Source organism: Ipomoea nil, unplaced genomic scaffold, assembly GCF_001879475.1.
Source record: "Ipomoea nil cultivar Tokyo-kokei standard unplaced genomic scaffold, Asagao_1.1 scaffold0642, whole genome shotgun sequence".
In the NCBI taxonomy this organism is placed as follows: Eukaryota; Viridiplantae; Streptophyta; class Magnoliopsida; order Solanales; family Convolvulaceae; genus Ipomoea; species Ipomoea nil.
The window spans coordinates 5745106-5817194 of record NW_017617070.1 but is presented as its reverse complement, the minus strand read 5'-3'; the positions used below and the strand labels follow the sequence as shown (position 1 = coordinate 5817194).

At 32.6% G+C, this 72089-nt stretch overlaps 4 protein-coding genes and 2 long non-coding RNA genes across 15 annotated transcripts; 4 read left to right on the top strand and 2 right to left on the bottom strand.

The window, feature by feature from the left end:
• Positions 1–21706: 21706 nt before the first annotated feature.
• LOC109174505 lies at positions 21707–25019 on the bottom strand. 3 transcript variants are annotated; one of them, XR_002053078.1, is made up of 7 exons: positions 24682–25019; positions 24419–24518; positions 23759–23830; positions 22953–23051; positions 22795–22868; positions 22284–22691; positions 21707–21880 (listed from the first exon to the last, which is right to left on the bottom strand). It is a non-coding gene; the product is annotated as an uncharacterized LOC109174505 (long non-coding RNA). The 3 variants fall into 3 exon arrangements; XR_002053077.1 differs by lacking the exon at positions 24419–24518; XR_002053079.1 differs by lacking the exons at positions 24419–24518; positions 24682–25019 and adding an exon at positions 24032–24266.
• Positions 25020–28904: 3885 nt separating this feature from the next.
• Positions 28905–32926, top strand: LOC109174367. 2 transcript variants are annotated; one of them, XR_002053070.1, is made up of 7 exons: positions 28905–29301; positions 29377–29517; positions 30030–30147; positions 30866–31033; positions 31129–31240; positions 31334–31457; positions 32352–32926. It is a non-coding gene; the product is annotated as an uncharacterized LOC109174367 (long non-coding RNA). The 2 variants fall into 2 exon arrangements; XR_002053071.1 differs by having other exon boundaries at positions 30786–31033.
• Positions 32927–33381: 455 nt separating this feature from the next.
• LOC109174499 (E3 ubiquitin-protein ligase MIEL1-like) lies at positions 33382–34934 on the top strand. 2 transcript variants are annotated; one of them, XM_019323734.1, is made up of 7 exons: positions 33382–33531; positions 33632–33675; positions 33852–33892; positions 33997–34079; positions 34205–34284; positions 34364–34475; positions 34592–34934. In XM_019323734.1, the coding sequence occupies exons 1-7, from the start codon at positions 33487–33489 to the stop codon at positions 34703–34705; spliced, it is 519 nt and encodes a 172-aa protein (XP_019179279.1). In that variant the 5' UTR covers positions 33382–33486; the 3' UTR covers positions 34706–34934. The 2 variants fall into 2 exon arrangements, with proteins under 2 accessions (XP_019179279.1, XP_019179278.1); XM_019323733.1 differs by having other exon boundaries at positions 33392–33531; positions 34193–34284.
• A 2813-nt stretch (positions 34935–37747) lies between these two features.
• Positions 37748–46019, bottom strand: LOC109174617. 6 transcript variants are annotated; one of them, XM_019323860.1, is made up of 7 exons: positions 45687–45800; positions 42254–42372; positions 41654–42172; positions 39298–39406; positions 38616–39220; positions 38046–38210; positions 37748–37948 (listed from the first exon to the last, which is right to left on the bottom strand). In XM_019323860.1, the coding sequence occupies exons 3-7, from the start codon at positions 41797–41799 to the stop codon at positions 37753–37755; spliced, it is 1221 nt and encodes a 406-aa protein (XP_019179405.1). In that variant the 5' UTR covers positions 41800–42172; positions 42254–42372; positions 45687–45800; the 3' UTR covers positions 37748–37752. The 6 variants fall into 6 exon arrangements, with proteins under 6 accessions (XP_019179405.1, XP_019179407.1, XP_019179408.1 ...); XM_019323862.1 differs by having other exon boundaries at positions 41654–42169; XM_019323863.1 differs by having other exon boundaries at positions 42254–42407; positions 45687–45776.
• A 13100-nt stretch (positions 46020–59119) lies between these two features.
• On the top strand, positions 59120–63243 carry LOC109174616 (heterogeneous nuclear ribonucleoprotein 1-like). Its single transcript, XM_019323858.1, has 4 exons — positions 59120–59444; positions 59952–60173; positions 61048–62251; positions 62633–63243. The coding sequence occupies exons 2-3, from the start codon at positions 59952–59954 to the stop codon at positions 62227–62229; spliced, it is 1404 nt and encodes a 467-aa protein (XP_019179403.1). The 5' UTR covers positions 59120–59444; the 3' UTR covers positions 62230–62251; positions 62633–63243.
• Positions 63244–69406: 6163 nt separating this feature from the next.
• Positions 69407–71694, top strand: LOC109174329 (EKC/KEOPS complex subunit bud32). The gene is made up of 7 exons (XM_019323561.1): positions 69407–69631; positions 69736–69817; positions 70033–70146; positions 70231–70509; positions 70701–70814; positions 71162–71234; positions 71350–71694. The coding sequence occupies exons 2-7, from the start codon at positions 69755–69757 to the stop codon at positions 71385–71387; spliced, it is 681 nt and encodes a 226-aa protein (XP_019179106.1). The 5' UTR covers positions 69407–69631; positions 69736–69754; the 3' UTR covers positions 71388–71694.
• Positions 71695–72089: the final 395 nt, after the last annotated feature.

Below are 72089 nucleotides of genomic sequence, written 5' to 3'. Positions count from 1 at the left end.
TATTTATTTACATATGCATGAACATCTCTGATATGCATGTCCACCTTGCAAGGTGGACACGGTTCCATAGCATAATTTGCCCACTTTATTTCTCTTAAACTAAATAAAGTAGTAGCTACAACAAAAAATAATACATATGCATTTAATTAATTTAGAATTAGATGTCTATAATGCCTTTATTTTAAAAAAAAAATTATTCGTTATAAAAAATTTAAAAATGGATATAATTTCATTAGTTATATTATCTTTATTTTCTACAATTCAAAGATTCATTACCTTCAAATTTATTAATTTATTATATTCACTGCATTGTCCTTTGTCTTCTTTTTACATTATCTTGTAATTAAATATCAAAGTTATAATACAAAATACATTATATATATTTATTTACCAAGTATTTTATACAAATATAATAAATATTAATATTTTGTGCAATACTTTCACATGATAACCTACGACACACATCTCACAATGCATGAAACATGTAGGGGAAAACTACCACTACCAAATATAGATTAAAAAATTCAATAAATACTATCTTGCATTTATATATTTTGAATTACCGATTTAAATAAACAAATTCAATATTTATTTACATATGCATGAACATCTCCGATATAATATTGCGTTAATATACTTTGAAATACTTATTTAAAAATAATCATTGGGCATTATCTCATTCGCGCAAAGCGCGTAAAAAAACTAGTTATATATATATATATATATATATATATATATATATATATATATATATATATATATATATATATATATATATATATATATATATATATATATAGATTATGCAATTTGATTATGCCATTAGCAATATATACTGGGATGAAATTATATTAGTTCCTTATTAAGTTGGACTTATACATAAACTTTAGTTACAGTAGTGCATGGATTTAAACTCTTTTAGTCCGTTACTTTAGTTCACTTTTTTAAGCGGCAAATTATATTGTGCACCAGGGTGCACAATGCATTGTGCGCCTAAGAGTTTATGTATATTATGTTAAGAGTTTATGTGTATTATGTTAAGAGTTCATATATATTATGTTAAGAATTTATGTGTATTAAGTTAAGAGTTTATGTATATTATGTATTATGTTAAGATTATGTGTAATATGATAGGAGTTTATATGTATTCTACTCGACAATTATGACTGAAGGAGCGATCAAGGACGACGAGCGAAGACGATGATGGAGCGACCTGGCTGATTATCAGAATTTAAAGTTCACGAGATTTAATACTTAATTATCAGAATCGAAATTTCAAATACACAAATAATGAAAACGAAATCCTCACTACCTCAAATTCTGACGGACGAAGACCGGTGATTCGATCGAGGACGACGAGCGAAGACGGATGACTGAAGGAGCGATCAAGGACGACGAGCGAAGACGATGATGGAGCGACCTGGCTGATTATCAGAATTTAAAGTTCACGAGATTTAATACTTAATTATCAGAATCGAAATTTCAAATACACAAATAATGAAAACGAAATCCTCACTACCTCAAATTCTGACGGACGAAGACCGGTGATTCGATCGAGGACGACGAGCGAAGACGGAGGAAGGAGCAGCGAAGACGGATGACTGAAGGAGCGATCAAGGACGACGAGCGAAGACGATGATGGAGCGACCTGGCTGATTATCAGAATTTAAAGTTCACGAGATTTAATACTTAATTATCAGAATCGAAATTTCAAATACACAAATAATGAAAACGAAATCCTCACTACCTCAAATTCTGACGGACGAAGACCGGTGATTCGATCGAGGACGACGAGCGAAGACGGGGGAAGGAGCAGCGAAGACGGATGACTGAAGGAGCGATCAAGGACGACGAGCGAAGACGATGATGGAGCGACCTGGCTGATTATCAGAATTTAAAGTTCACGAGATTTAATACTTAATTATCAGAATCGAAATTTCAAATACACAAATAATGAAAACGAAATCCTCACTACCTCAAATTCTGACGGACGAAGACCGGTGATTCGATCGAGGACGACAAGCGAAGACGGAGGAAGGAGCAGCGAAGACGGATGACTGAAGGAACGATCAAGGACGACGAGCGAAGACGATGATGGAGCGACCTGGCTGATTATCAGAATTTAAAGTTCACGAGATTTAATACTTAATTATCAGAATCGAAATTTCAAATACACAAATAATGAAAACGAAATCCTCACTACCTCAAATTCTGACGGACGAAGACCGGTGATTCGATCGAGGACGACGAGCGAAGACGGAGGAAGGAGCAGCGAAGACGGATGACTGAAGGAGCGATCAAGGACGACGAGCGAAGACGATGATGGAGCGACCTGGCTGATTATCAGAATTTAAAGTTCACGAGATTTAATACTTAATTATCAGAATCGAAATTTCAAATACACAAATAATGAAAACGAAATCCTCACTACCTCAAATTCTGACGGACGAAGACCGGTGATTCGATCGAGGACGACGAGCGAAGACGGAGGAAGGAGCAGCGAAGACGGATGACTGAAGGAGCGATCAAGGACGACGAGCGAAGACGATGATGGAGCGACCTGGCTGATTATCAGAATTTAAAGTTCACGAGATTTAATACTTAATTATCAGAATCGAAATTTCAAATACACAAATAATGAAAACGAAATCCTCACTACCTCAAATTCTGACGGACGAAGACCGGTGATTCGATCGAGGACGACGAGCGAAGACGGGGGAAGGAGCAGCGAAGACGGATGACTGAAGGAGCGATCAAGGACGACGAGCGAAGACGATGATGGAGCGACCTGGCTGATTATCAGAATTTAAAGTTCACGAGATTTAATACTTAATTATCAGAATCGAAATTTCAAATACACAAATAATGAAAACGAAATCCTCACTACCTCAAATTCTGACGGACGAAGACCGGTGATTCGATCGAGGACGACGAGCGAAGACGGAGGAAGGAGCAGCGAAGACGGATGACTGAAGGAGCGATCAAGGACGACGAGCGAAGACGATGATGGAGCGACCTGGCTGATTATCAGAATTTAAAGTTCACGAGATTTAATACTTAATTATCAGAATCGAAATTTCAAATACACAAATAATGAAAACGAAATCCTCACTACCTCAATTTCTGACGGACGAAGACCGGTGATTCGATCGAGGACGACGAGCGAAGACGGAGGAAGGAGCAGCGAAGACGGATGACTGAAGGAGCGATCAAGGACGACGAGCGAAGACGATGATGGAGCGACCTGGCTGATTATCAGAATTTAAAGTTCACGAGATTTAATACTTAATTATCAGAATCGAAATTTCAAATACACAAATAATGAAAACGAAATCCTCACTACCTCAAATTCTGACGGACGAAGACCGGTGATTCGATCGAGGACGACGAGCGAAGACGGAGGAAGGAGCAGCGAAGACGGATGACTGAAGGAGCGATCAAGGACGACGAGCGAAGACGATGATGGAGCGACCTGGCTGATTATCAGAATTTAAAGTTCACGAGATTTAATACTTAATTATCAGAATCGAAATTTCAAATACACAAATAATGAAAACGAAATCCTCACTACCTCAAATTCTGACGGACGAAGACCGGTGATTCGATCGAGGACGACGAGCGAAGACGGAGGAAGGAGCAGCGAAGACGGATGACTGAAGGAGCGATCAAGGACGACGAGCGAAGACGATGATGGAGCGACCTGGCTGATTATCAGAATTTAAAGTTCACGAGATTTAATACTTAATTATCAGAATCGAAATTTCAAATACACTAATAATGAAAACGAAATCCTCACTACCTCAAATTCTGACGGACGAAGACCGGTGATTCGATCGAGGACGACGAGCGAAGACGGAGGAAGGAGCAGCGAAGACGGATGACTGAAGGAGCGATCAAGGACGACGAGCGAAGACGATGATGGAGCGACCTGGCTGATTATCAGAATTTAAAGTTCACGAGATTTAATACTTAATTATCAGAATCGAAATTTCAAATACACAAATAATGAAAACGAAATCCTCACTACCTCAAATTCTGACGGACGAAGACCGGTGATTCGATCGAGGACGACGAGCGAAGACGGAGGAAGGAGCAGCGAAGACGGATGACTGAAGGAGCGATCAAGGACGACGAGCGAAGACGATGATGGAGCGACCTGGCTGATTATCAGAATTTAAAGTTCACGAGATTTAATACTTAATTATCAGAATCGAAATTTCAAATACACAAATAATGAAAACGAAATCCTCACTACCTCAAATTCTGACGGACGAAGACCGGTGATTCGATCGAGGACGACGAGCGAAGACGGAGGAAGGAGCAGCGAAGACGGATGACTGAAGGAGCGATCAAGGACGACGAGCGAAGACGATGATGGAGCGACCTGGCTGATTATCAGAATTTAAAGTTCACGAAATTTAATACTTAATTATCAGAATCGAATAATGAAAACGAAATCCTCACTACCTCAAACGGACGAAGACCGGTGATTCGATCGAGGACGACGAGCGAAGACGGAAAAAGGAGGAGCGAAGACGGAAAAAGGATGAGCGAAGACGGATGACTGATTTAGGAGCGATCGAGGACGACGAACGAAACGGATGAAGGAGCAGCGAAGACCGATGAAGGAGGTGATGAAGGAGCAGCGAAGACGGATGAAAGAGCCGCTGGATCTTCGACCGGTGAGAGAGTCGAAGATCCTTTGTAGAGAGAATATAGGAGAGAGAGAATGGATTAACTGTTCTTGAAATAATATCAAGGCTCACGGCCGCGTGCACGTCTAATAATTATTATTATTACTCCGTATTAGAATTATTAATAATTTCACTTTTGGTCCCACGACTTTTGATGTTCTAACACTTTTGGTGCACAACTTTACAATTTTTTAATTTTGATGCCTAATTTTGTTATTTTTATCAGTTTTGGTCCTTTCGGCCAAATTGACAGCAAAATATTGCTGGATTTTATATTTTTAGGGGTAAAATTGTCATCCCAAGGAAACATCTTCAATATCTAAACAAAATCACTGTAAAATCATATCTATAGGTGTTTGATCGATGAGAATAAGGAAGACGAGCATAAACTAGACAGATCTATGGGATTTATAGTTTCGACCATTGGCAAACTCTTCTTTTCCTCTTAATATGATTTTTCTTTTGTTTAAATATTGAAGATCTTTTCATGGTATGACGATTTAGCCCCTAAAATATAAAATCCGGAAATATTTTACCGTTAGTTTGGCTGGAAGGACCAAAACTGATAAAAATAACAAAGTTAGGCACCAAAATTGAAAAAATTTAAAGTTGTGCACCAAAAGTGATACGAACTCAAAAGTCGTGGGACCAAAAGTGAAATTAATTCCTCCGTATTATATTAGCTGATTAACTTATTAGTTTTATAATTATAATTATAATAATTTTATTATTATTAAGATTTTAATTACTTTACTTATCATTTGAGTATTATTATGCTTATTAATTATTATTATGACCATTTTGGTAATTAATTCTTTTTTTTAGTCCTTTAAGTCCTTTAGGATTACTAACACATGACAAAGCCACGTAAAGTTGTTCATGATTAAAAATTGGATTCTTCAAAAACATACCAACAAGCTTTAAAGTTTGACCTCGAGTTTTATTGATAGTCATAGCACATAAAATCATTAATATGGAAAATGGTCTCATTATGAACTTAAATGGTAGTATTCGATTGTGTCAACGACATCCGGGGAATCAAAATCAACCTTTTTAATTGCTGCAAAGAAAAATTTTAAGTCATTTAGGACTAATGACGCATGACAAAGCCACATAAAGTTGTCCATGATTAAAAATTGAATTCTTCAAAAACATACCAACAAGCTTTAAAGTCGACCTTGAGTTTTATTGATAGTCATAGCATACGAAATCATTAATAAGAGAAATTGTCTCATTTAGAACTTAAACTGTAGTTTAGTATTCGATTGTGTCAACGACATCCGCGGAATCAAAACCAACCTTCCTGCATGATTGTCACTCATAATCTTTGGTTCCAAAATATGATATGCTAATCGATGGATGAGTAATCTGGTGCCATCACACAAACTGAGTGATCTATATTCCTTAGGAGCATGTCAAGACATCTAAAAGTGTAGTTTTTTGGTGAGGTGGATGATGGAAAGGTGTAAACGAGGATGGAATCCCCGAGTGTCAATGTCACGAGGATGGACACTTGGAATTGAATGTTGTATTATCAAACACAATCACACATGTGCACGAGAAAGCTAGGAAGGTGCATGGCAAGGAAAGCAAGCAATGAAGCCACTGATTACTCTATAAAGTGATTGAGCCTCTCTATGCAAAGAGCGAAAAAGAGGGGAGAGATTGGATCCCCTTATCTGATTCCTCTTGTTGGGTTGAACCAATCAGATGCTTGACCATTTCATAACACAACCAGCCTTGGTGTAGAGATGCATTTATGAATGTTCCTTCTCCATATTTGATTGAATCCAATGTCCTTGAGTGTACTTGAATCAATCAAAATATTTCCATGAAAGCATGTCATATGCTTTCTCGAGATCCACTTTTACCACCATCCATCCAACTGCTCCTTTCTTATATCTCATTGACTTTAGCACGCACCTCCTGGTACACCAGAATGTTGTCGGTAATGTCTCTGTCGGGAATGAAGCTAGTTTGATGTTGTCCAACTAATTTAGGCAAAAAAGGCCTTAAACTTGCAGCCATCGTTTTAGTTAACAATTTATATGTAACATTGCAAAGCCCAATGGGACGAAGCTATTTTACTGTCTCCGGGGTTAGGACTTTGGGGATAGGCGAGATAAGAGTGTCATTGCATCCAGGGGCATTTCTCCAGTTTCAAAGAAGTGCTGAAAATACTTAAAGAGACACTCACCGACCACCCTCCAAGACTTCTGATAAAAGCTTACACTGAAACTATCAGGTCCTGGTGCCTTGCAAAGCTCCATCTCAAAGATGGCTTGTTTAACTTCTTCTAAAAGGAATGGGGCATTGATTTCTTTCCATTCCGACTCAGAAAGCGTAGGGAAACGACCTTGCATAGAGGGCTGAGAACCCAGTGTAGTTTCAGCTGTAAAGATGTCCATAAAATAATCACGGACATGATCATTCAGCATGCGCTCATCCGTAATCAAGCATCCATCCTCGTTTTTCAGAGCCTTAATTCTGATTTTACTACCTTTTACTGAAGTCACAGCATGATAGAACCGTGTATTGCGATCTCCGGACGTGATCCAATCCTCCCTCTATCTCTGAAACCAGATTAGTTCTTCATGGTACAAGGTTTCATCCAGTTCTTGTCGAAGGTTCTTGTCCAATCTTATTAAGTCAGAACGTGCATGTCTTGTTAAACTGCGTTGAACCCCTCCAATCCTTGCTAATAAACGTTTCTTTCTTTGAAAGACATTACCGAAGATGTCCATGTTCCACCTCGATAGAGCTTCGGCCATAATCGACTTATTTAAAGTTCTATGACTTGTTTATAGTGCTGGTTTCTACTATAGAAACTCTTTGACATGAGATTTGGGTATACGATATTTAAATTTAGAGTCCTCATTTTTTTTTTTTGTATATTTATTTGCCCAGAAGGTAGATTACAGACTTTAAATCTCTAAGTCATCCTTTAGGATGGACCTTGGCGATGAATTCTTGACCAAAAATGGTCCACTTATCCGATCAATCCCCGAATGATTGATATAACGTTACTAGGAGTCAAGTTTTTTTTTTTTTTTTACCCAAATCTAACTCAATGCATATCACAAATCAATCCCTCAAGGATTGCTATACCCCCTTTTTCACATAGTACATGGTTTCAAAATAAACATTTCCCTATCTGCGTTATTATTTATAATGCGCAGTCTATTTCAATATATCACCACTACAGCGTACCTCTAAAAAGGCTACAAAGAAGTCTCTGTCTCTTGATTAATTAATACCAAGAGCACATGATAAGAGACCAATACATATCCTTCGATACGTTGACTGCATACTTAATTAATGAAGATCGTTTCTCGACATCAGGGGGGAGATACGAGTTCAAATTTAATAGAATGCTAAGAAATTTCATAAAATGAAAATATCTTCATTATTTAAATCCATGTACTAGTTAGACTGAACTAGAAGTTCAAAAGATAATCTATTTGCGATTTTAGCAAATAATCTGCCAAACATACCTATTGATCATCACTACAAGAAAATGGTTCATTAGTGAGAGGTAAAACCGTCACTAAAGAATCAAAAATCATCATAAAAGACTTTTAATGACGGGATATTTACCGTCACCACCCGTCGTTATTTCTTCCGAGGTTAAAAACAAATAGTGACGGGATACGATACCATCATTAATAAACATATAGTGATAGTGTATTTACCGTCACTAATACGTTATTTTTGCGATGGGAAATCCCGTCATTAATATTACTATTTACTAACAAATTTTTTCATCATTATATTAAATTTTGCCCGACACTAAAAATTATAATTTAATACCAAATATTATTTTTCTAACTTTGTATATATTGTTACTTCTCATTAAATATTAATTTTTGTAATACATTTTTTCTCACTAATCGATGTTGTACCTATAGATATTGTATTAGGAAAAAATTAAAATTTTTACCATAATGCAATCAAAGTAAACTCAATCAATATATTAAAAGACTTCATCATCACTACCAAAATGAAATATTTCATACAATTTTGTAAAGACTAAAAACAAATAAACTAATCTCTTATAATAATAAAGAGAGGTAGGGATGGCAATGTGCCCCGTCCCCGTCGGGGATCCCCGCCCCCGTAGGAGATGGGGACGGGGACGGGGAAAAATTTCGGGAATCGGGGACGGGGACGGGGAATTTTTGAAATTCCCCGGCGGGGATGGAGACGGGGATAGGGATGCCCCTCCCCGTCCCGCCCCGTCCCCAAATAATTATTATAATTAAAATAAATAAATAAATAAGTTTTATATATATATATATATATATATATATATATATATATATATATATATATATATATATATATATATATATATATATATATATATATATATTGATGGATACCCGAAATTTGGGCCCAGTTGGACCGCCTAGCCCCGATTGGCCCATCTAGTCCAATTGGCCCACCTAGCCCAATTGGCCCACCTAAGAACTAGCCGTTAGTCCATATTAAATCCTATTAAAACTCATTTATCTACCTCATCCATAACCCTCCCAAATAAAGGCTACCTATTAAGTCTCCCACTTATTACCCCACTAATAACCAAGTTAATACCTATTAACTACCCTACTAAATGGTCCAACGGACACTTTTGGGATGGGCTAGCTATAAAAGGAGGAGAAGACAAGAAGAAGGGACACTCACTCATTCATACACACATGGGAGGACTCTCCCAAGCACTCTTCCTACACACTAGAAGACTCCGCCACTCTTCCATGCATAGAAGAAGAATCCATATGAGAAGGCTCCACCACTCTTCCACGCATGAAGAAGACTCCATCTCAAATGTACAAAGTATAGTAGCTCTATCTCTACACAAGATCATATACACAAAATAGCCCTACAATATGTATAAAGGCACCTCCAAAATACATAGTGAATTTAGGCTTGGCACCGCCCAAAAAGGCTCGTGGTTTTCCTTTCGGTTTCCACGTACAAAAGCATCGAGTTATATTTTTTCTACTTATTTTCCTATAAGCTGCATATGAAAGATGAATCCACCGACCAAGGTTGTGTTGGACCTCCTTGGGCCCGAAAACCCAAAAACCAACATATATATAAAACGTAATAGTAATACATATAACATTCTTCCAAATATATACTGTACAGTAGTAATACATATAACATATATATACTGTACAGTAATAATACATATAACATTCTTCCAAATATATACTGTACAGTAGTAATACATATAACATATATATACTGTACATATATATATATATATATATATATATATATATATATATATTAATACTTTAGTTTTTAATTTTTTAAATTTAAAATTACACTAATTTAAGATTTTTTATTAAAAATTGACCGGGGATGGGAAATTCCCGTCCCCGCCAAATTCCTCTCGGGGATAGGGATGGGGACTATTTTCAATTCCACGCCAGGGATGGGGACGAGGACGGGATCGGGGTTTCGGGGACGGGGACGGGGAGTATAGTCCACATCCCCGCCCCGTTGCCATCCCTAAAGAGAGGGGATTTTGCCAATGAAATTGTCCCATTCTCCCGCTCAAAATTTTGGCACTTTTTTTCCTTTTTCAATTTTTTAATTAAAAATTAATGTCTTTAAAAGTTACCAGTTTTCAATGTGTAGAGATTTTGCTTCCCAATGACAGTGACAGGTATAATTAATTGGTTACACTTACCAATGTGTAACAAGTTACAACAAAAACAAGTATGCTACAAATAATCATTACAAATCTTACTCTATATAATAACAAAATGTTTTTTGTCAATCAATTTCCCGCCTAAATAAAATTGCATCATTTTAAGGTATTAAATACCAATTAAATTAAATTGCATCATTTTAATGTATATAATGCAGCATACTTATCTATTTTCAATACATTTTAATCTACAATTATTGTTATTTAATGATGAAGCAGGTAATACATTCCAGTATTTTTAAGTTAATATTTTATTATATAAATTAATTTATTGTTTACTGAAAAAAAATTAGAGTATCCGATTTTAAAAAATAAGATTAACCTGTTTTTTTATTCTTACAATTTTGTTGATCTACAACAATTTAATTGTTCATTCTAATATAGTTTTGAGAGGGTTTTTTAAAAAAAGTTACTAAATCAATTACTAAATTGAAAAAAAAAAGTTTTTTAAAATTTAAATCAGTTGCATAAACAATAATATTGGAGAGACGAATAAGTTTAAACAAATAATTATTGAATTGATATTAAGTAATTAGAAAATATAATGTATTTCTTAATTTCATTTTAAACAATAAGTTTTACCTGATGATACTGTATTTATTAGTTTGTTTTAGATCTGTTCCGGTCACCCGATTTTTCAGATTGGCATTTGGGAAAGAAAGCAATTCCACAACAGCCGAAAGCTACGGTTAGATTATTTGAAAAGTTTTTTAGCAGTGAATTACATGGATGTGCGATGATTTAAAATCGAGTATGTCAAGACGCGGGAAACAGAGAAGGTTCGCGTAAGTCAGTGAACATTTTAGAGAGAATGAAGAACGCAACAGAGTAGACGGAAGCGCAATCGTAAAAAAATATGGATTAGGGTTTGGTAATCAGGTTTTATAATTGGGTTAATGGGCTCGGGTATTGGGTTGAAATGCAACGTAACTGGATTATATGGATAGATAATTAAATGTTTATTGGGCTTAGCATTGCAGGTTTTATTTTTTCTTTCATGTCATGAAATATTTCATATTTAGTTTAGATTTATATATGTTGTACGTATATAATTATTATTATTAAGCAATGTTTAAGAAAAGATTTTCGTAGTTAGTTTCAATGTATGATGATGATACTGTACTTTTTATTTATATATTGTCAAGTATATGTACTATCGGCTTTAATTGCAAATCATATTAATAAATGTTTTTATATATAAGAAAATTTAATTTCATAATTTTTTATTGTATATTGTTTGATTTCCTAATTTTTAATTTTTTTTTTTTATAAAAATGTGTGTGTGTATATATATATATAATTATTTTAATGTACACTTTTTAAATCTCATGTGGTATATTATAACACAATTCTTTATAATATATGCTAACAATATGTGATGTTCGATATAACAACCAATTTAGTATTGTTAAAGAAAAATACATTTCAGAATAAGTTTTAATTTCATGATTAATATTTTATTTTATTTTTTTTAAAATATTATCAATAATAAAGTTACTTAAATTTTATGACATGCATCGCACGGGGCAAAAACTAGTTACGTACAACACGAGAAAGCTTACAAAAGTATAATAATTACATATTTTTGAAACTCAATTTTTATGAAATACTGGCTATAAATACTAGATGTTTCATGGTGAATCGCCACATTTACACTGCAGAACAAGAGAACGATCAAGAAAGAAGAGGTGATATTTTCCTTTCTGCTATTTTAAATGAGCTTTATCTCACAAAACTTCCTGCTTTTAAAAATTTATACAGTGCTGCTCATTTGATTTGAGGAAAGGAGAACTAGGAGAGGCAAAGCCCTGCATAGAAAAATCATTAGAACCCCTTTTTGAAGGGAATCAACAACATACTAAGGATTCTCATATTGATACCTGAAGTCAAGAGGTAATTTACAATATGCACTTCTTCCATTTTTTACATTTACCATATGATCGAACTTCCTCCATTTTTTATATTTATGCAGTATAGAAGCTCTTCTTAAAAGGGAGGACTGGGAAAGGCAAAGCTTAGTATGGACACACATTTAGAAACACTTTATTGAAGACTCAACAGCAGCATACTAAGCAACACGTAATCCTGCATTACCAAGGGATTTCTATGCCATTGAGACCCAAAAACATCAAAAAAAAAAAAAAAAAAAAAAAAAAAAAAAAGTATGATCATCATAGCAAAAGCTCTTTTGTCAAACCTGTGGGGAACCAAGGGTTAGATATGAGTAAAAAAATCAAAATAGAGAGCACAAAAATGAGTAAAGTTGGAAAAAGGAAGCAATTGTTATCTTGCTCAAGTGGATTATGGGGGAAAAGAAGAGATATTTACATATTCAATATGAGACCTGTTGCCTCAAACAATGTTATGGTTCAGAAAATCCTTCCTTTGGATAATTGAACCACTTCATCACTGACAAAATCATGTAGCTGTGCTACAAACTCCACCCACCAACAATAACAGAACGAAGCATTCTATGCTTCTCTTCATCACTGAGGTTGCAAATTGCAATGTCTTAATCAGAGAAGCTAAACTGGCTGTCACCAAAGTAAATGCAATTTCCAGTGCAAAGAAAGGATACAATGTAACCAATTCTTAGCTCACAAGCAATGCTCATATATTTTGATAAATAAAAATGTTGTCATTAAGTTACAACCTGAATGTATTAGAATAGTAACAAGAAATAAAACAGCAAAAGATAAGCACAAGCCGGCTACCCTCTGCGGTAGGAGCATCACATCTCCAAAGAGACATAAAATAAAATGTACTCAAGAATATTGCTTGAGAATTCGAATAATACCTCCAACACCGCCCCAGCCCAACAGGTAGGACCTCCAGTGACAAGTCAACGGCACTTTTTGGCCAGCTACCGAACAGTCGTCGCCGGAAAGCTAACACCCCCGAAAGATTTTTCCCGACGTCGACCTCGGTGGACTCACTCCGACGCAACCGGACAAATATCGACCCCCACTCAGCCGAGTCTTCGTCAATCTGCACCAGAAAAAAACGGGCCAAGAGAGGACAAACAAATAAACAAAGAAATCAAAAGGAGGACGGTGTAACCTGTCTAGATCCGGTAGAAACAGCCGCATGCAATAAGAAACGCTCTTTCTATGTGTCTTCCCGGAGAACGAGCGGAAGAGAAGATCAGAGGGCGGTCACCCAAGCCTTTAACCAACTGGATGCCATGGATCTCAACACAGGCCGGATCTTCTTCAAACCTCGGCCAGAGGCGATAGGGCGAAGAATTAATAACGATCACACTATTCCTAAAAAAAAGAGCAAATACCAATTTTGATCCCACGAGTATTATCAAAATGACAGTTTTAGTCCACATGTTTAATTCCTACCAATTTTCATCCACGACTATTACTTTAATACCAATTTTCATCCACGACTATTGTTTTAGTGCCAAAATTCATCACGTCAATCACACATTTGTTTAAAACATGTCGAAATATGAAATTATTAAGGGTATTTTCGTCTTTTAAAAATTAAAAACCCAATTTGAGCATGAATAAAAAGATTTAAGCCCTAAGATCTATCGTGATTCGCAGTTTTTCTCCTCAAATTAAAGTAGGATGAGGAGGAGAACTGCCAATTGAGATTGATCTTAAGGCTTACATCCCTTTATTCATGCTCAAATTAGAGCCTTAAGTTGAAAATGACGAAAATGCCCTTAAAATTTGTAGATTTCGACATGTATTGGATGGAGGGGTGACCGGCGTGATGAATTTTGGTACTAAAATAATAGTCGTGGATGAAAATTGGTACTAAAACAATAGTCGTGGGATGAAAATTGATAGAAATTAAATATGTGGACCAAAACCGTCATTTTGCTAATACTCGTGGGACCAAAATTGGTATTTGCTCTAAAAAAAATAGCGGTTACACTCTTCAGTCCTTCCCTTATTAATGTTGGAGAGTGTAATCGTTACTTTCTAGAATCTCAATGTCTAGAAAATCTAATACTCCGTAATTTAGTGTGGGCCAAGCATTTTTCATGGGTTGAATTTAAAAGTCAGACATGGTTATTATTATTTTATTAGTATTTTATATATCTAATATCTAATTTATATTTGTAAAATTAATTATTTTGTAATGATATAGGTTTAACCATATTAAATAGGGCTAATTTGTAATTATATTAGGAAAATTTTGTATTATAACTATAATAGTTGTTACTTTAATTATAAATAAATATACAATCGAATTTATTATTTGGTTAAAACAGATTGAATGTATGTGAAATTATTATTAGTTGTTCATATTAAATATATCATAATCATAATATACTAAATACTGAATTATAATTAAAATAGTTATTAAACGAAAATATAGTTTTAACAATTGAATAAAAGTGATATCACGCTACAATTGTATTTTTTATGCAATTACTACACAATTGTTTTTTTAAATTTATGCATCCATAAAATTATTGGTGAATTATTAATTACTTAACTAAAATAATAATTTTGAAAAAATTATAGTCATTTTATGTATAATTTTAATTATATAATATGATTAATATCATTTAATATTAATTTATATGATATGCAATTTATATCAAATTTTTATTCTTAATTCGTATCAAGTATACTGGAATATAATGAAATATAATTTGACTACTTTTGAGATGAATAATTGGTGCTATGTTAATTATTAATGAATATGAACTATAAATTATTTATTTACATTTAGGATTTTCTTTGGGTTATGGCATATAATGCAATGAATGTATTTAAATTTTAAGAGATTTTGATGTTAATATATCTATAAGGGACATTATGTGTTTAAAAAAAATAAACATTATGTGTAATATTTTATATAATTTGATATTAATTGTATATGTTTTATGAAATATTGTTGTGCATCACACGGTGACAATATATTACACATTTATAATAAAAACCTATACTTACAGATATTATTTCATTTACAATAAATATATACGTAATAAATATTAATATTAACACATTTTTTTTTTGAAAGCTACTGGTTCTATTACATTATAGTATCTGTTCATATACTTTCTCAACCTACTGAAACACAAAGAACCAATAACGCCTCCACTGAAGCTCGAACTCATAATCTTCCAAATGGAAGTCCAACCCGGGTACCATTAGACAACACATAATTATTCATTTTCACTAAATGTTGTATAATTTTAAGAGAAAATATCATTTTCAATCCCTTAACTATAATACATGTATCAATTTTAGTCATTGACTATTAAAATTTTCAAATTAGGTGCATGACTATTTAATTTGTATCATATTTGATCCTTGACTATTAAAATTTTTAAATTAGATGCATGAATATTTAATATGTATCACATTTGATCATACCGTTAAATTTTCCGACCAAGTCACCGTTGACCAGCTAATTTATTAAATGTTTATTGTAAAAAGTATTTTAATAATTTTTAAATTAAAAAAAAAAACTATAATAAAAACGCCGGTCACCCCCACCCTCCTCCTCCGTCTCCGCCAGAGGGCGGAGACGTAGGAGAAGGGGGTTTGCCGGCATTCTCTTCCCCCACTCCCTCACTCTTCGTCTCCGCCGGAGACGTAGGAAGAACTGAGGGCTCCCTTCCTCCTTCGTTTCCGCCGAAGACGAAAATTTAACGACAGGACCAAATGTGATACATATTGAATAGTCATACACCTAATTTGAAAATGTTAATAGTGAATGACCAAATGTGATACAAATTGAATAGTCATGCATTTAAATTAAAAATTTTAATAGTTAAGGACTAAAATTGATATATATATTATAGTTGAGGGACTAAACATGATATTTTCTCTAATTTTAATTATTTAATATTAATTTATATCAAATTTTTATTCTTAATTCGTATAAAGTATAATGGAATAAAATGAACTATAATTTGACTACTTTTGCACTGAATAATTGGTGCTATTCTAATTTTTAATGAATATGAATTATAAATTATTTATTTAAATTTAGGGTTTTCTTTGGGTTATGGCATATAATGCAATAAATGTATTTAAAATTTAAGATATTTTGATGTTAATATATCTAAAATATAAACATTATTTGTAATATATTACACATTTATAATAAAAACCTATAATTATAGATATTATTTCATGTTTAATAAATATATACCTAATAAATATTAATATTAACACATAATTATTCACAATGTTGTATAAAAATACTATAATTATAGATATCTACTATTTATATCTATTATCTACTATACTAATAATCTACTATATATACTAATAAGAGCCCAAGAGAGTTAATAGGCCTATAATGGGTAGAAAAAATGGCGGTCACAGATTTTAATCAAATGAATGGCTCAGATTTATTAAAAGATTGATCAGATTTAAATTTTACACTAAAATCTCCTAAAATACCCACACATCGTTACTAATTCCGTTAAAATTTTAAGAATTGCCGTTAGTTCACCGTTAACTTACTCATTGATTTCAATAAAAAAAAAAAAGTCTTAAGTTCGAACCTCATCACAATCAAAGTTGGCATAATTAGTATTCTATTTTACTCTTATTAAATTATATAAATAATAATTTAGTAATTACAACAAAAAATAATACATATGCATTTCTTTAATTTAGAATTATGTGTCCACAATGCCTTTATTCAAAAAGAAAAAAATATTCATTATCAATAAATTAAATAAGAGAAATAATTTTATTAGTTATATTGACTTTATTTTTCTTCAATATAAAAATTCTTTATATTCAAATTTATTAATTGATTATATTCGCTACATTGTCCTTACAATGTCTTTATTCAGTGAAAAAAAAAAATTATTAATTATCAATAAATTAATTAAAAATATAATTAATAAAGCCAACCATATTAACTACTTGAGAGATTTTGTGACAAAGAGAGTATTCAAATCACACAACAAATTGAAGTGAGAACTACCTCGCAATGTTCTTGTTTGGCAATCAGTTAACGGTTAGCGTTAGCGGATTATATAGCGGATTTCACCAGCGAATTTATTTAATTATTAACATTGGGTAGAAAAAATGACCGCCAAATTATTAAATCAAATGAATGGTTCATATTGTTCAGGTTTTAATTTTTTTCTTTTAAGATTTTCTAATTTATCCTTAATTATATGATTATCCATTTAACTTTTCCGTTAATTCACTATTAGTCTAATTCTAATATTAAAGTCTAATATAGAATTATAACTACACCATTAATCTAATTCTAATATTAAAGTCTTAATAGAACTTAACCACAAATACTAATGTCGGAATCTCCTCAAACAATATTAGTATATATTTAATATTTTATGCCCTAATTTTTATTTGTTCTCCCTTATGTCCCGTATTTGGTTTCAACCATACCTATACAATTATTTTATTGACAATTATAATCAATCTTGACATATTATCTTGCATTTGTAAACTTAGAATTACCTATTTAACCCGCACGGGCTTAGCTCAATGGTTTAGTGGTTAGTATTTGGGAGAAGAGACCAAAGTTTGAACCTCGGCGGCGGCAGTGCGGGAATTATGTCCAAAGTGGGCAGATTCCTTGTGCGTATCAGCATTTGGCCCTGTCTGCTGAACCATTGAGTCACCGTGATTTACAACTTCCCACAATGCTCTGTCAGGTCGGAGTGTGGGGGGCCCTTGGGGTTGGGGACTCAACCTTTGGGAGAAGAATTATCTATTTAAATACGCAAATTCAACCTTCAATTATCTATGCATGAACAATTTCAATATAATCCTGCCTTAATATACTTTAAAGTACTTATTTAAAAAAAAAAACATTGGGCATTATCTCAATCGCGCAATGCGCGTAAAAAACTAGTTATTATACTAATAAGAGGCCAAGAGAGTTAGGCCTATAATGGGTAGAAAAAATGGCGGTCAAGTTTTTTAATCAAATGAATGGCTCAGATTGATCAGATTTTAATTTTTTCTTAAGATTTACTAATTTATCCTTAATGAATATGATTATCCGTTAACTTTTCCGTTAAATATTATCTTTTCTTTCTGTTAGTTCACCGTTAACTTTTATTCATTGATTTCAATAAGAAAGGTATTAAGTTTGAAGTTCGAACCCCATCCCAATCAAAGTTGGCATATTTAGTACTCTATTTTAGTTTTATTAAATTAAATAATAATAATTTAGTAGTTACAACAAAATATAATACATATGCATTTCGATCTTTAATTTAGAATTATGTATCTACAAAGTTTTTATTCAAAAAAATTATTCATTATCAATAAATTAAATAAGAGAAATAATTTCATTAGTTATATTGTCTTTATTTTTCTCCAATATAAAAATTCTTTACATTCAAATTCATCAATTGATTATATTCCCTACATTGTCCCTACAATGTCTTTATTAAAATATATATATATATATATATATATATATATATATATATATATATATATATATATATATTCATTATCAATAAATTACTTAAGAGAAATAATTTTATTATATTATATTGTCTTTATTTTTCGCCAATGTAAAAATTCTTTACATTCAAATTCATCAATTGATTATATTTACTACATTGTCTATTATCTTTTTTGTGCACTATTTTTTTAATTAAATATCAAAGTTATAATACAAAATAATATTATATATTTATTTACCAAGTATTTTATTAATACCATGAAAAAATTAAGAAAAATATAATTAATAAAGCCAATCATATTAGCTACTTGAGGAATTTGTTGACAAAGAGAGTATTCAAATCACACAACAAATTGAAGTGAGAACTATCTCGTAATGTCCTTGTTTGACAATCAGTAGTTAGCGGTTAGCGTTAGCGGATTATATTAGCTGATTTGACCAGCGAATTATATCAACGATTGGTAAAAAGATAGTTGAAAAAATTAACTTTTTAGATTAACATGTAAAATGACCTAAGGGTATACATATATTTAATAATAATAATAATAATAATAATAATAATAATAATAATAATAATTGTTTTAAAAAATAAAAAAAATAAAAAAATATAATTAAGCCAATCATATTAACTACTTGGGGGATTTATTTACAAAAAGAGTATTCAAATTACACAAAAAATTGAAGTGGAAAACTACCTCGCAATGTCCTTGTTTGACAATCAACAATTAGTTCTTCAATATTAGTATATATTTAAAATTTTATGCCCTAATTTTTATTTGCTCTCCCTTTATGTCCCGTATTTGGTTTCAATTATTTATGCATGAACAATTCTAATATAATCCTGCCTTGATATACTTTAAAGTACTTATTAAAAAAAAACATTGGTCATTATCTCAATCGCGCAATGCGCGTAAAAAACTAGTATACTAATAAGAGCCCAAGAGAGTTAGACCTATAATGGGTAGAAAAAATGGCGGTCAAATTTTTTAATCAAATGAATGGCTCAGATTGATCAAATTTTAATTTTCCTTTTAGATTTCCTAATTTATCCTTAATGAATATGATTATCTGTTAACTTTTTCGTTAAATATTATCTTTTTCGTTAATTTCTGTTAGTTCACCTCATTGATTTCAATAAAAAGGTTTTAGGTTCGAACCTCATCCCAATCAAAGTTGGCATAATTAATACTCTATTTTACTCTTATTAAATTAAATAATAATTTAGTAGCTACAACAAAAAATAATACATATGCATTTCTTTAATTTATTATTATGTGTCTACAATGTCTTTATTCAAACAAAGTTATTCATTATCAATAAATTAAATAAGAGAAATAATTTCATTAGTTATATTGTCTTTATTTTTCTCCAATATAAAAACTCATTACATTCAAATTCATCAATTGATTATATTCGTCACACTCTCCCTACAATGTATTTATTAAAAAAAAATATTCATTATCAATAAATTAATTAAGAGAAATAATTCTATTAGTTATATTGTCTTTATATTTCTCCAATTTAAAAATTCGTTACATTCAAATTCAACAATTGATTATATTCACTACATTGTCTATTATCTTTTTTTGTGCACTATTTTTTTTAATTAAATATCAAAGTTGTATACAAAATAGTGCTATATATTTATTTACCAAGTATTTCATTAATACAATGAAAAAAATAAAATAAAAAAATAAAACGAATAAAGCCAGATATTAACTACTTGAAGGATTGGTTGACAAAGAGAGTATTCAAATCACATAACAGATTGAAGTGAGAACTAGCTTGCAATGTCCTTGTTTGACAATCAGCAGTTAGCGGTTAGCGTTAGCGGATTTGACCAATGAATTATATCGACGGTGGTAAAAAGATATTTGAAAAAATTAGTTGTTTAGATTAACATGTAAAATGACCTAAGGGTATACATATATTTAATAATAATAATAATAATAATAATAATAATAATAATAATAATAATAATAATAATAATAATAATAATAATTGTTTTAAAAAATAAAAACTAAATAAAAAAATATAATTAAACAAATCATATTAACTACTTGCGGAATTTATTTTCAAGAGTATTCAAATCACACAAAAAATTGAAGTAGGAAACTACTTCGCAGTGTCATTGTTTGGGAATCAGTAGTTAGCTCTTCAATATTAGTATATATTTAATATTTTATGTCTTAATTTTTATTTGCTCTCCCTTATGTTCCGTATTTGGTTTCAACTATACCTATACAATTATTTTATTGACAATTATAATCAATCTTGAATATATTATCTTGCATTTGTAAACTTAGAATTACCTATTTAAATACGCAAATTTAACATTCAATTATCTATGCATGAACAATTCCAATATAATCTTGACTTGATATACTTTAAATAACTTAATTAAAAAAAACATTGGACATTATTCTAATCGCGCAATGCGCGTTAAAAAACAAGTTAATTTAACAAATGTTGTATTAAACTTTTAATTTAGTTTTTATTTGTACTAATACCATTTGAGGTCCTCCGATTATAATAGTTCTGTCGCGTTTAGTCTTATATTTTCAAATCAAGGATATGATGCTATTTTTTAAAATTGTCATTATTGATTGTTTTACAAAAATTGTAGGGAACAATGAATCAATGATAGCGCAAGTGTAGGCAATAATGTGTATATCTTCCCATAAATATCATTATCCACCTTAAATTATGAATTCTTATTTTAATTGTAAATATTTATGTTCATAATTTTATTATAGCAAATCAACATATAATTATTAAATAAAAAAATTTTAAAAATAATAAATTTCGTATTACCTTTTATATATGAAATTTAATAAAATTAATAATTTTTAATAATATAACATGATTTAAATATTTCTAATATTTAGTCCGTGCATCGCACGGGTGGCATACTAGTTATAACAAATAGTCATAATAATGTATTTGTGGGCTATTTTGCCTCAACTCGTTTGCATTTGAACTAATTTTGCCTCAAGTCTTACAACAACAATGGTGCGCTCAAATAGTAAAACCCCTGCTTATAATCTCGCTTCCAACTTCGGAATCACAAGCATCTGCCTGTTGACTGTCAATAAAACTCCAAAATGTTTTAGTATAATCTTAAGACATACAATTTCCAGGCTTAGAATTCATCAAATGATCTATCAAATTTGTAACAGAGCAAGGAGAAGGGTGACATCTACTGCATATGAATTGTCACATAAAATGCTCAATGCTCTTGGATTTGGTTTCTGGTTTGCTGAATTATCAATTGTCACATCTAAATCATCATAACAAAATCTTAATCTTAAGAATAATAAATAAATGCATGAATTCATCAATGGCTCAATGCTCTTCATTCATGATAACAAATACGCAATGAGAAACAAGATACAAATGGTAATTTGAAAATAAAAGCCAGGAGAAACAAAAGAAAATTAGGAAAACAATTACAAACACCCACCAGAGCAAGTGTTGGAGAAAATTACCTCAGCATCCGCGAAGTCATTCGATTGATAGAACTCTCTTCTTAAGTTATGTGGTTGTCTTCCCGTAGCAGTTTCTTCTGGGATAATTTACCAACAAGCCTTGAACCGGTGAGTACTGTCTACATCTTTTCATAGAAGCTGCTCACCATTAATACACTAAGAATAAAAACATATAAGCAAAAGTTGGCTTAGTGAAGCCCTTCATTTCACCTATTTGAGTGTTATTTGCTGTGTTCATTACTTTCATCTCACACAAATATTACCACTAAAATCAACCTTTCAAGAATTAATATAAAAGAATGAAATAACAATAATTTCACATGCTTGGAACTTCTGTTAGGTGGAGAAAGTGGGTAATATATGAATGCGTATTCCTATATTCCAATTGATCAAGTTTGTCACGGGCACCTGCAAGAGCACGGGGGGAGTGCAAGTTAAGTCAGACTATCTAAACATATTGACAAAAATCCATTTAAACATAATTTAATGGAAATGCATGTTTTTATTATACCTCCCCCTGTACATGCGGGTATATATCAGTTCGATAATATGCTGTTGACATCAACAATACTCCTTGTACATAAACTAATAAATACTCAGTTAAGTTATCATGGAGCAGTAAATAAAATGTCAACTCATTACGTAACCCATAGGAAAAGAATAGCTCACCTAAGAGAAAAGTGTAGCAGTTTGGCAAGTATCAACCATTATTAACAGCTCCTTGAATTTGAAAGTTTAACACAATTGAGAGCTGTGAGCCACCATGCCCTGCCATAGAAATTTATATGGGGGTAAATAAATCTTTAAGAGAGGAAGTTGAATATGGGGTTTACACCTTTGACCTCCAAAATAGAGTCAAAAACTTATGACACTAGATTTCAAGGTCTTTGGATACTCCCTTTCTGTTAGGTACTATGCACTTTATTTTTAAAACTTATAAGCATATCAATCTTCTGCATGTTTAGCTATTCTAGTAGTGAGTTCATTACTTTTCATTACCATAATGAAAGGGTCAAAGGGATATTGGATAATAATCAGATTACTTTTTGCATATTTAGCACTTATAAGCATGCCGAATTACCAATCTTCTACATGTTTAGCATACCAATCTTCTGCATGTTTAAGCAAACTATTTTTTCCCAGACATGACCATGAAGACTAAAGCTGACATTCAGTACTTAATAATAAATATGTAGTGTCTCTCATGTTTTTCTTCTAATTTAGTTACCTATTAAAAAAGAAAAGAAAATCACCTTGCAGATTATAATGCTATCATGTTACCATGTATCCAATTAGCATGACAGCCAAATATAATTTACCAATCACCACAGAAATTCACAAACCATCTTACACAGTTACAGAATTCCCTATAGAACAATAAGACACAATCTGTCTTTAAAAAATCATTTCTCATGCTATCAAGGTCACAAATTAATAAATTATTGTAAACACCAAGATCCTGTAAAATAATGTACCTTTCAGGTAAGAATCACTGCAATCTGTATCGTTGCTGGATGAAATTTGCAAGTCTTTTAAGTTTATAAGACCTGAAATATGGGTAAAATATGAATGGCTTCAGTATTAGCTATCAACAAAAGAAACCTAATTGCCCTTTCTAAAATGTTGGAGCATATCTTATTATTATCCAATATCCCTTTCATTATGGTAATGAACTCACTACCAGAATAATACCTAAACATGCAGAGGATTGGAATGCTTATAAGTTCTAAAAATAAAGCACATAGTACCTAATAGAAGGGGAGTATCCAAAGAGCTTGTAATCTAGTAGCATAAGCTTTTGACTCTCTAGCAACACCACATCCTAACCTGCTCCGATGAGCGCGTGCACGCATGATATCCCTAGCTATGCTTCCCCCTACCACAGTTGCTTTCATAGAAATACATGTTTCTGTTTTTACTTTTTAGTATCATAGTGAAAAACCCAAGAAGGCAGAAACCACACTTTCCCCTTAATACGTTGTCCTCTATGTTATTATCAACCCTTTGCTAAAATTGAAAATAAAATCACCAAAATAAATTGATGTAGCATAAATCAAGAAGGGCCTTTAGTTTCAGTCGATTTGCCTAACAATTTAAGTGCAAAAGTGATATGTCTACAGAGATCTCATACTAACATGGTAAGGCAATAAAAGCATCTGAATGGCTTGCTATATCTGCTTTTCTTTGAAGCACATCTACAACATCGTACACTTCTCCTACTATTTCACTAGTCAACTGTAGAAGAAAGCAATCAAAGCATCCCAGAAAGAATAAACATTAATTATATCCTACACGTTTGAAATTAGGTTGCAAATTTGGAGATAGTGCTGCTATAAGATGGCACAAATTAAAATCACAAGTCTGTAATTCATAAAAGCCCTAATTTACAAAAACTTACGATGGCAGCAGCAATAGAACGGGCTGGGTGGCGAGGCTGGGCGACAAAGAGGTTTCTGTGCGACGACGGAGGAGCTGCTGGGGCTACTGTGGGACGACGGAGGAGCTTTTGTGCGACGGCGGCTGTTGTGCGAGGCTGGACTTTCTTGGCGACGGCAAGGCTATTGTGCGGCAACGGAGGAGCTGATGGATGATGGCAGCGTGCTGCGCAACGGAGGGAGTTTTTGGCGACGACGCTGTAGTACTAAGGGTGTAGACGACAATGGCGGTAGGGAAAGAGGTCAGAAAGAGGGCGCCCAAAAATAAAATTTGGGTGGGAATTAAAATAATTTGAAGATATAAATAGTGAGAGTAATATCATCTTTTGAATCAATAGTGAGAGTATATTTTTAAAATAAATATAGAATTAAATTTTTGTCACTATATCATAAATTTTTAGCTAGAGTAATTTTTAACCATCACTAAAATTATGTAAATAATACATTTAGTGAGGGGTTTTTTACCCGTCACTAATTTTTTGTCACTAAAAGTTGTTTTTCTTGTAGTGCATAATGATCATATAAAAGAGTGACCAGGTCCCATATACTTTCCCCAAAATTGGACCAAACATATCTACTGATACTCCTTGACACTAGAAGTGTAGGATATCTATTGGTATGTTTGAAATAAATAATTATAACCATATTCCTAATAAAATTTGGACAATTATCCTTAGTTTCATCACTTTTTAAAATAGATAGACTAAATTAAACAGAATAAATGTACAATGATTAAATTAAACAAAATACTATAATACAGAGACTCCATAGATACTTTGACTTACATCCTAACTTTGAAAAATATATGTTCACAAAATTAAGTTCCTCTAGATATGATTAATTGATTTTTTTTTTCTGTTCCCTTAGGATCAAGAACACAAACAATTCAATAGAAGAGCGAATTATTTTTTTTAATTTTTTAAAACTTAATTGCATCCTTATCATTGAATCGAAAACGACAGGGTAAACAGTCGGTGAAGCAAAACAGTGACATGTGGTTAACAATTGCCTACGTAGTGGTTATGATATTCCATTTTCCTTCCACCATATTAGTTAAATTTGGGCATGGTGACGTGTACGGAGGGTTATTCACCTGAAAATATCTTTATCCAATAAGTTCAATTATTGGGAAGATTAATCATAATAGAATAGCCTCAAAATCATTAAACGTGACAATAGAATATATTTATTTGGGCGGTTTTAAGATGAGGATCAATCAACCTTCTCAATTATTGATATCCAATTACTTCACGGAGGCAGAAACCAAAATTATTTTCTAATTAACTTGATTATCAATTTTTAAACCAACATATATCTTTTATGTCATATAATCACTGCTATTAAGTCTTAATGCTAAAATTTTTTATCACCTAAGGAATAATTCTCATATGAACGGACTTATATATATATAAAGTCGCGTTCAATTTTGGTGCGAATGGCGCGTCCCGATGCAAAAATGTGAACCAATTAGAGTGTCCAAATTTAAGTGCACATATAGTTATAACTAGGTGCACCTAGGTGAAAGTAGGTGCACTTATAAGTGAAAATATGTGCACCTGATCAATGTTAACAATGCAAAATTATATGCACTTGTATGTGAAAGTAAAGGCAAAATTACATGCACTTGTATATGAGAGTAGATGCACTTGTAGGTGAAAGTAAAGGCAAAGTAGGTGCACTTGTAGGTAAAAGTAAAAGCAAAATTACATGTACTTATAGGTAAAAGTATGACACATGACACGCATTGATTGGTTGGTGCACTTGTAGGTGATAATAGGACATCTCATGACCTCCCATATGTTAGAGTCACTATATGCCAATCTTAGGATTTTTTATTTTTTTGGAAGAAAGGAGGGATGAACTGCATCTTAGAATTCTTAGTACAAGTTGCTTGACATATGCGCATATTATATATATATATATATATATATATATATATATATATATATATATATATAATTTGAACTAAATAAAAAGATGTGTTCAAATCAAGTTGGAAACCTATGCATAATGCATGTTTCTTAAGTTAATTTCTGTTATTTTCATGCTGCTTGTTAGGTTAACTTCTTTTTTTGTATTTTGTTTTTATTTATTTTAAATAGCGGTTCTCTGTGATTCTAAATGCAAATCAAGTTGTGTTTGTTTGGTTAACTTCCTAGATTTTTGTTGTAGTTATGTGCTGCTGAGTTTTGCATTTAATAGAGTAACTAGTATTTGCACTCGTGCGATGCACGGTCAAATAATATAGTATAAAGATTAACTGTAAAAAAAAAAAAGTATAATAGTATATAAATTAATTATTAAATAATGACTAACATTGAAAATGTATTACGCATTATTGAAATTTTTTTTGTATACCGCCTTTTTAGTTAGACTCACAGATGATACATTACTCCCACAAATAAAATTTTTTATCCCCTTAAATTATTTACGCATCAGACTGCTACATACATTTGACCATAATTAAAAATGACCATCTCAAAAACAGGGATATAGAAAAAATTCTAAATATAATTTTAAAATTATATGAATTTAGTACAATAATACTAAATATAGTACGGAGTATAAAAAATATAAGAATTTAATTCATATTATTTTTCAATTTATAAAAAACTTAACCAATAAATAGAAATTATATATATATATATATATATATATATATATATATATATATATATATATATATGTATATGTATATGTATATGTATATGTATGTATGTATATTAAAAATTACAAAATATAAAAACAAAGCAATATATAAATGTTATTTTATAATATTTAATATACAAATATACTACTTAATATAATAAATTATTGGACCCAAAATTTATTTATTTCATTTTTTTTCTAAATAATCTGGTCCAATACTAACTCAATAATGCAATCAATAACCCGAACCCAATAAAACTACATATAAAATGTTTTCTCCTAACCCTCTGCACTATATTTTACATAAAAAAAGAATATTCCCTGTATATTTATACATCAATTTTTATAATTTCCAACCCATTACAACAATGTTATTTTATAATATTTAATAACCAAATATACTACTTTAATAATGCGACTACATTACATTGTAATTGTAATATACTAATATCTATTCATATACTTTCCGCCTCCACAATCTTTCAAATGAAAGTCCAACCCGGGTACCATTAGACCACATAGTCTTGATAAACATATACATAATTTAAACTTTATATTAAGCACAACCACAGTTGGGATTAAACCTCATCCCATATGTCTGTCCCTAAACCTAAGTAGAAAAGGCGCAAAATGCTTTGCCTTCCTCATTTTTTCGCTCCAAGATGCGCAACTATCTCCTTTCCTGTATGTTGCTTCGTTCCTAAACCCTAGAATGACACCTGTGTGATGCACAAACCACTTATTAGTAATATTATCGGGAAGTTTTATATAGAACAAAATATCTTTTTTTTTTTAAGAAATAAATTGAAATTTATATGATAAAAATGGAATTTTATATATGTTTAATAATTTAATAATTTTTTAAAAGAATTGACATGAATTACCATATCAATTCACAGTGGAATACGAAGTATTATAAATTTACAAATTATTGATTAGTTGTTGATATAAAACATTTACATATTTTTTTTTTGAATGCTACTAGCTCTATTACATTGTAGTATCTGTTCATATACTTTCTCAACCTACTGAAACACAAAGAGCTAATAACGCCTCCACTGAGGCTCGAACTTACAACCTTCCAAATGGAAGTCCAACCCGGGTACCATTTACATATATTTATAATATTATATACATATATTTAATATCAAGTATTATGCAATTTTATTTTCCAAGATATATTAAAAATATTATACTAATTTATTTATCAAAACATTTATACTTTTACCAACTATTTATTGAACTAATTTATATAATTAGTACAATTAACTATTTACAAAAAAATTATTATAATTAAAATATGATTTACTATTTTTAATATAATATAATTGTATTTATGTAATATACTAATAAATTTTCACTATAATTATAATTTATAATTATAATGTTTATAATAATGATAATAATAATAATACAAAAAATACTAACTGAAATGTCTTAATAATAATAATAATAATATAATATTATTATTAATTAATATAAATATTAAATTAATATTAATTAATATCTTCCCCATTTATGCGCTAACCCATTTCATCCCAATTTCTGCACTTCGTCTTCTTCCCTAAACCGACAATCCATCCACACTCCACAGAAATGGAGACGAAGCCATAGAAAATCAAAAGAGCACCTCACTCCGTAATCCATCGGTTCAACCCAGTCTTCTTCCCCATTTCTGCCCTTCGTGGTCGTCTTCCTCGCAAAGCCATAGACGACCACTCCGTACATAGAAATGGATACAAATCCATCAAAAACCAAAAGCTCACTTTACCCTGTAATATCTAACACCAAATTTAACTCCAATTCGCACCTAATTAGCTAAAATAATCATCGTAAACCAATTATTGCAGTCCTTCGTACCGTCTTCAACATAAGTTGCATCGAAAGAGAAAACTCAACATCCATAGCTATACATAGGCTGTCTACATCACCTGGTAAGTTTCAATTACTCTTTAATTAAATAAATACCTAACTTTAATTAAATAAAAACCCTAACTCTTTATCTACAGATCTATGTACACCTGAGAGTGAAGGAAGAAAAATAAGAGTTGAAAGCCATTCCAAAGATTTGACGGTGTACATATAGAGCAATCACGAAGTCGAAAAGTTCCTCTCCAAAAATCCCAAAATCTAAGACAAAATTGATAAAGGTAAATACATTATGATAACAATTTTGACTCAATTCAGTTAAATTGGGTTACACAATTTTACACTTGCATTACCTAAATTGTCTAAGTCACTAACGATATAAATTCATGAAGGACTTTACTTTGTTCCTTTATAAAATTTCAGCATCTCTTACTTTTGTTTTATTTTTAATTGAAGTTAAATTTCAGTTAGGACAAATACATTTATTCCTGCTGTTATCTGATTCAGCAATTACATTAAATAATGATGTAATTACATTATCTGATTCCTGCCTAATAAACCATATTTTTTTTCTCATTAAATAATGATGTTGAGATATATATCCAGGAACTAACATTTGGTTGTTTTTTATAACTGATTTTCAGTTTTCCTTGTTTCAACTTTCAGTCTTTTATTCTTTATTTTATTTTTTTTTTTGTTTTCCATTTCCGTTCTTTATTGGACCTGTGTAACAAAATGTTATTGTCTTTGTAAACTGGGTAACTAAATGTTATTGTTTTTGTAAACTGTGCAGGCCCTATCTGGCCACACAAGTTCCGTAGAGTCTATAACTTTTGATTCAGCTGAGATTTTAGTAACTGCTGGATCTTCATCCAGGTTAATAAAGGTGTGGGATCTAGAAGATTCAAAAAGTAAGTTTACCTTTCAAATTAGGTTCTTCAGTAAATTAATTGCATGTGTCTATCAAGTATGAGATTCAAAAACTACAACTTGACTTCTAATCTGTCTATTATGATGCAGTCAAATGAAAATCTTTAAATTTAGGAATATTTCAAAACAGGCAACTTGTATACTTGAATTTATTCTTCTAAAAGCATGATTGTTTTCTAACACCTTGTATACTTGAATTTATTCCTCTAAAAGCATGATTATTTTTTAAGTTAATTCCTGCAATGGTCCTCCGACTATATTAATTTTCCAAAATTAATTCTCGACTTTTAATTTGGACATTTTACGTCCCTTGACTTTCAATTTCTTTCCAATTGAGGTCCTTTCGTGAGATTACGGAAAATTGGACTTTAAATGAAATAGTAAATTAGTTATTTCATCTGTCTAATGTATAATTCTTCGTATTTCTTCCTTGTATACGCGACTTCGGACATCAAATTCACTCTTAATTCCTAAATCCACTCGAAGAACAAAATTCCATTAGGCACCAAAATTAAAAAATTATAAAGTTGTGCACCAAAAGTGATAGAACATCAAAAGTCGGAGACCAAAAGTGAAATTATTAATAATTCTAATACGGAGTAATAATAATAATTATTAGACGTGCACGCGGCCGTGAGCCTTGATATTATTTCAAGAACAGTTAATCCATTCTCTCTCTCCTATATTCTCTCTACAAAGGATCTTCGACTCTCTCACCGGTCGAAGATCCAGCGGCTCTTTCATCCGTCTTCATCCGTTTCGCTCGTCGTCCTCAATCGCTCCTAAATCAGTCATCCGTCTTCGCTGCTCCTTCCTCCGTCTTCGCTCGTCGTCCTCGATCGAATCACCGGTCTTCGTCCGTTTGAGGTAGTGAGGATTTCGTTTTCATTATTTGTATATTTGAAATTTCGATTCTGATAATTAAGTATTAAATTTCGTGAACTTTAAATTCTGATAATCAGCCAGGTCGCTCCATCATCGTCTTCGCTCGTCGTCCTTGATCGCTCCTTCAGTCATTCGTCTTCGCTCGTCGTCCTCGATCGACTCACCGGTCTTCGTCCGTCAGAATTTGAGGTAGTGAGGATTTCGTTTTCCTTATTTGTGTATTTGAAATTTCGATTCTGATAATTAAGTATTAAATCTTGAACTTTAAATTCTGATAATCAGCCAGGTCGCTCCATCATCGTCTTCGCTCGTCGTCCTTGATCGCTCCTTCAGTCATCCGTCTTCGCTCCGTCTTCGCTCGTCGTCCTCGATCGCAATCACCGGTCTTCGTCCGTCAGGATTTGAGGTAGTTAATACAAAGAACACTTTTTTATTCGCTGATTGTGTCTCTCCCTGCAAAGAACACTTTCCTCTACAGGAGGACTTAACTCATTATTTTTTCTCATTTAATAATGATGTTCCCCATGTTTTCTCATCGGTTACTGTTTTTTTAGATTTATCATAGTTATTTCAAATAGGTGCAACATAAAATTTTGTTTACAGTCCAAATATGCATATGTTAATACAATTTTTATGTAAATGATCTGTAATTTTTATCCCTATTTGAAATTTGAAATAGGTGCCCCAAAAATCCTTGTTTACAGTCAAAATGAGCATAAGTTCATGCAGTTTTTACGCAGATGAAGAATCATTAATTCTGATGCCACATTTCTTTAAATATCTTAGCAGATGAATAATCATTTTTTTAAAAATCAAGTTCCAAGCTGGATTAATGATGTCAATGTTAGAGTAAATGATGTCTAACTTTGGCAACAATTTCGAAGGTCAATCCATTTTTGGGACTCTTGATTTTTTTTTTCCAGGGCTGTAGGCTGTAATACATTTTTTTTTATTCCAACAGTTACACTTTTTTAATGGTCTTTATTCATATGAATTTAAGTGATTTTTTTTACTTACAGAAAAGTTGATCCGATAACTGGTCCTATTTGGTAAATTTTACCAAGTTTTAGTGTCTTTATCTGTTTACCCATCCATATCCTGATTTGATTTATGTGATTTATAATTGTGTGAAGTTATTGTATCTATGTGAAAAAGGGGTATAGCAATACTGATTTGGGTAAAAAAAAAAACTTGACTCCTAGTAACGTTATAGCTTGATCGGATAAGTGGACCATTTTAAGAATTCATCGCCAAGGTCCATCCTAAAGGATTTCGTTTTCATTATTTGCGTCTTTTGCAGTTACCTCATGGCTAATACGCAGGATTCTGCTGTGTTACGGCGCCATCTTCAGGAGTTAGAGCAAACCGTTTTAGCGGAAGGACGGCTGTATAATGACCTGATTGTTCAACTACACCAACTAGATGCAGATATTAAAACCAGTCAAGATCAGTTGGGTACCTTAAATAATGATATTTTGAATATGACGCTTAAGAAAGCTGCTTTAAGTACCCAACTAGAAGCGGAGACTATTGAGGTTCAGAGGACAGCTTCGATGAAACAAGCTTTGAAGGACAAAATGGGGGAGGTTGCAAGCTTCATTCAAACTGCCTTTGAGTAGCCTATTCTGATGTTAAATACATATATGATGGCCTTAACTTTTTTGAGATGAAAGCATTAACTAGTTCTTATGTTTTTCTGATATAAGAATTTGCACTGTTCTCAGCTTCTGTAGAGGTTACTTACATTCATTTTGGTGTGACAAAGTTTAGATGCCCTAGACAAAGTGATCAGTATTTGTTCTTACTTTTTGTTGAACAGCTATAACAAAGAATCTGAACATTCTCTTATGATTTGCTTTTGCAACTTAGTTCTTTAGGACTACAACTGAAATTTTTATGCATGTGAACAACAAACAGCACCTGTAACTCTTCTGAGTAAAATTCGTATGGATGTGAACAACAAGAAACACCGACAAAACTCTCACGCATGCAAAAACAAGAAGCTAAATTCGACAAATTTTACCAAATATACCAACAAATGCACAAGTATACCGACAAATGCGACATTTCACTCTTTAATCCTTGACTACTATTAATTTTACCAAATTTATTATTTTTTGACTTGCTAAAAATCAACCATATCAGGTCCACACTTTGGACTAGACTTGGTCAATTCAAAAATTTGAAGGACTAAATTCAAAAAGATTGATTAATTGATGACTAAAAGTGGAAATGTCTCTATAATTGAGTGAGCAAAACTGGAATTATTTCATATGGAGTTACTTGATTGAGAATGGTTCCTTGATCCATCATCTCAAGGGAACTCGCTCTCTCTGACACTCTTTTTCTGCTCTTGCTTCAACCCAATCTCGTTTCTGATGAAGTGATTATATTGTTACCAGGCTCAACAAGTTTGCATCAACTGTGGTGTTTGCATGGGGAGATATTTTTGTGAAACATGCAAGCTATTTGATGATGACGTAAGTCAGGATCTTAATAGTAAACCTAATCAATGTTCTGTATATTTTATTACCTTACGAAAAGATGCCAACTGATTGCTATTCTTTTTTCAAAATGCAGACATCTAAAAGACAGTATCATTGTGGTGGATGTGGCATTTGTCGGTATACTTGTGCTTTTTAAGCATTAATCTCCATTTTCAAATTAATATAATAAATAAAAGATTCTCTTTCATCTCTTCTCCATTTAATTAGTATTTGACTACTTCATAAAATTCATTTTTCATATGCAGCATCATGTTCGTTGAGAAACTTATGCTCATACTTGTTCTTGTCTACAGAATTGGCGGAGAGGAAAATTTCTTCCACTGCTCTAAATGTGGTGAGTATTAGTTTCTTCCCAACTTTCAATCACCTTTGGCAGTGATATGATAGAATAAAACATAACATGATGTTATCTTACACTGAAATGCATGTATGATCCAGGATGTTGCTATTCAATCATTTTGAAGAATAGCCATCCTTGTATTGAAGGAGCAATGCACCATGACTGCCCTATTTGTTTTGAGGTATGAAAAGTAGCGAATTATCTCTCCCCCTAGGTGATTTGTGATTTGATATATTAAATCAGATCAGTTTCTTCCTTTCTTCTTCAAACCTGAATTAAAATATTAATTGACAGTATCTGTTCGAGTCAAGAAATGATGTTACGGTCTTGCGTTGTGGCCACACTCTTCACAGGAACTGCTTAAAGGAGATGCAGGAGCACTACCAGTAAGTTATGGTCTATCTATAATGTATTGCATTTTCATTGGTAGCATATAGTTTAACTTATCCCATCATTGTGCAACAGATACACTTGCCCCATTTGTTCAAAATCAGTATGCGATATGTCAAAAGTGTGGGAGAAATTTGACGCCGAGATTGCTGCAGCACCTATGCCAGAATCTTACCGGAACGAGAAGGTGATTACTATTTTCTTGTCTTAACCCGTCTCCATATCATTACTGTTCTGTTTTTCTATATTGTAAGTTAGTTAATTTTGTAACGAATGCTAACTAACACCAGTATCATCTTTAAGGTTTGGATTCTTTGCAATGACTGTGGAACCAGCTCAGAAGTTCAATTTCATATCTTTGCTCAGAAGTGTCCTAGTTGCAAGTCTTACAACACACGCCAAACAAGAGGGAGATAGATAAATAATGTATTAGATGGGACTAAAAATGGGATTGCACCAATCGCAAGATCTTTGCCAATTCTCATTCACTCGTAAAATTGATGGGAAGCACTGCAGTACGTAGCAAGGACTTGTCAACTGCCTCCTTCAAATGGCGCTGCAAAAGATAAGAATTTCTTTTGAATTGGCAGTTTGTACTTGATATTTCCCACGATAGTAGAAAACCTTAAGTTTGAGACTATTTCTTATAAAAACTCTATGATGCAATTTCTCTTTTCCCCTAAACTTGTTCACTCTGAGTACGTATTGGTGATTCAAGCTATGATATAAACCCCCTATCCTGCAGTATTAGTTTGAGCCAATCAATAATAGACAATTTAGACTGATAGCTATGATATAAATCCCTTATTCTAACCGTATTAGTTTGAGCTGATTAGTAATAGACAATTTAAACTAATTTTTAGTCTAAAAAATTAATATTCTCATTATTAAAATTTAATTATATGACCACCTATTTAGAATAGTAACTGATGTGTCATAGTTTTTCTAATTGTCATGATTACATGTTATTTAGACCGTCTATTTCGACTCCAAAATAAAGAATAAAGACTAATCCCTAACTTTGTTGATTGTGGCACTGTTCTCTTTCACTTTTTTTTTTTTTTTTTTTAAAAAAAAAAAAAAAATTCAGACCACTGTGTTATAGGAGTATATGTTCATAATTGTAAGTTCATAATGTCAGAGCTCTGTGTTCATAACTTCATAACTGTACATTCATAATTGCATAATTGTACATTCATAATTCTGTAACTGTACATTCATAATCCAATAACTGTAAATTCATAATTTTCGAAACTCTATGTTCACAATTTTAAAGCTCTATGTTCATAATTTTATCACTATATGTTCATAATTGTAAGTTCATAATGTCAGAGCTCTGTATTCATAATTTCATAACTTACATTCATAATTGCATAACTGTACATTTATAATTCCATAATTGTATATTCATAATGCCACAAACGAATAACGCCGTTAACGGCGAGACAAAATCAATTTTTTCTTTTTAACTGGAAGGTCGCATTTTCCCTTAAAACGACGTCGTTTTGGACTTATTGTGGACACGAGTCCACAGCATAATTTGCCGCAAATTATGCTGTGCAACCGAATGCACCATGCGCATGGTGTATTCGATGCAAAATGACGTCGTTTTGGTTTAAAAATGCGCGTCTCACTTAAAGAAGAAATCAAGTTCGATTCCCGGCAATAACATTTTTATATATCCACAAATTCATAACTATATATCCACAGTGAATGAATGAACTAAATATCCAGAAATTCATAACTATATATATCCATAAATTTATAACTATATATCCACAGTGAATGAATGAAGTAAGTATCTACAATGAATGAACTAAATATACACAATGAATGAACTAAATATCTATAAATTCATAACTATATATCCAGAAATTCATAACTATATATCTAAAATAATGTTATTGTCGAGAATCGAACCTGATTTTTTTTTTTTTTTTTTTAAGTGGGACGCGCGTTTTTAGTCAAAACGACGTCATTTTGCATCGTATGCACCATGCGCATGGTGCATTCGGTTGCACAGCATAACTATTGATAATTTGCGGATATAAGCTGGCTGCTCGCCAAAACCACGACAAATCGTCTTAAGTTTGATTGGGCCCTATTAATACAGCTTCATCCCGGGGTGTCAAACATATATATCTGATAATATCATCGCTTACCAAGAGGCGATGAGAACAAAGAAATTAAAGGCCGGAAGGGGTATGTATATGGCGATGAAAATAGATTTAGAGAAAGCATATGACAGGTTATCATGGAGTTTCATACGGGAAACTTTAAAATTAGCTGGGTTGGTGCCGGAATATAATGAACTGCATTGAGGCCAGGATCCAAACTCAGGATTCTTTGGAATGGAGAGCGAACAGAATGGTTCAGTCCTAGCAGGGGGTTTAGGATTTAGGCTCGGCCACCTCATCGTTAAACAAGTCTCGGAAGGCAAATGGAAGGGGATACGCATGGGCAGAGGGCCAGTGTTATCGCAGCATCTATTATTCTTCGCCTAGGAGTCTTTTGCGAGAGTTGAGGTCAGAAAGTGAATTTGCAGAAATCTTGTATTTTCTTCTCCCAGCCCCAGGGAGTAGACTATGACAGCATGGAGGCAATAACAAATCTGACCTCGTCTTGAAGGCATTCCCTCAATCCATGGTAACCAATCCTGGAGCGCATCAAATCTCGTCTTGAAGGCTTTAAAGCAAAATGCATTTTTTTGCCAAAGCAACACTAAGTGCTATTCCTTGCTACACTATGCAAACGAATTGAAATTGGCTACCTACAGGCTACAGGGAGGGCTCTGTAATAAAATTGATAAAATCATAACAAGGTGGTTTATATGGGGCATGGTGCTGAGATGGAAGAAACCTCCACATGGTTTTGTTAAACTTAATACAGACGGGTGGGTGGGTGGGTGTGTTGCCATAAATAAGAAGACGTGCATGGCAATTGGATCTCTGGGAGAATGCAATATTATATTATTGAAGCAGAAGCATGCAATGGGGAGTCAGTCTTAGATGGTTTAAAGCTTGCTGGCTGCTCAACAAAAATCTTAACTATAACAATACACTCAACACTCAAAAAAATTAGTGGGAGCCCTTCAAGAAAATAAAATAATGCCGCGGATGCACTAGCCAAGATGTGTTTGAAAGCCCTCCAGAGTGTGTGGAATCAATGATCAGCAAGGTTTTCCCAGTTTTACGAGGGGCTTAGTTTTCCCGGTGTAATATTGGGGTAAACCCCTCCACAAAGATGTAAAAAAAAAAAAAAAAAAAAAAAAAAAAACGCCAATCAAAAAATACTCTCCCTTCACTCCATTAGCATTAGAACAAGCACAGGAAGCTGTTTCTATGACTCATTAGGTTGAGTGGTTTTCCACTCCCCTTTCTCCCTTCTATAATCATTGATTTGCTGAGGCTTAATATACCTGTTTAATTAGTTTCCTTACCCTTACCCCAAAAGAAAAAACACTATTACATGTACTCAATATCTTCTTCTCTTTGTTCCAAGATTATATTAGCCATGGCAAGTCTATAAGCACTGGACCTCAAATTCCTAACAAGCACATAGATTTCCTTACTCCGCTTAATGGATGGAGCCCTCCATTGATCCTCTCTTAGACAAGCGAGATTGATTGCCTCACAAAGCGCCACTGCAACACCTTTTTTGCTGCACGAACATCATATCCAAATCAATACAACATACATAAATGCTTGGCAAGTTGCGACAGAAAAATTCCTTTATGAAAAATACATTTATTACTGACCTTCCTTGTACAAATCCTGTTGTAACAAAACCAATTGGCAGCCTATAAGAGTCTCTGGATGAAGGGTCAATAGGGAGTTGACATTCCCATTTTCCATCTTGCTGCACAAAGTATGATCTCACCAAAGATTCAGTTATTTGAAGTTCTCTGTCAGGATTTTCGAATCTGCATTCCACAAAAGGTCCACTAAGCTTTAAAATATTCAAATATGCATACAATCATGTATAAATCCATGAAATAAATTAGGCACATGGCACATTCTTATAAACAGAGCAAAGATATTTCAAATGTAATTTAAGATCATATATCACACCCATATTAATGGAGTATACTGTTATGCATCAACATATTTCTAGGATCACTTTCAATGTCAATTATCTCACTTAATAGGTGATTTCCATTCCCTGTCGTAAAGGAACATATCCATCTACTGGCATTGAATTTCATTTTATGTGCCCCTCCAGTTAGTTGAAAATATTTTTATTGGTTAAAGCAAATAACAATGCAAAATTTAAAATGATTAAAAATGAGAGCCATCTAAAAATCTTTAAAAAGCCAAAATGTATTTACCTCTGTGTCCACAACAATATATCATCAACATGAGGTGCACAAACCACTGCTCCTCCTTCAAAAAGGCCTTTGCTGTAGGCATGCAGCAATACTCTTACGAAACACAAATTTGGTCCATAATATACACGATAGATGACCTTATCTGAGTGCTCATTCACCATTTTTTCGTCTTTAATGAAGTTAGAAATACACTCCTTCCTATTTGGAAATTTGGGAAACAAAAGCAAATGACTTCCATTGATTTTATCCAAAAACTGACTCAAAATGTAGGATGTCCTTGCTATAAACCCCACAAAGGGAATATGACAATGATCATCTGCATCTGGACTGCATGTTCTACAATCACTGTAATCCACTAAGCTATTTTTTGTCCTTTCTTTTGCACTGAAGTCTTTATATTGCGCTTGATAATTTCTTTCCACAAATGATTTTTTGTCAAGAGCAAGGTGAACACTGTTCCATGGAGGTAGAATTGGAACTCCAAAGGGTCTCATGGAAGGAGGATTTCTCTCCACCTTTTCATCAGCAGCAGCTGCTTCCATTTTCATAAAACATGAATATGAATTGCAGTCAGGAAAGTCAGAAGGAAAGTATGGCAACTCAGCCTGCAAAGGGAAAGAGGAATTAAAAGGAATATCAGAAGACCTTGTAAAATCACTGGCAAAGGAAATTGTGCACTTACTTCACATGCAATCCATTGCTTCTCTCTAAGACCAATTGCATGAGCACCATTGGTGATGAGACTAATCCAAAAGACCTTGACCCAACTTAGCGGGAGAAGGATAGACCACCTACAAGAATTTTTAAAGACTATTAGGTATTTGAACAGTTCAAACTTTTAAAGAAAAATGATTGACCATCATTTCAAGTTCTTTGGTAAATTATGATTTAAATCACAATGAAAATCAATCAGCTAAGAACCCAGAAATGGTTAACAAACACCATTTGCAATTTGTTGAGGATTAAATTCAAAAAAAAAAAACCACAAGAACTAAGAAATTAGTTGAACAGAAACTTGAGGACAAATATTAAGAGTAACAGAATCTAACATCATAAGAGAAGAATTAAAAGTGTGCAAACATGAATGCAAACCCTTGCATCAAACTAAAAGATATGTGTTCTGCATAATTGCATATTGCACACTACCTATCATAGTATTTGTTGAATAATAGGAAAGTTGTCTTAGTTTCCTTTTCTTATTAGTAGTTTCCTATTCATATTAGGACTAATTTAGTATCTAGTTTAGTATATATAGAGGTCCATAGAAGTATAGAATGGACATTAAGAGAGACAATCTATTGTACTCTTTCATTATAATATATTCTCTATATTCTCTTGTTCTTTGGTTATCACATATTTTGCTTCCGCCTAATTGGCGGGTGGTGGTTATTCTCCACCCGCCAGACCTATCAATCCCTCAATTTCAACATGGTATCAGAGCCTACTTTCCTAGGCTGTTTTTCTTCAAATATTAAAACCCTAATATAAACCCTAGCTTTCTGCCGCCGTTGCCGCCACCGGAGGGTAACCACTGCCGCCACTGTTTTCTCTCGTTCCGACGCACTTCTAGTTGTTGTTCAAAGCAACTAACACCACAGGCTTACTCGGAACCTTGTCGCGAGCCGTCGCTTGAAATCCGGTCGCCATTCACCGTCGCACGCGCCCACACGCACCACCACCGTCGTCGGGAGTGCTTTCGCTTTTCCGGCCAGATCTCCTCTTCTCCAGTGATTTTGTGATCTCACCTCCTACACCAATGGATTCCTCTCCCTCTTGCGACCTTATCTGGAAAATTTCATCGCTTTCCTCCACCGCCGTCGTCCTCACGCGCCGCCGCCGCCGTCACGCGCCGGCGACCTTCCTCACGCGCCGGCGCGTGAGTCTGCCTCCGGCGAGATTTTTTCAGATAGTTGTTTTGCCCTTCTTTCAACTTTTTGGTGAAATTTGAAGGCTTCTTTGGGTTTGTTGCCGAACATTTCCCCATGGTGTTTGTGTTTTCGTATAACCGTGTTTGTTTCTTTATCTCCGGTATGCCTTATCTCATGGATGGTCAGTTTTAGCACTACTATAAAGGCCTTTGATTATTTCCCATGTTTCAAGTAAGGGGGAGTGTGACTATCTACAATTGGTGTGCTATCATTTACTATTATTTGCTATTTTATCTACAATGGGCTCCCTTTGCTATTCTTTGCTCCCTTTCTGCCTCTACCGCTCTCTTGTGTTATCGGGAGGTTGTTCATGTTTAACTCTATCCTTGGTGTGTTCATCTTCATTCTCGAGGTTCATGTTCAATTCTGTCCTCGGTGTGTTCATTCCCAAGATCGTGTTTAGCTTCGTCCTTGGTGTCTTCGTCTTTATTCCCAAGGGTCCTTGGTGTCTTCGTCTTTATTCCCAAGGATTGTGTTCAGCTCCGTTCTTGGTGCCTTCGTCTTCATTCCCAAGGAAGGGTCAGACATAGCGCAATCTCTTTTGAAGTCATCAATCCTCGAGTGCTTATATTGTTGTGATGGTGTTCGTGTTTTCCCTTGGTGCCTCCATTCCCAAGGATGTTCGTGACAAGCTTTGCCCCTGGTGTGTTCATTCCCAAGGGTTGCATTATCCCTCCGAAGCCATCTCGCATTGTTATCCTCTAGTTGCATTTAATTTTCACTTGTAATTTTGAGTGAGGTAGAGTGCTTGTTTTAATCCAAGCTTGGAACTTCAGATGTTCCAGCTTGAGGGGGAGTGTTAAATAATAGGAAAGTTGTCTTAGTTTCCTATTCTTATTAGTAGTTTCCTATTCCTATTAGGACTAATTTAGTATCTAGTTTAGTATATATAGAGGTCCATAGAAGTATAGAATGGACATTAAGAGAGACAATCTATTGTACTCTTTCATTATAATATATTCTCTATATTCTTTTGTTCTTTGGTTATCACATATTTTGCTTCCGCCTAGCTGACGGGTGGTGGTTATTCTCCACCCGCCAGACCTATCAATCCCTCAATTTCAACAGTATTAATGTATTATACTCGATAAACAAGTAAAGGAAATTCACCTTCTGATAGAAGATTTATGTCCGTAATTTTTTATGAGCAGAAGTGGACATGATCTTGGACGCTGCATATTATTTGGAGTATTTGATGCCCCAGAAATTCTATCACCAATCCGGAACAACTCCATTCGCTGATTGTGTCTCTCCATGCAAAGAACACTTTCCTATACAGGAGGACTTAATTCTTTGTCAACATGCCACAAATCCATGCACTCAGATGATTCACAACTTTCTTCAAATTCTAAGCATTGACGTGAAAGTAAATTGCATTCCTCTTTAGGATTTTCTACCAAACCACCATGTCCTTTTATTTCATGTTCTTTATAAGGTTGCATTCCTAGAGCATTTATATCTGGAGCATTAGCAATACCTTCCTTGGTAAAAGTACGAGGATCAACAACGGTAAGGGAAACAACTCCAAAAGAAGGAATCTGATCTTCCTCAAATATTTTCACGAATTGACTTTCACTGTCACTGCCAGTGACAGAACACTTCTTGAGCAGGGATGATTTTTCTGCACTGCTACATAGGCAAGGATACCACTCAGCATTTTGATCTAGACATTTAGCTCAAGTAGAAGTTCAAAGTCAATAATTATCTCACCAGGTAGCAGGATGTAATGCCTTTTTAAGGACCTGAAGTGTCCTAGATCCTATCACTTCTAATTTTGCAAGCCGATCATCAAGGGAGATGCAACTAACTGTGCAGGTGCTGGCATTCATCTGATGGTTAAGAACAACAGAACTAGTGATCTATACTGCAGAAACAAAGCTACCATAAAATATAAATTAACTCAAATATAAGAACAGAAAAAAATTACTGGTATACCGATCCAAACATTTTTTAAAGGAACATAGGAATGGAGAATATCAGTTATAACCATTTAAGTAATTACAATATCTAACGAAGCAATTATTACACTGTTGACTCAAAGTATTTTGTCAAAGTTATGTGCAAAAAGAATTCCAGTTCTATAAAGGAATATCAGTACTAAGAGGAATAGTTATTGAAGAATACTAGTTCTAAGGGGATTTGTTGTTGAAGATTTTCTAGTTCTATTTTGATTAGGAATAGTTTGTTATTCACGAATCTGTTAGGAATAACTACTATAAATAGGGGATGTCCTTTATTGTAGACCTTAAGCATTCAACATCTAATTGTGAGGTACGAGAGTCTTTGAGAATAGGATACTAAATTCCCCTAGAAAGTAGTACATGTGTTTAGGTTTCAATAGTTTGGTAGGAAAGATCATTCTATTGTGTAATCTCAGGTTCCAAACAGTGTACTTTAAATATTGAGCTTTTAGTGGATTTAGGCAAGTTCTCAAATTGAGAAGTGCCTCGCAGATTAGGGTTGTTTGCCCGAACTGCGTTACAGATCGTTTGTGTTACAACGTCAGTTTCAACATCACTATGTGCTGCGCTTTACAAATTTTCAATTGGTATCAGAGCCAAACTGCTTAAATTATTAGCAGGATCCTAATGGAGTTTCCCAGAGAAGGACTGTCAAGCACCAGCCCCCCTGCTCTCTTTGGTACAAATTTCTCCTACTGGAAAGCTAGAATGAAAATCTATATTTTGGCACAAGGAGAAGGAGTTTGGGAAGCCGTTGAGAAAGAATGGAAGAATCCAGTTGATGATAAAGGTAATCAAAAACCTAAAGCAGAATGGAATGAAGAAGAGCGAAGAGAATATAATTACAATTCAAAAGCAATGAATGCCATATATGGAGCGGTAAGTGAAGATACTTTCAAACTAATCGCTACCACTGGCATAGCTAAAATTGCATGGGATATACTATGTGATCATCACGAAGGAAATACTTCTGTTAAGCAATCCAAGCTGCAAATGATACAAACACAGTTTGAGAATTTAAAAATGGAAGAAGATGAGGATATCTCACAGTTTAGTGCAAGAGTTTTAGGGATTGCTGGAGATGCGTTTAACCTAGGCGAACCTATTCCTGAACCTAGGCTCGTCAAAAAGGTCCTACGTTCCTTACCTGAGAGATTTATGATAAAGGTTACAGCCATCCAAGAAAACAAAGATCTAAACACCTACAAACTCAGTGATCTAATGGGAAATCTTCAAACATATGAGCTTGAGATATTGCAAAAAGGGAAAAATAATGACAAAGGAATTGCGCTCCAATCAAAGCAGAAAGAGAGTCCAGAAATTGATACTGAAACCATGGAACAATCAATTGCTCTCCTAACAAAGAATTTCAACAGAGTTCTCAAAAAATTCAACAAATTTAGAAGCAAAAGTGCTTCAATCAATCAAGGGAACTTCCCAACTGGACAAAATCAATATATTTCAAAAGGAAGGGAGAGTCTAAAACCTGAAGGAATTCAGTGCTACGAGTGCAAAGGGTTTGGGCACATCCAGTCAGAATGTCCAACATATTTTAAAAGAAAGAACAAAACATATGTGGCAACACTAAGCGATGACTCAGATAGTGAAGAAGACACCAACACTAATTTCGTAGCATTCACCGCAAATCATGAGAATGACAACGAAAACGAAAATGATATGCAAGAACTGCTAGAGTCATATACCCAATTGTATGCTAAATGGGAACAAATCATCAAAGTGAATCTAGAGCTCATGCAAGAAAATCAGTTTCTAAAAGGTGAAAAAGATAGAGAAGAAAAGCGCCTCAAAGAAACTCAAAATGAATTATTAGAATCTAAAAACAGAGAGGCCAAACTGTTACAAGAAATCAAGGCACTAGATGGAAGGCCTAGATCTCCAAATCCAGCGTCCAGTGAAAGCCACTCTTCTGAAAATCCTGAGGTGTCACAACATCACTTTCAACACCGAAGGAGAATTAGATGTTATTACTGCCACAAATTGGGACACATAAAGGCATACTACTTCAAAAGACAAAATGATCTCTATTACAGACAAAACAACAGAGATTGGACAGTACAAAGCAAAAATAACAGCAAGAAAGTATGGGTAAGAAAGGATCAAACACAAGCTGTTGCGTATACCTCAGAAACAAGCCAAGAACAAAGTGTTTGGTATTTTGACAGCGGATGTTCAAGACATATGACAGGAAATCCACATTATCTTGAGAATATCCAGTACAAAAATGAAGGGCATGTCACTTTTGGAGATGGAGGAAAAGGACAGATTATCGCAAGTGGTACCTTGAATGTCCATGGACTGCCCAGATTACCAAGAGTCTTTTTGGTACAAGGACTCAAAGCAAACCTTATCAGTATAAGTCAACTGTGTGATGATGAACTCAAAGTAGAATTTTCCAAAAAGAATTGTAAAGTCTACAACCAAAAACATGAATGTGTTATGATGGGGAAAAGATCATCTGATAAAAGCTACACATGGGATAGTGATCTAACCTGTCATTAATCTACCATCAATCAAACACCACTGTGGCATCAACTAAGGGGGAGAAAGACAGAGACCAAGGTGTTTGCCAAAAATTTGACAAAGGGGGAGAATGTTGACTCAAAGTATTTTGTCAAAGTTATGTGCAAAAAGAATTCCAATTCTATAAAGGAATATCAGTACTAAGAGGAATAGTTATTGAAGAATACTAGTTCTAAGGGGATTTGTTGTTGAAGATTTTCTAGTTCTATTTTGATTAGGAATAGTTTGTTATTCACGAATCTGTTAGAAATAACTACTATAAATAGGGGATGTCCTTTATTGTAGACCTTAAGCATTCAACATCTAATTGTGAGGTACGAGAGTCTTTGAGAATAGGATACTAAATTCCCCTAGAAAGTAGTACATGTGTTTAGGTTTCAATAGTTTGGTAGGAAAGATCATTCTATTGTGTAATCTCAGGTTCCAAACAGTGTACTTTAAATATTGAGCTTTTAGTGGATTTAGGCAAGTTCTCAAATTGAGAAGTGCCTCGCAGATTAGGGTTGTTTGCCCGAACTGCGTTACAGATCGTTTGTGTTACAACGTCAGTTTCAACATCACTGTGTGCTGCGCTTTACAAATTTTCATACACATACGAAAACCTAGAGTAATAGTTTAGAAGATAGAGTTCAGTAGCTTACCTGTTGTATACAGGCAGACTGTAAAGCCTCAAACCCTTCTTTATGAGCTGAAGCATGTATGAAAATCCATAGCCGCCTAGAGGAAGCAAAGTCATCAACTCTGTTTTCCCTCTCACATTCATCTTCATTAGAGACCTTAACGTTGAGACCACAGAACTTCCGAGGTTGCCACATATAGGTAACGGGGGCGATGGAAGAAGAGAAGGGTACACCATAATGATGAAGCTGCAAAAGTACACACAATTATCGATTATCATAAAAAATAATTTCCTGGGGGAAAATCATGAACATAGGCAACCTACCATAGCATTACCACAGATAGCACCTGAGAGTATGTCCAATTTTGGGGAAAGTATATTGAACCTGGTCACTCTTTTATAATCATTATGATCAATAGGTATGTTTGGCAGATTATTTGCTAAAATCGTAAATAGATTATCTTTTGAACTTCTAGTTCAGTTTAACTAGTACATGAATTTAAATAATGAAGATATTTTCATTTTATGAAATTTCTTAACATTCTATTAAATTTGAACTCGTATCTCCCCCTGATGTCGAGAAACGATCTTCATTAATTAAGTATGCAGTCAGCGTATCGAAGGATATGTATTGGTCTCCTATCATGTGCTCTTGGTATTAATTAATCAAGAGACAGAGACTTCTTTGTAGCCTTTTTAGAGGTACGTTGTGGTGGTGATATATTGAAATAGACTGCGCACTATAAATAATAACGCATATAGGGAAATGTTTATTTTGAAATCATGTACTATGTGAAAAAGGGGGTATAGCAATCCTTGAGTGATTGATTTGTGATTTGCATTGAGTTAGATTTGGGTAAAAAAAAAAAAAAAACTTGACTCCTAGTAACGTTATAGCAATCATTCGGGGATTGATCGGATAAGTGGAGCATTTTTTGTCAAGAATTCATCGCCAAGATCCATCCTAAAGGATGACTTAGAGATTTAAAGTCTGTAATCTACCTTCTGAGCAAATAAATATACAAAAAAAAAATGAGGACTCTAAATTTAAATATCGTATACCCAAATCTCATGTCAAAGAGTTTCTATAGCAGAAACAAGCACTATAAACAAGTCATAGAACTTTAAATAAGTCGATTATGGCCGAAGCTCTATCGAGGTGGAACAGGGACATCTTCGGTAATGTCTTTCAAAGAAAGAAATGTTTATTAGCAAGGATTGGAGGGGTTCAACGCAGTTTAGCAAGACATGCACGTTCTGACTTAATAAGATTGGACAGGAAGCTTCGACAAGAACTGGATGAAACCTTGTACCATGAAGAACTAATTTGGTTTTAGAGATCGAGGGAGGATTGGATCACGTCCGGAGATCGCAATACACGGTTCTATCATGCTGCGACTTCAGTAAAAGGTAGTAAAATCAGAATTAAGGCTCTGAAAAACAAGGATGGATGCTTGATTACGGATGAACTCATGCTGAATGATCATGTCCGTGATTATTTTATGGATCTCTTTACAGCTGAAACTACACTGGGTTCTCAGCCCTCTATGCAAGGTCGTTTCCCTATGCTTTCTGAGTCGGAATGAAAAGAAATCAATGCCCCATTCCTTTTAGAAGAAGTTAAACAAGCCATCCTTGAGATGACGCTTTTCAAGGTACCAGGGCCTGATAGTTTCAATGTAAGCTTTTATCAGAAGTCTTGGAGTGTGGTCGGTGAGTGCCTCTTTAAGTATTTTCAGCACTTCTTTGAAACTGGAGAAATGCCCCTGGATGCAATGACACTCTTATCTCGCTTATCCCCAAAGTCCTAACCCCGGAGACAGTAAAATAGCTTCGTCCCATTGGGCTTTGCAATGTTACATATAAATTGTTAACTAAAACGATGGCTGCAAGGAGCGTTATGCCATGGAACCGTGTTCACCATGAATGGTGAACACGGTTCCAACGGTGTTAGTACACCGTTATCTTTTTTTTTCTTAATTAATTGCGTGACTTTTCTTCTTCATTTTCACATTTTGCGGTTTCACTTTAATTTGAGGTGAACAATGATTTTGGACATTCATAAATTATGAATTCATGCCTGCACATTCACTTTGGAACCATGCCTACACATTCCCGTCCAAAATCACGGACATTCATAAATTATGAATTCATGCCTGCACATTCACTTTGGAACCATGCCTACACATTCACTTTGGAACCATGGGATTATGAATTTTCTGTTATAAGATTATGAATTTTCAGTTATGAGATTATGAATTTTCTGTTATGAGATTATGAATTTTCTGTTATGCGATTATGAATTTTTTGCGGTTTCACTTTAATTTGAGGTGAACAATGATTTTGGACATTCATAAATTATGAATTCATGCCTGCACATTCACTTTGGAACCATGCCTACACATTCCCGTCCGAAATCACGGACATTCATAAATTATGAAAATCCATGACTGCACATTCACTTTGTAACCATGCCTACACATTCACTTTGGAACCATGAGATTATGAATTTTCTGTTATAAGATTATGAATTTTCAGTTATGAGATTATGAATTTTCTGTTATGCGATTATGAATTTTCTGTTATGCGATTATGAATTTTCTGTTATGAGATTATGAATTTTATGAAAATTCATAATCTCATAAAAGAAAATTCATAATTTGATCAACGCGCGCCGTTAACTCCACATCCGCGATTTTTTTTTTTTTTTGCCTAAAAATGACGTCGTTTGGCCTTATGTTCACCATTCTCGGTGAACACGTTTCCAGGGCATAATTTGCCTGGCTGCAAGGTTAAGGCCTTTTTTGCCTAAATTAGTTGGACAGCATCAATGGCTTCATTGCTTGCGTTCCTTGCCATGCACCTTCCTAGCTTTCTCGTGCACATGTGTGATTGTGTTTGATAATACAACATTCAATTCCAAGTGTCCATCCTCGTGACATCGACACTCGGGGATTCCATCCTCGTTTACACCTTTTCATCATCCACCTCACCAAAAAACTACACTTTCAGATGTCTTGGCATGCTCCTAAGGAATATAGATCACTCAGTTTGTGTGATGGCACCAGATTACTCGTCCATCGATTAGCATATCATATTTTGGAACCAAAGATTATGAGTGACAATCATGCAGGAAGGTTGGTTTTGATTCCGCGGATGTCGTTGACACAATCGAATACTAAACTACAGTTTAAGTTCTAAATGAGACAATTTCTCTTATTAATGATTTCGTATGCTATGACTATCAATAAAACTCAAGGTCGACTTTAAAGCTTGTTGGTATGTTTTTGAAGAATTCAATTTTTAATCATGGACAACTTTATGTGGCTTTGTCTTGCGTCATTAGTCCTAAATGACTTAAAATTTTTCTTTGCAGTGATTAAAAAGGTTGATTTTGATTCCCCGGATGTCGTTGACACAATCGAATACTACCATTTAAGTTCATAATGAGACCATTTCCCATATTAATGATTTCATGTGCTATGACTATCAATAAAACTCGAGGTCAAACTTTAAAGCTTGTTGGTATATTTTTGAAGAATCCAATTTTTAATCATGAACAACTTTACGTGGCTTTGTCATGTGTTAGTAATCCTAAAGGACTAAAAAAAAAGAATTAATTACCAAAATGGTCATAATAATAATTAATAAGCATAATAACTTTAATAATTTTTCATTGGGAAAATGGCACTTTTTCCCCCTGTGTTATATACCTATAGCATTTTCCCCCCCTAAATTATTGAAGTGGCTGTTTTTCCCCCTGAAATGTTAAATGGACATATTTACCCTTAAACTAAATATTTAATTTATTTTTTTCTCCAACAAATTATGACCATAATTTGGTTAAAACCAAACAAACACTATAGCAACCAAACCGAAATATTCCAATTACAATTTAGAATCGAAATTCGATATTTAGAGTTTATTAAAATCGTGAACCGAAACGGACGGTTCATGTTCCGAACTGAAAAAATAAAATACATTTATTATTGAATTTAGACTATTTTAAAATAAAAAATAAGATTTTAAAATAAAGACGGTTCAAAATCGCGAATCGAATCCGGAACCGCCGGTTCACGGTTCAAGATTCAATTTTTTTGATACATAATTTTAAAAAATTGACATTTAAATATTGGGTTCTAGATTTGAATTATAACCGAAAACTATTAATTCGATTGCTAGTATCCGGTTCAATTCAAACCGATCCGTGGTCATCCCTACGTATACGCAATAATTTGTTGGAGTAGTAAAATAAATAAAATGTTTACTTTAAGGGTATAAATGTCAATTTAATATATCATGGGGAAAAAGCACCACTTTTAGAATAATTGAGGGGGCTAATGTGCTTACCTAAATAATTGAGGGGGAAAAAGTGCTATAAGTATATAACTTAGGGGCAAAAAGTGCCATTTTCCCTTTTTCATTTTTAAGTACATATTAACTTTAATTTGTGATAAAAATTCATTAGATATTAGTTAACTTTCATAAAAATTTTGTTACCAATTAAACTTTATTAATTTTTTTACCAATTAATTAATATTCATATTAATTTGGGTATGAATGTTGTAAAGGAGGATTTTAATTTTATTAAAGTTATTTCACTAAGGAAATTAAAACTAATTAAAGTAAATCTAATCATGCTATATTTATTTGTAACTGTATATTAATTTGATTTTGAAAGCATTGGTTCACATATTTGAATTATTTATTTTTTCTTTAATTATTCTCATTGTAAACATAAATGATATTGCAGTAATTAATTTATGATATTTATCAAATTGTATTTTTTTAAAATATAAAATTTTTTCAGGGATTAAAAAATATTTTAAAATTATTTTTTATTAGTAAGTCTTTTTATTTTTAAAATATTTTCCAGAAACCCAAACACTCCCTTAGTTTCTAATAAAAACTGAAAAATAAAAGTCATTTCATTAAGAAAATTAAAACTAATTAAAGTAAATCTAATCATGCTATATTTATTTGTAATTGTATATTAATTTCATTTTGAAATCATTGGTTCATATCTTTGAATTATTTATTTTTTTCTTTAACTATTATAAACAGAAATTATGATATTTATGAAATTGTATTTTTTTAAAAAAAAATATAACATTTACACATGTTATGAGGGGTTAAAAAAATATTATAAAAATATTTTGTATTAGTATGTATTTTTATTTTAAAATATTTTCCAGCAATCCAAACACTTCCTTAGCCTCCCATAAAAAAATGATAAAGAAAAGTCATTTCATTAAGGAAATTAAAACTAATTAAAGTAAATCTAATCATGCTATATTTATTTGTAACTATATATTAATTCATTTTGAAATCATTGATTCACATATTTGAATTTTTTTAATTATTATAATTTATAAACAGAAATAATATTTTACTAATTAATTTATGATATTTATCAAATTGTATTTTTTAAAAATATAAGATTTACACATGTTATGAGGGGTTAAAAAATATTTTAAAATTACTTTTTATTAGTAAGTATTAAAAAAAATGAAAAATTCCAGCAACTCAAACACTCCAGTCTTCTATAAAAAACTGATTAAAAAAAGTCATATCATTAAGGGAATTAAAATTAATTAAAGTAAATCTAATCATGCTATAGTTATTTGTAATTGTATATTAATTTCATTTTGAAATTATTGGTTCACATATTTGAATTATTTATTTTTTCTTTAATTATTATAAGCATAAATGATATTGTACTAATTAATTTATAATATTTATCAAATTCTATTTTTTAAATATAGTGTTTTACCCGTGCGTTGCACGAAATTTTTTTTTGTTATTATAAATTTAAAATTAAAATAGAAAAAATAAAAAGATGTTAAAATGTACAATATAATAATATTGTTGGACTTTTATATATTTGGTAAAGTATCTATTTTCATAACATATAAAATTAAAATTCAAATTTTGTATGGTTAATATAATCTCTAATCATGTACATATTTAGATAAATTTATAGAAAAAATTCATATAATTAAGGTGATTTATTCCAAATTGTCATACATATATATTATAATTCTAAAAATATGAATAATAATTAATAAGAGAATTTTACTTAGAAATCAATAAAAATGTAAATTCTAAATTTTGTATGAATAAATATAAATTCTAATCGGACGCATATGATTGTATAATACATTGTACGTATATACACATAATATTTATTAATATGTATATAGAAAAATTTTATAATATAATTTCATTAATTATAATTTATATTGATAGATTTATACTTAAAAATATATTTAGAAATTTAAAAAGTGTATGTATGTATATTTTTAAAAATTATAAATATTCGTGTTTTGTTAATTTTATAATTTCATTTCTTTAATTATATTTCATATTTTATTAATTATAATTATTATTAAATTGTCACAAATATTTTTACGGAAGAAATCTTATATTTATTAATTTTATTAATTATATTAATTATAACCAAAAGTTGTGGCAATTACCATAATAATTTTATTAATTATATTAATTATAACATTTGTTCTCTTCCAATGTTTAAATACATTACTATAAAATTACCATAATAATTACACAAAAGAAGGAAAGAAAAATTATGAGAATACTTACCTTTAATAAAAATTAAGAAATTATATTAAAAAATAATCAATATATTAAGGTAAGTATAAATTATTTTGTGTCAATATATATATATATATATATATATATATATATATATATATATATATATATATATATATATATATATACTTTTAATTCTATATTGATAAGCATAGTTTGTGTATATACTTTAAGAAAATATACATTATTAAAAAGGGGATATAATTTAAAAAGTAAATTATTAATTAGATTACCTAATATACTTATCCTACTAATTGATTCCATGCTACTATGTATAATTTATATATTTGAAAACTTTTTAAAGCTAAATACCTATTAATTACCTTAATAATTAAGATTATTTTTAGTCAATCAATATATATTCAATATTACTAAAAGTATTATTTCGAATTTTTATAAATAAGATATAATATTATTAAACTGAAATAATTAAAATAATGTGTACATTTTACCAAATATTCTATAATAGTAATTTTTATTGCCTAATAAAATTTGTCAATTATTAAACATTGTTTATGGTAATTATTGTATGACATTTAATACTAAAATTATTAGGTAGAATTTTTATAATTTAGGTATAATATTATTAAATCAAATTTATTAAAAGTAATGTGTCCACAATATAAAATAAATTATATTTGTCTTAATAATTATTTATTAATATAAATATACAATTATAAGTTTGTATAAGAAAAACATAGAAACTTCTGGTTAAAATAAAAAAAATCACTCCATTTCCTTTTTTTCTTTTCTCAACATCACATTCCCACCCTCTCTAGAAAAAAGGCAAAGTAGGATGAGAAAAGGTCTTCATCTACAACGTCCTCACCCCTCAATTCGATTTAGCTTTTGTTTAATTGTTGTTTTACCTGGCGAACCACGTAAACCTTTAACGCTGCTTTTAAAAAAAAAAAACATAGAAACTTGAATGGCATGTACAAATCTCGAAGTCAACATACTAACTCTAAGTTTCAGAAAATCTTACAAAATTATTAAAATTACTGTCGTTATTATTCTCGATCGCAACTCTACAATCTTCCATAAAAACTAAACCATTGATGGGCTTATATTTCCTTATAAAATTACACCAAAATTATAGTATAGACACAATTCCACAGCATAATTTATCGGGTCAATAGTACTAAAAAAAATAATCTTTGGACTTCTCAATACTTGCCCACATTGATGGGCAAGCAATTATGTTTGTAAAAGGAGCATTGCTCCTCTTATATAGAGGAGCTCAAGAGCTCCTTTTCTAAACATTTTCAATGTGGGAACAAATGATCCAACATCATTTACAAAGGGGAGTCCGTGGCACCCTTTTGTCTTCTTCTTATTTATTTTAGTTTTAATTTTATTTTGTATATCGTTTTGTTTGGATTACTATTATTATTTTTATATTATTTTATTTTTATTTTTATTTTTATTTAATTATTGATAAATTCGTCAAAATTTTAATAAATTCATCATTTTAACTTTAATCAAAACCCCCAAAAAATTATATAGTAACTCAGTAATTTGCTCCAAATGACTAAAAACTAATACAACACATAATAAGCTTTATAATATTGAACACGGTTCGATTTAGCTGTATATATGGATGAGTTCTGTTGCGGAGATAACTTCTCATGCGGTTAACACAAAACGACGCACCTAAAGCACACAAACAAAGCAATTTAAGAACACAAATCACGCACTTAAAATTTTAAAGTGGTGCACCTTAAGTACACAAACAAAGCACTTTTTATGTATTTAGATGGTTTTAACAATATTTTGCACAATTTTATAGCCACTTAAATAAATAGTTTGTAAGAAAAAACTATGAGAACTTTATGTTTTATTAGTGAATTTTTACAATTTTTAATTTTTTTTAAATAATAATAATAATAATAATAATAATAATAATAATAATAATAATAATAATAATAATAATAATAATAATAATAATAATCAATCAATCAATCAATCAATCAATCAATCAATCAGGCGCCCCCTCAACGCCTAGGGGGCACCTAACGTATTTTGCAACATTGACTGTATCACCACCCTAGCATATTTCTAAGGGCTATCAAATACATATTGGTTATAAACCTCCGTCTATTGTCTAAATATTTAGAGCCCCTGAAAAGGGATCAATGGATACACTGACTGCATATTTTATGAAGATCGGTTCACGGTATTAGGAGGAAATATGATCAAATTTAAATGGAATGCCGAGAAATTTCATGAAATGAAATGAAATGATCTTCAACATTGAAACCCACGTACCAATTACACTGAACTATCAAACATATCTATTGATTATAATAATCATAAAAGAGTGACTAGGTCTCATACACATTCCCCAAAATTGAACCATATATATCTACCGACGCTCCTTGGCGCCAAAAGTGCGGGAGGACCATCGGTGTAGAAAAATAAGAATCCACAACTAGATCTAGAAAAAAAAAATACAACACTCTTGAAAAATCTTAAAGAGTTATGTCTTTAAGACGTTCATCCAGAAGACGAGAAAACTCAGTAAATTTATATATGCACCAAATAATCATAATACTGGGATGCAGAACAACCAGATATAAATATCTTTGAAAAATGGCTAGAATCTAGTTGACTTAGAAATTACCATAAACTTTTATATATGTGTAGAGGGAGAAATTTATGAAAATATTATAGTTGTTGACAACACAATTGCCTCAAAAATTGCTCATATTATATGAATATCTGGATCAAGAGCTAGGCGCCATAAGTGTCTTGATTAATTAACATATAAATTAAAGAGCAATTAAGGCATATATATAGCTCAGGTCGCTGATAAATATATTATCTTTATAACATGAACACCATTCAAATATTAACCCTGTAAGTTACAAATGGGTGTTTGTATTAAAGAGAAACAATAATGATGCGGTGGTGTGATATAAAGCGAGTTTGTAACCCAAGAGTTCACGCAGAGACTAGAATCAGATATACTCTCCCATAATGGACGTCATTAAAAGTTCCACTACATAATTGGCAGAATAATGATAAATTTAGATATGCAGCTGATTAAAGTCATGACTGTAAAATTATGGGTCATGAGACATTAATGTTTATTTGGAAAAATCCTTGATGAATTTATAATTCTCAGAATGAAAGAAAATAAATATCACAACATGATTGTTGTTGAGTACAACGGCTTTACATAACCTGAAGTAGCAATCAATTGACTGAATAATTTCCTACTGAAGTAAGATAATGTAGAAATGAATATGCACCATTATGTGCTTATTAAAAGCTGCTAATGGAATTATTATTTATTATCTCAGTCTGTGTTGGTGTTATAAACATCATTGAAATACATAAAGAGCTTAATGATACTAGCTCGTGCCTAAGACAGATTTTGGAAATAAAAGACTTGAAAAATCAAGTATTATCTTAACCTACAGATCGAGTATTTTCTTGAAAAGAATTTTATACACCAGTTAATCTATTTTGGAAAAATGTCTTTGACACGTTTTATATGGATAAGTATCACTGACTTATCACACTAACAGTTGTCCAATAATCTCTTGAAGTAGATAAATGACCATTTAGACCCGAAGAAGATAATGATAACATTTTGAGACTGGAAGTCCATTACTTCATTGCTATTGGGGCCCTATTATTAAACCAGAAATTCCATAACCACATCAGGGCTGCCATTGTCCTTGCGATGAAATTACTAATAACATCTAGTGTTCCTTCTACAATTAAATATTGGGATATTCTCGAGTATCTTTGATTTATAAAAATTTTGAAATTCATGCAATATACCAATGTGTGATTTTCATAGGCCACTTGGGTATTCACTATTTTTAATCGTCATGATGTTAAATCTCAAATTGGTTATGTTTTGCTTTACCTCCACTGTCCTATGCGAGGACAATAAAGCTTGTTTTATACAAATAATAAGTGTGTATGTTTAAAGAATATTAGAAAAAATATATAACGTCAACATTCAACACACGTAAGCACTAGAAGAGTCATGAGATTATTATACAGAATGTTAACTCTAGTGACAATCTTGAAGATTGTACCATATCTCTTTTCTACACTTTTTTTTTAAACAATATTTTTTATTATATTAGAACATGTAGACTTTGAAAATTGTTATCTTCATGGGGAGTGATAACCAATCATGAAGATTGGATTTAAATCAATCCTGAAGATGGGGTCTTAAAAGACTAGTAGTTGTACTCTTTTGCAACACATGAATGCATACATATTATGTACTCTTTTCCTCACTATATTTTTCCCATTGAGTTTTTCTAATGTGGTTTTTAACGAGGCATGCGTATGATATAATAATGTCAATATGGAGAGTTGCAAATAAATACTTAAATAGACAAACTCTAAATCCTGAAGATTATGCCTTGAAGGCTTATGGTTGTACTATTTTATCTTAACTAAGTTTTTTCCCATAGGATTTTCTTAGGGTGGGTTTTTTTAATGAGGCAACCGAAAGGTCACATGAATTGCCCATATATCATGTACTCTTTTCTCGTTTAGGTTTTTTCCATATGGTTTTTCTACTGAGTTTAACGAGACATGATTATGGTAGAAAATGTCCAAAGGGAATGTTATAAATATATATATATATATATATATATATATATATATATATATATATATATATATATATATATATATATTAAAGTGTGGACATTATGATTGAATTACGTAATGGTTGTAACGGTCCTCGTACTTATGCATGTCATTATTTCTTTATGTTACTATTGTAATTATATATATGCCTTGTAATGTTCTGATAAGTTGGTTGGAATAATAAGATTGTTATGGTTACACTTTGTCTCTGCAATTTTACTTTTTTCTTCTTCCTTTTTCTTTGTATTGATTTCCATTACAAATATGATCCGTTTCACTGAGAATGGCTACGGGCTAAAAGAAATAATCACAACAATTTTGACACTTATTATTATTATATAGCATTTTGTACGCACGATGCGCGATACTTCATGTCCAATATTAAAACATTGATAAATACAAATATTTAAAAATTATAATTTGAATTATATATATATACATAAATAATATATGTATTTTATACACATACATATGGTTTACCATTCATAAAAATTTAATTAAAATATAATCAACCATTAAAATAATTATACAATAATTATATAATAATTTTAATAAAATGATAATTAAAGAATAGAAAAAAGATATGATAGATATAGGCGTATGGTAATAATGATGGAGTTATCAATGTTAGAATTAAAAAGTAACCGTGTTATAACAGTGTAAGGGTGTCTAACAAGAATGTAGTATGAACAATTTTGTCTAATAACATTGAAGTGTACAACATTTAAAGTAAAATGTATACATTTATTAGCATACAAAAAGAGGGACATAAATCAAAGATATAACATTGATTGAGACTAATTATGTTTTTAGATTAATAATAATAATAATAATAATAATAATAACAATAATAATAATAATAATATTAATATTAATATTAATATTATTAATATTATTATTACTATTATTATTATTACTATTATTATTATTATTATTATTATTATTACTATTATTATTATTACTATTATTATTATTATTATTATTATTATTATTATTATTATTATTATTACTATTATTATTATTATTATTATTATTATTATTATGTCCTCCCCCAAGTATTGTGGTTGTCCTATGTTTGGTCCTTAACTTTTAAATTTATAACTATTGACCCTCTAAATTTGGATTTGTAGCATTAGAATGCTCCATTTGTGATTGTTTTTCCCGTGATAAATTTGGTTTTTTTTTTTTTTTTTTTTCATTTTTATCTCCCTATAATGAGCTCAAACGGTCCTAAAGTTCTCACTTCACCCTCTTGTGATTTTGATTTTATTGATTTCAATCACACCTTTGCAAGACTTTAGTGGTCTTTGAAATTATCTTTCAATTTTTCAGACAATCATGCTTGCAAATACGTATTCTTCACTGACCTTTTTACAACCAGCATTACAATTCTTTCTAATGCCATCTCTAGCTTTTCTCTCATCACAAGTCCATATTATTTATTTGGTGCTCCTATCATTGTGTGGGTGAGGCTATGACATCTAAGACCTTGGCACTTGTATCTCCACCACTTGTATAGCTATGGTGTTCACCTGGTTTTACATATGGTGTCTTTGGTCGTTTAGCAAGGTTTTGATCAATCCTTAAAGCAATAGTGTGTGTCATGCAAAATTGCAATGTTGTATTTTCTAATACCCTCCTCACGTCTAGCAGTGTCATCTCTAGTGATTTCATATGGCTATTACATGAAATAAGATAAAATGACATCTTTATCTCTAGTCTTTATCTCTAGAAATAATAGTCACATACATAAGATTCTAATAGAGAATTTTTAAAAAATGTTACAAATCAAAACTTAGAGCATCAATGGTGATCAATTTAAAAGGTTAGAGACAAACATAACGTGATTATCATGCATATTCAGATGACCATTGATTTTATTAACTATTATTATTATTTGTCAAAAGGTAAAATTGAACGTGTACAAATGTAATCAGTAACAATTGAAGAGTAGTTTTCTATACCATTTTTTATTTCTCATACGTTTTCTTTCCCTTTCGTTGTGACATTATCTGATTGGTTTGATTATTAATTAAATTTCTATTTTTAATTAATGATCGTATCAGTCAATTCATGAAATTCAATAAGTGTAAACTATGTCATGATGAGAATTATAAGAGGAAAAATTCGGAGTAAGAATATTTTTCAATGAAGTACTTTTACCCCAAATTCAAAAATGTCAAAAAAAAACAAACTTGGAAATGGTAAGTCACCACCTTCCATCGTCTCGGCTTCTACATTTCTCACACGAGAGGATAGCCAAAAGCTCTCCCTCATTTCTGATGTGTAAATAAATCTCCCCACACACCACACTTTCTCCTTCTCTTACCATCTCTCTTCATTCTCTCTCTTTCTCTCTCTCTCTCCCCCTCTCTATATATAAATATATATACTTGGGTAGTTCAGCCAAAGGGTGAATTTTGAAGAAAAAGCAAAGAAAGAGAGAGCAATAGAGAGGGCCTTTCCAGCCCTCTGCTCGTTATATATGCCTCTCTTCAGATCTTGAATTCTATCCATTTCTCATCTGGGCCTTCACCTTTTGGTAATTCCAACTACTTTGCTTCCTTGTATTGATCCGTTTTTGTTTGCTTGTTGTCAAAGGTTGTGACTTTCTTTGCTTCTTTTGGATTCTGGATTGTGGATCGATCAGTTTTGGATCTTTCGAAGATCAGATGCTTTTTTTTTTTTTTTTTTCCTCTTGATATTCATAGATTGCGTATTTGTTTTGTCTCGGCTGCTCGGAGATTTAGACTTTTTGGTCGTTTAGATGTTCTAGTCTTGTTCTAGTTGCTTAATCTGCATTTCGATATGTTCTGTTGGATTGGTCTGTTTGATGAAGCGGAAGCTTCTTCGTTGATATGGTAATATGAAAAGTTTTGGTTCAATTGCATACTTGCTGGTTTACTAAACTTTATGCTACTTTGTAGATCCTACTTGTTATGATCTGTGTAGTTAATGATTTTAATTGTGTATACTAGTGGTTCTCGATCTGTTGAGAACTTTTATTGTGTTTTTGTCTGATGGGATGATTGGAATTATTATGTGAAAGATGGAAATGGAGCCTGGAAAATTGTTTGTTGGTGGGATTTCCTGGGACACCACTGAAGAGCGTCTCAGAGCTTATTTCCAAACATTTGGTGAAGTAGTTGAGGCAGTGATCATGAAAGATCGGACCACAGGACGTGCCCGCGGTTTTGGTTTTGTTGTTTTTGCTGATCCTTCTGTTGCTGAAAGAGTTGTTAAGGAAAAGCACATGATCGATGGTCGAACTGTGAGTTCCATATTCTAATATTTTTACTACTAGATTATTCTGCAATAGATTCTTTGGCAATTGTATGCCATGTGAGCTATTTACTGGACTGGAAAACTGTGATTTTATTACTATTAAAATTATTGTTATGATTTGTAATTTCTTAACAATTGTATTGTCTTAACACCGGGATGCACTTAAGGAAGACATAGAGTTCAATTCGAAACATCTGGAAATTCATGTGTACGAGTAGTTGTGGATATCATCTTAGTGCTAACAATGTAAATAATATGATGGATGTACTTGACCATTTAAGGCAATGAAACTGCATAGGTGGATATGGTATTCCTATGGTCGTTAGGTAAATGAAATGAAGCTCGGGAAGTAGTTTAGAATGCTAGAAGTCCAATGATTTACTCCTTAGCAGACTGTTGATATTTTGAAAATTGAAATAGCCAAGATTGATGAGATAACGGAGCTGGCTTAGTGTAGAAGAGAATTGCCTTGCTTTTGCTTAGACCTGTTTTTTTCTTTTGGTATTCACAATGCATGTTTGTTCCGGATCTCTGTTTATGTTTCCTGATTAAAAATCAAATAGGCATATGTAATGAGATCAGAAGTCTTTAAATGTGGAACATGTTCCTTTGTTTAAGTTTTTGGCTTATCATTCATACTTCCATTTATATTATCCGTCTTAGTTGGGAAGAAGCAATTGGCACTAAACTGCATTTTATTCTCTGGATTCCTCATCATTATCATTAATTACATGTGCAGACTTTTATTTTAATATTGAATCAAGCAAGTATAAGTGGTTTAATTCATTTTCTTCTTATTTTGATCCTCAGAATGTGAAGTTCAGCTAATTTGTTTCTAACCGTTTGCTTTTCTTGTGTAGGTAGAGGCAAAAAAGGCTGTGCCTAGGGAAGATCAACACACCCCGAATAGGAACAACGGAATTATACAGTCTCCACAAAGTTCCATACGCACAAAAAAGATTTTTGTAGGTGGTTTGGCATCCTCAGTGACTGAGAGCGACTTCAAGAGTTATTTTGATCAATTTGGAACAATCACCGATGTTGTGGTGATGTATGATCACAACACACAGCGGCCTAGAGGTTTTGGATTCATCACTTATGACTCGGAGGAAGCTGTAGATAAAGTTCTGCACAAAACCTTTCATGAACTTAACGGCAAAATGGTTGAAGTCAAGCGTGCTGTTCCAAAGGAGTTATCTCCCGGGCCAACGAGAAGTCCATTAGCTGGATATAACTATGGTTTGAACAGAGTAAGCAATTTTCTCAATGCGTACTCTCAAGGTTACAATCTGGGTTCAATAGGAAGTTATGGAGTAAGGATGGATAGATTTAGTCCAACTGCTCTTGGACGTACTGGATATTCTTCACTTAATGCATCCAACTATAATATTGGACCAACTCTAGACCCGGCACTGAGTTCAAACTATGGCGGAAGTGGGAGTTTTGGTTCTAATGTTGGTTTTGGACATGATTTAAATTCCTTCTACGGTGGGAACTCAAATAGGTATATTGGTCCAATGGGATATGCTTTGGGGGGGCGGGTTGGAAGTGGCTCTATGCTGACTTCAACTGGTCGGTCCATGTTGGACAACGATAGTGCTCATTTTAGTACAAACACTACGAATGTTAGTGAATTTGTTGGCTCAGTAGGCGGGAATACTGGATTGAGCGCTGCCCTTGGAGGTCTTGGAACGATATGGGGTTCCTCTCCTATCTCGGGTCAAGGTGGAAGGAACGGTTCCTCAGCAAGTGGCAACATCAATTACAACAATGGAGCCAGCAGCTTTGCCGGTGTTGGAGGTTATGGACAAAATAGTGTTAACGGTCCTGCTGCAACATCCTTATTTCCTGCTAGGAAAGATGTTCATACCGGAGATTTTGGAAACTTGTATGGGACTGGGAGCAGTTCGTTGTATGAGGACCCAACATGGCGTTCACTTTCTCCCGAGCTTGATCATTCTACATCTTTCAGCTATGGGCTTGGAAGTATGCCTTCAGATGTTATACCTAACAACTCGCTTGGTTATGTTGGCTCGTTATAGTGTTACAATAGATCAAATAGAGGTGAGTACTTCTTTTCTTCTTGTTATTCTATTTTAGGAGTTTGTCGCTTTCTCTGAATAATTTAAATACTGGGGAATATTTTAACTTGCTTATTTATTGGTTGGTGATTTAAACCCGTAACTTTGATGTTCTATGAACTTCTTGATGGCATCTATCATTTCTTTAGATGCTTACTTGCCTTGAAAGTTACTCCTTTGGTTATTGTTACATTTACAGCCACTTCTTATCTAAGCTAAGGCAGAAAAAGTAGGATCTTTTTTTTTTTCCCTTTTCATGTGTGTATTAGGGGTGAAGAAAACTTCCCAATGGGAACATTCTTTCTACTTTTGGCAATCCCGCAATCCCCCAATGAGGATCACAGTGTTGTTTATTATGTCACAGGAATTGCTGTGTAGGAAGATACCTGTATGGAAGTATGGAGATATGAAATGTTATTATAGGTGGAAAGTACAGTCTGAATCAAAACGAAGGCTCGTGAAAGTAATGCTAGAGGTACATTTTCTTTAGAGCTAATTCAAGCGCCTTCTATAGAACTCGCTCAATGAACATTTACATGGGATTCTGTGAGGTTTGAACTTAGATTTTTGTTTTACTCTTTGATGTAGGCTTTTTTTTTTTCTTTCTGTTTTTCGTTTTCCCCTTCTCATATGGTTGAGATGTAAAATTGGATAGCGGGATATACTTAAGTTATTATACCCCCCATGCATATCTGGTGACCGCCATGAGACAAAAATGCAGGATAATTCTTTCCTCCGATAGATTCTTTTCTTCTTTTCCCCGTTAGCTGTAATCACCAGCGGTTTGGTGGTGGATGTTGTCAAGTCTTGCTGTCTTATTCTTAATCCCGATACCGATTGTGGGCGTCATCACTTCAGTTTGCATATTGTATGACATGTTTTCTTATCGACGATGAAACACTGTTCAGAATGCTCGGTCCCAAACGAAACGATTAAATATTAAATAGCAGATCTTGTTGCTGTTTTTCTCCATTAGAAGTAGCAGCTAAGGTTTGATGACACTGTTTATGATGATTTTTCGACATTTTTATAACCTGCATATTTTTTTTCTGGCTTTGTAGAATTCTTGCACAATTTGGTGTTGTATCATTGATTATCTGGAAATTATGTTAGATGGTTCAAAATCTCTACCTCTAATGCCCTTCCTATTCATTCTAATTTATCTTTATATTCATTTCATTGTGAATAGATTTGGAATAAAATGATAACCAAGTTCTTTATAAATTATAATTACTCTACTCTTATGTATCAAGAAAAATATTGCTTTATTACTCTGGTTGATCGGTGAAACAAGTCAAATTCTTCATAAGTATTATATTTTTTTTATCATAAATAATTGACAAATTATATCATGGACATCTTGCATAGTGGACCTTGATTCAAAGTGGTATTTTATTTTAGTGCATCATATTTAATAACATCATTCTGTACCATGTTTGTAATATTTGTTCTATATATTTATAAATTTAAATTTTAATATCCATAAACACTAAATTTTTTTTTTTGAAAATCCATAAACACTAAATTAAATATACATTATATGCATTTTCATTAAGTGTGTAATAGGTTCATAATGTTCATTTTATATGTTCATAGAAATAAAGTATAATGTACATAAGCATTATATTACAATCACATCATGTTTATTAACTTTTTTCATGTGCTACGTTCATAATATTTGTTCTAAATGTTCATAAACTTAAATCTTATGTCTATAAGCACTAAATGTAATGTATATCATATGTATTTCCATTCAATTTATATTAGGTTCATGATATGTGTTCCTTTTATATGTTCATAAAAACAAATTTAATGTACATAAATGTTATATTGCAAACATATCATGTTTACTATTCATCATGTACTATATTCATAATATTTGTTCTATATGTTTGTAAACCTAAACTATAAATGTTAATAAACACTAAATTAAATGTACGTTAAATGTATTTTCTTTCAGTTTATAGTAGATTCATAATGTTTCTTCTATATGTTCATAAAAATAAGTGTGGTAAGATTTCAATTAGTTTTTTAATAAAATATTTTTTTATACATTAATTTTATTTCTACAAAAAAAATATATAAAATTAAATTTAAGCTGAAAAAATATGAATGTGTTTGGGTGCATGTAGCAACATGCAACTGTCCACAATATAACTATTATAAATAACTCTTCAACCCTTAAATATTATATTCTAATTTAAAAATATTGAATTTTCATTCATAAGTATTATACTTTTCTTATGAGTAACAATTAAATTATCAATGATTAGTCTTATACTTTTCGTCATAAGTATTAAGTTTTCAATAATAATAATAATAATAATAATTAATTAGTTAATTAATTAATTAATTATATCTAATTAAGTATTATAATTTTTTCATAATTACCTTTTTAACCTTTAAATATACATTTTGATTTAAAAAGATTATTACATTTTTATTAAAAAGTATCACATTTTTTTTTATAAATATTACATTTTTCCTCATAAGTAATAATCATTTTACTCTTAATTAGTATTATATTTTCTTTTAGACTTTACTCATCTAATAAAAAAATTCAACATTCGTGAGACGGTCTCACAAGAAAATTACTCTTTAAAAAATAATCTTTATATTTATTGATAAATTGATTGATTCAGTCATAATAATTTGAGATAAAAAGATTATTCCAGGTCGTTAGTTGGGTCAGACAAAAAAAAAAAAAAAAAAAAAAAAAGACCAACTAATTAAACACAAATAGTTCGAAATTAATTTTTTGGATAGCAGTAGTAAGAGAAAACATAGACTACGGATAAGGTAAAAGGACCCACTTATGATGCGGGCCATTTCTCAATCACCAAATGGGCAAATGGAGAGATTTGAACAGATTGGCGTGGTCCCACCACTTATTAACAATACTGAGAGTAGAATCTCTTAACAACTAGTTTACAGCGTAATCGCCACAAGTTTTTAAATTCAAATCCCTTTTCAATAATTTTAAGAAGAGTAAATTTCAATTTTGGTCCTGTGACTATAGGCGTCCTGTTAATTGCAGTCTACGACTTTCAAAAGTTTTAATTTAATAACTTGACTATGCAATTTTTATCAATTTTGGTCACTCCTGCCAAATTTCCGGTCAAATTTTGCCGGAAAAACATAATTCATCAATTAGTGTTTAATCTGAGGGGCAAATTCGTCTTTTGAACTGTGGTCCGAATTAAGCAAAGGCAGTTTTTAACCCGGTTTTTCCGTCAAAATTTGGCCAAAATGATCAAAATTGATAAAAATTGCATAGTCAAGGTACTAAATTAACACTTTTGAAAGTCATGGACTGCAATTAACATGACCCCTATAGTCACATGACCAAAATTGAAATTTACTCTTTTAAGAAAGTTATAGCATGTATATTATTAGTTTTTATTATTGCAGGCGTTATATTTAGCGGAAAAAAAAAAACAAATTAGATTTAAATCCAAGTATCAAACTATCACCAAGATTAAGGTTATATTTAAATCTCGATTTGTAAGATAAAAAATCTCTTTCTATTTGGTTGGCTGTTATAAATAGTTTATAGTTGTAGTGAACTTATTCTTTACTTGTATAACTAGTCATCACACACGCATTCTGCGAATAATTCAATGCCCAATGTATATTTTTAAATTAGTTTTTCGGAATTTATAAAAGTACCATTCAGTATCCTGACGTATATCAATGCAAGATATCAAATTTGTCATAAATGTAAATATTTCAAAAATGTATAATTATGACATGTGACAGAAATGTTGGATTAACTGGTGCAATAAAAATTTTAGATGGAGACACTTTCACTAGATAGTACCCTAAACATAGTTTTTGCAACACAAAACTCTATTAATTGGCGTGACCATGCTTCATCTTGTTGTCATTTCCGTCAAAATGAATTCTTGACTTGATTTGGTCACTTTGTGTGCTTCACTGCTATTTTAGTGCCTTGGCATAGTGCACTAAAATATATAGGCATAGTTTTTCATCTGCGTTGACGGTGGAATATATATTGTAAATTAGGTGTACCGTTTCATCAATGTACAATGTGTGATTCTAATTAATTGACTGATGGGGAAAATACCCCGGACTCAGGCTCCCCGTACGCTCCATGCTCCTGTTTGGGTCGGGGTTAAACGGTTCGGGTCTCGGTCCACGGGTCAAAGTCAAACCCGCCCACACTTGGGCCTATAAAAGGGGCCTTGGCGATCCATTTTAGGGGTTCCTTCCCTTCACTTCCACCATGCCCTCTCTCTCTAGCTAATGCTCTCCCTTCTCTCTAAACATACAAGAATTATCAATGAATAAAAGAGTCTTTGAGCTTACATACATTGTTCATACATACAATATACATCCTACGTACAGGGAATTACCCTTATCATTTTGTCGTCGTCTGTGGGGATCGTGACGAAGAGTTACATTCCTACCATCAAAGAAAAGCTATAGGAAAAGTTATGGAGTTCTAGAAGTGGGCAAAATATCAGTTAACTGTTTGATAACCGAATCGACTGGAAAAGTCAGTTTTCAATTATTAATGATAAAATATTTTGGGTATTTCAATTATTTTACTACGGCATCCACAATGGTTATTCCATTTTCTCTCCATTTTTTACTCCAAACTCATCCACATATTCTTATAATATCTTCTCCTATTTTCTCTCCAACCTTTCTCCCATTTTCTCCCCTTTTTCGTGGGCCATATCCTCTACACGCCACATATAATCTATTATTATATTTACTTTTCTACAATTAATAATTTCAACTTTATAATTATAATTTATGATGGTTTTATTAGAAACGGGTCCACCATAAACTGAATAGACAACTAAGGATGAAAGAAGAGACTGTACTATGCTGAGAACGCCAGGCCCAAAATTCCCTAACTCACTGTCAGGCACAACGGTAAGCCCCGTGACGATACGACAACAGAGGATATACCTCGAGGTACGGGAAATAAGACAATTCAGAGACTAGTAGATGATGCTATCCATTATCCAATATCGATCTCGCGACCACTCACCTCTCGCAGGATGATTCCTACCACTCCGTTTAATCCTCTCCCCTTGTCCCCCTTGGATTACGACTCCCCTCCCCTCTTATACTGGATGAGGGGCCCTCCAAACCAGCCACGTGTACGGCGCTCACGCTTCTCTTCCAGGACCACACACTTGTCGTCCCTTACCGCATGTTCCCGCACTTCGCCGTACATTGCGCGTCTCTCTCACGCATATCCTGTGTCGTATGTGCATCCCATGTTCCCGCAATCGCCGCCAGCCAGCCTACATTCATGCATACAGCCCGCCGGCACCCCTACATGCAGCCGCCCTTTGACGCACGCCCTTCCGCGAGTGACAACCATCCCCCACGCACGCTCGAACGCACGAATAGCCGCCGCCTCCCGTGTGCAAGCATGCACATGAGCCGCCGCCATCCTGCATGCATGCGATCGTGTGCGCACGCAACTCGCCGCCAACCTGTATGCGCCCCTACATGCAGCTATCCCCATGTCTATGGGCTTGTTTGCTAGCTTCCTCCTCCTGGGCCTGCACCCCTATGCACATGGACCCAGGCCCAACTCATTATATTCCATCAATTTCAATTTTAAATAAAAAATAAAATAATTGTTTAATTATAAAATATAATTTTATAAACTAATCAAAATATAATTTCATAAATTAATATTTGCCTTCGAAATTGTCTATGGAACAAATTAACATTCGGAATCGAATACAAAAATTCAAATGCCATATATACTGATAATTAATAAAATTTAAAAATTTAAAATAAATTGAAATATAAAAATTTGAAAATAAAATAACAAGAGCACTTGCGCCTCACGTCAAAAGCGCTTGCGCCTCTCTCCCCCTTTCCTCCGGAAGATAATTTTCTCTCCACTCCGACCGTGTTCCTTCCCTTTCTGACTTTTTCTCCTTTAATTTTCATCATGAAGATGTTCTTATTGACTTTCGATTTCGCTCGGTATATATATATATATATATATATATATATATATATATATATATATATATATATATATATATATATATATATATATATATATCATGGTTGAAAAAATCGCTAGGCGCCCATCGGGCGTTCGGGGAGCGCCTAGCGCCTAGGCGGGGATTAATCGGCGCCTAGGCGCCAGTGTATTTTTTATTTTTAAAAATTTCTTTAAATTTTTAAAATTTTTTAAGACTCGATAATTATAAACTATTTAATACTTTAATAGTTAATACTAAAATATTAAATATTAACCGAAAAAAAATCTAGAGATTGAACAATTTAGGGTTATTTCGCTCAAAACGATGTTGTTTTGAGTGAAATAATTCATTTAAAAAAGAATGGACCAATAGTTAATTGACCGACTAGGCGACCTAGTCGGCGCCTAGGAGGCCTAGGCGGCATTTAGGCGGCCTAGTCGGTTGCCTAGCCGGCCAGGCGCCTAGACCAGCGATTATGGTGATACGCTAGGCGGCCGGCCAGCGCCTAGCGCCTAGGCGCCGATTAATCGGTGCCTAGACGGGATTTCTAGGCGCCGATTAATCGGTGCCTAAACGGGATTTTTGCAACATTGATATATATATATATATATATATATATATATATATATATATATATATATATCCAATGGACGAATACAAATGATTTTGTTCTGCCAATACCCAATAGGCCATGCCCTTCCAAATATGAAATATCCAATAGCCCAAGCTAAATACAAAGTAGAAAATACAAGAAAAAATTGTAATTTATGTCATACATAAATATGTCAATTATCAATGTTACCCCTGAATTATTAGTGGTGTAAGTGTTGCCCTTCAATTTTTAAAACGTGACATATATTACCTCTCTTTTAATAAGAAGAAGGACAAACATTATTATCGGTGGAAAGAGAACAAACGAATAAATAAAAATGGAAGAAAAAAATGTAGTATTCGAACAGGAAAACGGCTGATAACCACATTTACACTATTAATAATTCAAGGATGTGCAATATATGTCAAGTTTTAAAAATTGAGAGGCACCATTTACACTACTAATAATTCAAGAGTGATATTAATAATTAATATATTTGTAAGGGGCACAAATTACAATTTTCTCAAAATACAAAATACTGAAACAGCATAGCCCTAATTCCCTAAATCCCCTAACCCCTAATCCATTCATTCCCTCGTCTTCTGGCTTCTGCGCCTCGGCTTCTCCATTCCACAGCCCACAGACGACGCACGACGCTTCTCCGGTCTCTCTGCGACTCTGCCCCTCACCGCCTCACGCTCACAGCCTACGCACTCGTCATTTCTCCCTCGTCTCGAAAAATTTCAATCGGATTTTCGTGACCGTTTGCTCACCCCTAGTTTTCGTATGTATATAACCTTATGCTCTAATTTTTGTCCGCGTTTGTATATATGCATGATTAGTTTGTACTTATGGTTTTGGTTGTGAAATTTGTTCATATAAATGCAGTCAGTTGAGAGTGTTTACGATGGAGAATGAGGCAAACGGAAAAGAAGGCAACCTGGTGTTGATTAAACAAGGAGCCGAGGCTGTAAGTTTGAAAATTATTCATTTCTATGCCGTTTACGTCTACTATAAGCAGATTTGTTGTATTTGTGCGGGGTTCTCTCTTAACGATTTTGAATGGCGCACTGATTATGCAAAATGATAAAGGATGGGGAGTGGAGAAAACTTAATTTGGTTCTCTGTTTGCTGTAGCTCAGTTATGGCAGAGTTTGTTTTGACAGCCAATTCTTTTGCTTTCAGAGAGTCTTTGAGTCCACATTTGTAGGCAGGAGATCAATTGTTAAGGAACGGTTTTCAAAGAAGTACAGACATCCAACTTTGGACTCGAAGCTTACTCTTAAACGCTTGAATGCGGTTGGTCTCTCTAATGGTTCTATTTCCTTATCTAATTGCTTGAAGCAAACTTGTCTCCCTAACCAATCTGAAATTTTGTAACAGGAGGCTAGATGTATGACGAAAGCTAGACGATTAGGTGTTGCTACCCCAGTGCTTTATGCTGTTGATCCCATATTGCATTCTCTGACTTTTGAGTATGTAGAAGGACCCCTTGTGAAAGATATTCTCCTTGGTTTTGGTTCTTCGGGCATAGATGAAGAAAGGATTGCTGACATTGCATTTCAGATTGGTAATGCAATTGGCAAAATACATGATGGTGGCCTCGTCCATGGTGATTTGACAACCTCAAACATGATAATGCGAAGTGCTACCAATCAACTGGTGTGTTTTTCTGTTGCAGTTTATTCTCTTATATGTCTAAGCATGTGTTCATGTATTCCTACTATGCTCCAGGGGCATTTTGTCTAGTCCCATGATCATTATTTTGGTATTTTTTACCTTAAGATGGTGAGATGAAATTAACTTTACTGTCACTAGAGGATTGTTAACAATTGACAGCTTTTCTTCTCCAGGTACTCATTGACTTTGGCCTAAGCTTTACTTCAACACTTCCAGAAGATAAAGCAGTTGATTTGTATGTACTAGAACGTGCACTACTATCTATGCACTCTTCATGTGGAAATGTGGTAAGCTGGGACATCTAATATATAGTTTTTGTATTTTGAGTAATATATGCATGATTGATGAGCTTGAGGATGAACAAAAAGCACCAAAATTTCCACATTTGTTTTGTAATTAATAATTATTAAATTGAAAAACTGAAATTGTTAAAGGTTATGTTGGCCTTGTTTACTATCTTTATCAACCCAAACGGGATGAAGTTAACTGTTGACTGTTTTAGGACACAACATTAATGTGAATTTCTTCACTTTAGGAAGAGTGATGTTACTAAGATTTTACAATTGTAATCTCACAAAGCATGAGGTGATGACCCATATAAAAATGAAATATTTGTTTTTTGTACAACGAGTAGATGGACCGAATACTTGCTGCATACAAGAAGTCCTCGAAACAGTGGTCATCAACCTTGAACAAGCTAGCCCAAGGTTTGAACCTTTCGTATCATTCATGCTTTTCTGTTCAACATTCCATCAGAGGAAGTATTAAAAGTTTCTCCAATTCTAATAGCTTTTTCTTACTTTTCTGGTTTTCTAATTTCAGTACGCCAAAGAGGTAGAAAACGCACCATGGTTGGCTGAGCTTCCACTGTATTCTGCTTTGCATCCCAGTTAGGTTTCAGCTTGTTTGGTATGCTTTGTCATACACTTGTAATACTCCTTGTCTTAATGCATAATACTTTTAGCAGAGATTGTGTACCCAATATATATGTGTTTATATTTCTCTATTAGTATTCCTAGAGGGTGTCACGATAGGACTATGCCTAGCTTCATGAATCATGACATTGACATTATGCATAGAATTGTTTAATTATAGGTCACTTGCCTTATTAATCCATGATCCTTAAATACTTTTTGGTTGAGATAATTGACTAGCTTTATAGATTCATTGTGATTGTTGTGACAATTGAAACGGTGTGCTTTACAACTTTACCATCCCAAGGTGATGAAGTACTTATCTGCATTCTTACTTGGATTACCATAATATACTTATTACACAACACTCATCATTTTAACCACCCACATTTGTTTGGCCTATAGTTTACTGGAGCTTATCTATTTCATAATGTTGCGCCAAATTACTTAGTGTGTTTTTTTTTTTTTTTTTTTTTTTTTTTTTTTTTTTTTTTTTTTAAATTATAAAAAAAAATTATTGTTGAAAGTAGTTGGGTGTCACGAAATGTCTTGTGAATGTTTCAATTTGAGACTTTTCAAATAGGCCAAAGTTTGTGTGAGACGGGTCGGGGTTAAGATGAAAAATGTATCACTTATATTGAAAAATGT

Coding starts and splice junctions, on each gene's coding strand:
- LOC109174499 (XM_019323733.1), top strand. CDS start 33,487: ATGGGGAGATATTTTTGTGAAACATGCAAGCTATTTGATGATGAC. Junction 33,893..33,996: donor CTTCCACTGCTCTAAATGTG/GTGAGTATTAGT, acceptor TGTATGATCCAG/GATGTTGCTATTCAATCATT. Junction 34,285..34,363: donor GAGATGCAGGAGCACTACCA/GTAAGTTATGGT, acceptor ATTGTGCAACAG/ATACACTTGCCCCATTTGTT.
- LOC109174617 (XM_019323859.1), bottom strand. Junction 38,211..38,615: donor ATATTGTTGTGGACACAGAG/GTAAATACATTT, acceptor TGTGGAATGCAG/ATTCGAAAATCCTGACAGAG. Junction 37,949..38,045: donor ACAGGATTTGTACAAGGAAG/GTCAGTAATAAA, acceptor ATGTTCGTGCAG/CAAAAAAGGTGTTGCAGTGG.
- LOC109174616 (XM_019323858.1), top strand. CDS start 59,952: ATGGAAATGGAGCCTGGAAAATTGTTTGTTGGTGGGATTTCCTGGGAC. Junction 60,174..61,047: donor ACATGATCGATGGTCGAACT/GTGAGTTCCATA, acceptor TTTCTTGTGTAG/GTAGAGGCAAAAAAGGCTGT.
- LOC109174329 (XM_019323561.1), top strand. CDS start 69,755: ATGGAGAATGAGGCAAACGGAAAAGAAGGCAACCTGGTGTTGATTAAA. Junction 70,147..70,230: donor CTCTTAAACGCTTGAATGCG/GTTGGTCTCTCT, acceptor ATTTTGTAACAG/GAGGCTAGATGTATGACGAA. Junction 71,235..71,349: donor CTTGAACAAGCTAGCCCAAG/GTTTGAACCTTT, acceptor TTCTAATTTCAG/TACGCCAAAGAGGTAGAAAA.